Source organism: Ruditapes philippinarum, unplaced genomic scaffold (genome assembly GCF_026571515.1).
Source record: "Ruditapes philippinarum isolate M1 unplaced genomic scaffold, ASM2657151v2 ctg251_1_1_1_1, whole genome shotgun sequence".
In the NCBI taxonomy this organism is placed as follows: domain Eukaryota; kingdom Metazoa; phylum Mollusca; class Bivalvia; order Venerida; family Veneridae; genus Ruditapes; species Ruditapes philippinarum.
Genome location: NW_026855913.1, coordinates 165,698 through 226,820, shown reverse-complemented (window position 1 = coordinate 226,820; position 61,123 = coordinate 165,698). Strand labels below are relative to the sequence as shown.

General features: G+C 34.0%; 1 protein-coding gene across 1 annotated transcript; it reads left to right on the top strand.

Annotated features, from left to right (window-relative positions):
• The first annotated feature begins 962 nt into the window (after positions 1-962).
• Positions 963-35,532, top strand: LOC132744790 (uncharacterized). The gene is made up of 7 exons (XM_060733571.1): positions 963-1,147; positions 14,078-14,536; positions 14,826-14,897; positions 15,495-15,765; positions 17,582-17,665; positions 31,792-34,458; positions 35,438-35,532. Exons 2-6 carry the CDS (start codon positions 14,123-14,125, stop codon positions 34,209-34,211), a joined length of 3,261 nt encoding a protein of 1,086 aa, XP_060589554.1. The 5' UTR covers positions 963-1,147; positions 14,078-14,122; the 3' UTR covers positions 34,212-34,458; positions 35,438-35,532.
• The last annotated feature ends 25,591 nt before the right edge of the window (positions 35,533-61,123 follow it).

Here is a 61,123-nt window from a genome sequence, read left to right as displayed (position 1 = left end):
ATGGTGACCATTTCTGTGGAATAATTTTAAAATCCAACATTAAATAACTATGTTATGGGCCGGTCACGATTTTGATGTAAGGTCATGCTGTGACCTTGACCTTTAATGTAGCAGCCCAAATGTTGCGCGCGACACGTCGTCTTAATATGGTGATCATTTCTGTGAAATAATTTTAAAATCCAACTTTAAATAACAAAGTTATGGGCCGGACACGATTTTGCTGCAAGGTCATGCTGTGACCTTGAACGTCAAGGTAGCGATCCAAACGTTGCTTGCTACACGTCGTCTTAATATAGTGATCATTTCTGTGAAATAGTTTTAAAATCCGACTTCAAATAACAAAGTTATGGGCCGGACAAAGACAAAGGGCAGGTAATCCAGACTAGAACTTAGGGGGAAAATTTGAATTCAATATGGCGGATGATGACCTACTTTAAAATGAAATTGAATATGTTTTGAAAAATGCTACTTGTTAATAATTGGACTTGATGGAAGAAAATACATTATTTTAACAGGTTAGTGTACAAGTTTGATTATATATCTGTTATTTATTTATTTATTTCTCGTTATGCGCTTATGGTCACGAACTTCCGGTGGGCTAGGATAATATGTCAATTCTACCAAAAAGAGCAAATTAATGTGTCAGAAACACAATGTGTGACATTTATAACATTAAAATCACTTTTCTTTACATTTCGATCGAACCCTTGTACATGTTGGAAATGAAAACGTTACTAAAAATAATATTATTAAAACGAAATGAGATTATGTTTACATTTTTTACGTTTTAGATATTATTCCATGTTTAGCAAACAAATAAAGTGCATGTAAAACATTAGGATAATGGGCGGTGAAAGATTGGTCTACAATGCAACGGTTTGTGTGTAACTGATTGTTTGTAGATAAATCCGGCACTTAACTAACCAATCCTCATGGACTGTAATATAAGTGTTACAAGAAAGCTCACCCACTCATTGTTTAGTGGATTGCACACCAGTCAGGACGTTTCCTAATTTACACACTTCTTAGTAATACATTTGCATAGTTTATACAATCGTGTGATTTAATTGAACTAGTGATAATAATAATGGATTGTAGTGGTATTCATCCTAGCAACAGAAAATAAAATTGACAAATGAAGATTAAGGTAAGGTTTAATGAATATTTTCATTTTTTTGTTGTTCATTTAATTATAAAATTTATATAGTTCCCTGGTCATTTAATTATTGATATTGTTAAATTAAAAAAAAAAGATTTATTCTTCAAACTTTCAAAGTGTTTTCCTCTACCGGAATGCATTTTTGTAATAATTCTGATAAGTTTCGAAAAGTTAAATTCGTTTGGAATCTGCCGCATACACTAAAAAAAACACTGCTAATAGTACACCTGGACAGATATCTTTTACCAGAAACCATTGATTCAATCCTGGTTCACAGAACGAAGTCGCAGGGAAAATAAGGCGGATGGTTTACAACTTTAACATTTTCAGATGCCAAGAAAGAATTTCTCTTGTGAGAGGAGGCATTGCCGTGTATACGATGCATTCTTGACCATCCTTTGCTTGGACGCGTCTTATTGTAAAACGCCTTCAGTTTTTCAGAACATAATTCTTGTAGAACTGTCACGTAACTTTGAGACCAGATAGACAAAGCACTTAAACGACTTGTTCGTTGGAATTTAAAATAAATCGCATACGACATCTGCTTTGTTCTGACGGTCCTTTTGGCATTACATGTCAGATAGGTTTTGTTTTATCTTTCAGCAACCACCGTTTGTAATCTGCCCTTCTTTGGGGCTATAACATATGCACTCAAGTTCCATCACTACTCAACAATGTAGAAAAAACCCGAGTATTACAGTCTTTTTGTTTTTCAGATGTTTTTTTGGCTATAAGTAATGGGCTGTTTCTTAAGTGGGCAAACGGATTCCAAACAGATAGCTATATCATTTATTGACAATCTTTTACCCTGCTTTATTATATCCTTTAAAGCAGCAAGGTTGCCTTGGCAATCGATGTTGTAGTCCTGCCTGAACTGCAGTCATGTGGGACAATTTCCTTGCTTTTAAAGATTTGACCTACCTAAAGATAGTGCGATTTGAAATAACCTGTGGCCAGTATATGTCACGCATTGCAGCAAAATCAATCCAAATGTAAAAAGGCTTTGAATATCAATTTGTTGTCTTTTGTACAATATGGAATGAAAATGACTACATATATTTTGAATTGAAATATCTCAGTCATTTTACACGTTAATTTCATGAATGAAACCGTTATAATTATTGAGTGCCTTATTCAAGTGAAATGAAACGTTTTATAATATCAAATGCTATAAGGATAAAACTACGGAAACCTATCATTGACATAACTTATTGAAGATTGTTATATATAATCGATGTATTTCAATTTAATTTTAATTCCATGTTAACTTTATGCATAACTATATGACTGCCTCGACAGACGTAGCGATACTCAACAGCCATTAACAATTGCTAAAGGATCCCCAAGCTCGACAAAAAACTAGCTTCAAGGTTATGAAACTTACAAATTTAATTTCAATAATCAAATTTCAGGATTTCAATTGGTCGGTGTACATCTGAGCTGGGTTCCGACCTATCAAATGATTGAGTTTTGAGCTTTGTAAATTTCTTTACGCATGTAACCTTGGACCCAGAATCTGAAGAAATCACTTATTGATTGCTATCTCTTACAACTGACGACCATGCCACATTCCGCGCCGAAATAAACCACCCATCATTCTCTAGACAGTGGACTTGTACCTTTTTGCTAGGGGGCATGTACAATAGTTTGCACTTTTCAGTACCGTCCATTTACAAGTACAATTAACTTTACAGTAGGGATTTTTATTTTTCTGTTTTTGACAGAAAAGAAGCCTTTATAACTCCCATTAATCAAAAAGGTCCTAAGCATCAAACTAAAAAGCTAAGCACCTTATTTCAACAATGGGATAAATACTAAAAACATTATCTTAAGTTCAACTATTAAACATCTTAATTTGAATGTTTCCCGCCAAAACGACATTACAAGATAAGCTTGTTTTTACCATTCAGGTCATTGCAAAAAAACTAAAATCTGGCAAAGATCAGGTGAATGTCATACTTTTAAATTTTGAAAAAACGTTCGGCAAAGTCGCATTCCAACGCCTTTTTATATATCTGAACTTCTGTTAACCTTTATATTTTTAAATAGATAACTACAGTCTTGAGAAACAAAAACCAGTAAGATGTTATAGAGGGATGTTTTCGCGTTCACTAATTGAAAAGCACTTATTGAGGTTCTTTCATGTTCTGGTTATTTTGCTTGATCAACAAGATTGTCCAAGATTTACAATTCATCAGGTTTTGTCTAGGTTTCCAAAAATTTTTAATCCTTATTTGGGACGGCAAAACGATGTTAAAAGCCTCATGGAAATGACCATTTAAAAAAAATTGAAAACCCCCGAATAAACCCAAAGGGGAAATTTTTGCATGTTTCGAGGGGGAATATTTTTTCAAGTAAACAACCCCTTTCTTTTATACTTAAATTTTTCCCTTTTTTAATTTCATTTTTCTTCAATTTTTTAAAAAAAATTTTTCAAAAAAGGGGTTAAAAATTCAGGAAAAAAGTAAAAAAAAATATTTCCCCACCGGGGGACGATTAAAGTTGCCTTCCCTTTTACTTTTTTTTTGGCCTGTCAGTTTTTCGTAGAGTTTCCTGGTTGTTCTCAGTCGTGACATCAGCCAAAGGGTAACTACCTGATTGTTGTGATGCCAATCTGACGCCTTGTTATGTTTATTTGTTTCTTGCTTATGTTTTGCCTCGGGCATGTGTAATGGGCTGCTATGATGTTTTTATTGTCCAAAAAAAATCCCTTCTGTCGTGTAAGGGTCCAGACCAGGTTGCCCGGCATATTCCCAAAGTGGTGCGAACGAACACTAGGGGGAAATTGGGGTTTATCCTTGTACGGTTCGTATGTCGGAGGAAAACAATAGTTATTGAAACAAATTTATGCTCATGGTGACCAGAGAACGGAGGGCTACCAGAGATCTCCTTTATAAACAAAAATCAAAACAAACAATCCTTTTTCCACCAAAAACAATACAGTATTGGAGTTGTTTACCATCAAGTTTCGTGACATCTATTCTACATGCTTCAAATCAGCCCTCTCTGTCCACTGCGTTATGTCCATTGAAAGTGACTGTCTTGGACAAAGATCAGCTTTCATTTCTGTCAAGTATTAGGACGAAGAAGAAGATATACTAACCGACCCAAAGGAAGAAGGTCATATTTGATATATTTGCAAATTTTGACCCGATGGACATTAAATAAGACAGACTACAAGATAATAACACATGCAAAGTTTCATTGCTCTTGGCAAGCTGAATATGCTTGATACCTACACTTTTGGCATTGTATTATTTCAGATTATTTAAATGTTTTCCTAAATAAGGCAATATGTCTTGACAAACGATGAGGCCCAACTTTGACCCAAGGGGAATTATTTTTATGACTTTTTAGTGTACAATTAGTTGATGCGACATGCCAAATTTATATGCTCTTGACATTTATTTATCCGATGAGACGTTTTAAAGTTATGCTTGGTATGTATCTTTAATGTCAGCCTCATAAGAAATATGACTAAAAATTGACCGCTGTCTTGGGGTGGGGTGGGATCAATTAGATTGTACCATAATATATAGAAAAGTAATATTTCAGCCTATAATATATAGAAAAATAATAATTCAGTATAACAATGCAAAGAGCTATGATAAATGATATGTATTATTGTCAAGGGGTAGGACGTAAATCACGTAGCTCGGTGCGTTAAGCGAGAAAAATAAGTTGTCTTTTTCTACTAGTGGCAGTAGTTTACTCGAAAATAGATTTTTATTTGAATATTATGAGGTTTGTTCATTTCCTTGGACTATTTGCAGAAGATATATGAAGATTATCTAGCCATACGTGTTTAATAACTGTACGTAAAAGACGCAAAAATACGTTACAAAAAAGTAATTGAATGGATTCCAATGAAGGTGTCCCGTTTAAAACAATCATTCCAGCTTGATTCCTATTATTTTTATACCCCACCAAACATTGTTGGGGTGGGGATGGGGGAGTCAGTGGGACAATATTGGAATCACTTTGTCTTGTAACGTTCCATCCTGTCGCGTCCCGTATTGCCCCGTCCCATTTTAGAAACCGCTAGAGATATTAACTTAAAACTTGCCACATCAAAGCAATATCACAATATAGTTTTTTTGTCAAGTTTCGTAAATCTGATATTTCGTTTGACAAAATTATGCTCCTTTTTATTATATGATTATCAGAAGGTTCTTAATCAATCAAGTCAACTACTCTGCGACCAAATTGTTCATCAGTCAAAGCAGGTTTTTAATGGATGTAAGTATCTTAAATTGCATATATGTTTCGACATCCTTATCTGAAGTTTGATGGAAAGGGCCTTGTAGATGCAATTGTTAAATACATCAACATAGATTGCAGACGCTACCACGTACAAAACATATAATGATTCTTTAAATGTTATTCATACTTAGAATGTTCGTAACAATTCAATTTACCCTCGTGTATGTCGTCTTTTAGATTATGAATGTCGGAACGAATGAAGCAATATGTATTATTCTGAAAGTCATTCTTGATTTAAAGGTAATTATTGAAGAGATTGAAGTTTAATCAAATCGAAAGTTTAATAGGAAGTTAAATATGAGAACTTTTTGTCGATACTAAATACTAGGATTTGCTAAACCGACGGAAATATCGAAACACAATTAACATCCGGAAAAGAATGTAAGTACCCGAACCGTGTAATTCAAAAGTACTTATTTGTAAAGTATAAACTCAATTGAACAGTATCGGATACATTCTTCCTATAAGTGTGTGTGTGCGCGCGTGTGTGTGCACGCGTACGTGTGTGTGCGTGTGTGTGTATCGATATTTTCATGCACAAGAGTTGACGGGATCGTCAATGTTATTGATGGTCTCGTTTTTCAGAAAAATATAATGAATTTTTTAAAAGTATTAAACAATCTTGGTGGAAAAAAAAAAATCGTTAAAAGAATAAATAGCTGACGCGAACCATTTAAGAAAAAACAACCTTTGGTGGCCGAGCACTATTAAGTTGAGAATTGAGTACGCCCAAAGGCCGGGGTAGGGGGGGGATGATGTTGCACTTATTCCCTCAGGGTTCCCAGACCAAAAAAAACCGATTTCTGAAATTTTCTTATGAAAATTTTTTTTTGATAATGTTTCCCGGGGGGATCACTTTTTTCCGGGTTTTTTATATACTTTCCTTATTTTATAAGGGCCCAATGAGTTTCCCAAGGGTTTTTCCCTTTTCAAATTTAAAAGGGACAAATAAAAATTCACTGAATTTAGTTCTTCCATGTTTTTTTTTAAAAAGGGAAAATTTGGTTTTTTTTTTCGAGGGGTTTGGGTTAAAAAATACAGAATTTCCATTTTAAACCTATACCCAAAAAATCAAAAGGGCAATAAAGGGAACAAAACCAACGGGAAACCCCTTTATATAGCATCCCTGTAAATTTCCGGGGTTTTACGTTTTTAATCACCCCAAAATCCCGTTTTTTTTAAAGGTTTTGCTCTAGGCATTTTCTTCTCCCCCTCTTCTTGTGGTCCTCAACAAAAGTTAAATAAATCATGTCTCTGGGGTCAAGCCGGAGGGTCATTTAGGCTATTCAGACTTTTGAAGTAAAAAAAATTTTAAGTTTTCTGGTGAGAAAAACTAAAATATTTAAGACGCACCATTTCCTAGCGAACATCTACAAATATTTTGAATAAATCATGCAACTTGGATAAAAAATGGCACGCTAAATATGACCTAATTACTTTACTTTGCATTGGATAATTGAAACCTTTTTTTCTAGTAATATATCTATGGCTACCTTGTTTAATTATTTACATATCTTTTACAATTCGCAAGAACATGTAAATTATGTTTATTTCGATTAAAAAAGTTTTTGAAAATATCAGAAATAATCAAATTATATGTTCACCGCAAGAAAGTAAAGTTTTTTTTAGTTTTTGTCTAAAATCTATTTAAAAATGTAAGCACAAAATCCAATTTTTTCATATTTATTTACAATATTAAACAAGTTACTTTATTTCTTATCTTGTAGAAGACATTCAATAAACACTATGTATTTAGTTAAATGTAAGAAAAAGGCCTCAACAGACGTATAGGATTTAGTTGTACAACACTAATTAGAGATATGATGTACAATTTTCACAGGAATACAACCCTTGCATTCAGACCGTAATTCTGCATTGAGGATCAAGGTTTTCCCTAAAAAAACATTCCCTCCCATTGACCCCTGACATACCTTTCTCACTAAAAAAATTTTTTTGTCCTTGATAATGATTTGGAAAACACGCCAAAATTTTTTAAAACAAGAATATATTATGGTCCCCGGGCGAGGATAAAAAATTGTCAGTGCCCACGGAGTTCGAACATGGGGACCCTAAAAAATTCCGTTACTTGCGGCACTATACTTAGCTGACCCGGCCATCTTAAAAACTCCTCCCCCATTAGAGGGAAAAGTTTTTAATACCGTTTACTAACATTTTTGAAAGATCTGGGGTTCGGAAAAAAAACCCCAATATACCATTTTTAACCCCCCAAATTTAAATTTTCTTGGGTTTTCCTTTTTTCCCAATTGTTCTGGGAAATTTTTTTTATTAAAACATTATTTTAGGGATAATTTTGGGAAAAATGCCAAACCCGTTTTATCGTTTGGATTTTCGGACAAAAAAGTATTAAAGGGATAAAAATGTCCTTTCTTGAAATCTTTGGAATTCAAAAAAATAGTACTTCAAAATTTTAAAATTTTTGCAAACAACTTTTTAAGATGTGTACTGCAAAAACCTTTCCCCTCTTTGAGGCCTTAAAAATGAAATTGATTTTTATTTTTTCAAAGTGGGGTGGGGATTTATTTCGATATTGTTAAAAAAAAAACAACCAAAAAATTTCACAGGGTTTTCTTTATTCTATTTTCTTCGCTTGTCATTTACCTTTTTTATTAATTGCAATTGCTCGCTGAAAACGGTATTCTTAAACGGTAACAAATAAATAAAAGTGCTTTAAATAGGAAACCTGTACATGAATGTAAGGTATAAAGGTAGTACAATAACGCATATTATTAACTCCTACAAATTATCAAATTGAAAATATAAGAATGGTTTTAAAGCTAACACAAAGTGATAAAGGCAGAAAAAACAAGGCTACTGCAACATCATCTCTAACAGATATACCAATTATATCGCATGACCTATATACAGTTTTTGATAAGCTTTTAACTAACTGTATTTCATAAATGTTTTATATCTCATTGTTTTCTTTCAAAAAGAGGAAAATGATGACCCTAGATCACTCAACTAGGATCCATTGTTGGCAAAAGGTCACAATTGTTTAATAACATCATATTGGGCGTGTCAATTTTGGCATTTGTGAAATATTTGTATTGGGTTGCTTTAAAAGAAACATGTCCAATATCTAGTTTCTCAGAATTGTATCACACAAGAGGACATAATTAACTGTATTGATTTCCCATATCAGTCCATATAAACTTAGGTACCCTTATTGCATGGTAAATTTTGACCATCTTGTCTATGAGTTATCAAATGTTTGTAGAAATTTGCAAAGCGATTTAAGACTATAGGAACATCATGCAAATTTATACATTTCATATCATGCTACATCCACAATATTTAGTTCTAGTCATTAAAATTAACACTAAAAATGTTAGTGAATTTTCCTGTAGAAGTTTATAAGTCTGACAGCTCTATGGGCACGATTCGTTCAATATGATAAAGACACGAGGTGATGCTACATGCTTACCTATACTTTGTAAATCTATGTATAATTTGCGACCCAAAGAGCGTTTTATTTAACTTTTAAGGCAATGTAATATGTTGAATATCCTTTCCTAGGAAGTCACTTAGATTACAAAGACTTTTGTAATAATACTGTCTTAAATATATTCTCCAAAACTTCATTGTCCAAAGCAGAAAAAATATCATGTATCATCACCTTGTGATACTCTATAAAAGATTATGAATTATTGGCATATGGTCCAAACTACTTAGTTTATATGTACTTACGAGTTATATGAATCTTTTTGTGTGAAATAGTTCCGAGAGCCTAGATATAAGGTATATTTCTTACGAAGCAGACCATGACAAATAGTTCATAAATCAGGACTGTATGTAGTGAAAAATATTGATACTCCTATATGATCTTATCTTACTTCTGTGTTAAGGATTATGGCCCTTTTCCAGCAGTGGATCTTAAGTGAGTGATCAAGGGTAATTTCCCTCTTTTGTAGGGGGAAAATGAAATGAGAATAATCTTGAAATACAGTTAGTATATATTTTAAAACATCATTAATCATATACGGGTCAAGCGATATTATTGATACATATATTACTATGCATGGATGATATTATGTATCAGATGCCTTAATTTCACTTTGTATCTTTTGAAAATTCCATTACTAGATATACTATTTTCTGAACAGTGCCAATTCAATTATACAATGATATGAAACTTAATATAGCTTTGAATAATGTGGTTTCAAGCCTTCAGCAAGACTATGATATCTAATGCAAAGTTCATTTCTCCTTTGTGGAAAACAATATTGTGGCGAAACTTACATTCAGAGCAAATAATGATGGTTAAGAAAAGATGTAAACTTTGGCACGATATTTCCTTTCTAAATGCTGCGGGCGACAGTATACAGTTTTCAATACTTCTAGAAAAACAACAGCCCGGGCCACACACAAAAAACCCACATATATGTATGTTATTACTTAATTGAAATAAGTGCATTTAAATTTTAATATAAACATGTATATGACAATATGCCCACCTTCTAAATTTCAATTAAACGCTGCATAGTTTATATTTGCTTTCATAGCTAAAACATATTACTTATTTCTATTTCTATCATTTAGATCTAATTGAAACATTTTGGCCGGTAAATGTATTATGTTATGTATTTCTTTCATAAATATTATGATATAAGAAATTTTCATAGAAAGCTTAAATTGAATTAAATTGGACGGCTTATTTCAGACTAAGCTATATAAATCATATATTCAATTTGAATCTGAAAGGAACTTTCTTGAAATGTATGTATGTATGCTACTAAATCATTCTTATACATAAACTTAAGCATAATGCTAGCAACTGAAACTTTAAACATTGCAAAAAAGATATTTAGAAGCTCAATTCACTTTCAAATCTGACTCCTTTCTATAAATTGGCAAATTCGAAAACGTATTCTGCCTCCTGTATATTTGGTCAACTAGAACCAATTTGTCCTTAAACAAGTAAGTGATGGAAATGGCTGTGATCATTCAAGCTTATCAATAAAAAATAGTATTAACGAAAATATTGTTAATCATTGCAAACTGTAGTATAAAATCAAACTTAAGTATAGTTTGGTTTTCTTCTGATTTAAAAAAAAACGTTTTTGAAAGCCTGTGGTACAGGGGTAGCATGTTCGCGTAGGATGTGAAAGGATTGGGTTCGAATCCAGGTCCAGGCAAACTGTTTATTTTAGTGTTTTAGTTTATTTTGAGCTCACATGTCAAAAAATGACAAGATGAGCTTTTGTGATTGCATTTCGTCCGTCCGTTGTCCGTCTGTAAATGTTTACTTTAAACGATTTCTTCTCCTAAACCACTAAGTCAATTAAATCCAAACTTCACAGGAAGGTTCCTTGGTTGGTCGCCTTTGAAAATTGTTCAAAAAATTGAAATGCGTGCAGAACTCTGGTTGCATGGCATCCGAAAGAATAATCTTTAAAAAATCTTTAAAAACCCTCCCAGATAAGCTAGAGCTTAGATATTTTGCATGAATCATTTTCTTGTGGGTGTCTACAAAGATTGGTCAAATAAAATAAAAGACCTGGGGTTAAAATTGGCCCGCCCAATTTGATCATGAATTTCCTTTTATGTATTAAAATCTTCTTCTATAATATTTGAAAGAGGTAGAGCTAAGACATTTAGCAAGAAACCGTTCCTAATGGGTCTACCAAAAAGTGTCTCTGGGTCAAAATTGGCCTCGCTCCAGGGGGTCATTGATTTTCCTTATATGTATATTGTAAAATACAAACACATCTTGTAAAAACCGAAAGAGCTAAATCTTAGAGATGTAGCATGAAACATCTTATAGTTGGTGTCTACCAAGTTTGTTCAACTAAAAGCTCTAGGGTCAAAATTGTTCCCATCCCAGGGTGTCATTGATTTTCTTATATGTATAAAGTTAAAAAAAATCTTCTTGTAATAAACAGAAAGAGCTAGAGCTAAGATATTTTGTCCTAAATATCTTTTTGTAGGAGTCTACCAAATATATTCAAACAAAAGCCCTGCGGTTAAAATTGACCCTGCCTCGGGGGCATTGACTTTCCTTATTTGTATATAATAAAAACAAACAAAAATCTTACAATAAAAGACCGAAGAGCTAGAGCTTAGATATTTTGTATGAAACATCTTCTAGTGGGTGTCTACCAAGGATGTTGAATAAAAGCACTGGGTCAAAATTGTCGCTGTCTCAGGGGTGTCATTTATTTTCCTTGTATGCACTAGGATTGATAATAACACTCTTGGCCAAATGTACTTTCAGTAGTCAGAGAACCCAAGTAATGGTCTTACTTTTAAATATAATCGCCCTCTACATCAATGCACTTTGCCCACCTGTGCTCCGACTTGTTTTATCCTTCAAATTAGAACTCTCTATTTTGGTCCTCAAATAACTCATTGACCGCCTCCATGACACCTTCCTGGCTTCCAAACGTCTTCAGGTTCGTTAACAGAGGAGGCCAAGTCCGGAGAATATGAGTGATGGAGGAAGAATTTCAAAGCAGCAATCAGTTGCAGCAGCCATCGCAACTTAGGATGTCTGAGCTGGCGCATTGTCGTGCAGGAGCAGAACGTCTTGAGTCGATTTGCCCCTCCTTTTACGCACGATTCTTTGACGCAGACGTCTCAATTCGTCTGTACATAGTACGTACCGTTTATGGTACGACCTTGATCAAGATAGTCAATCATGAGCGAGGGTGCTTCCATTGCATGCTCTGTTTTGTTATTCTAGATCGAAGTGATGGATAAATGTTTCCTCCTGAGTTACGATCCGCTAGATAAAATCAGGTTCATCCTCGTAGCGAGACAAAAGATATCTTGAAATGTCAAGCCTGGTCCGTTTCTGGTCGTCAGTCAACTGTCTGGAGACCCATCTAGCGGAAACCTTTGACATGCCATAGATATCAGTCAGTCCTGAATCAACAGTTTCATCGTTGGTGGCCTCTTTTGACTGCCCAGGACGCTCCTTATCTCAAATGCTCTCCCTGCCCCTCTTAAATTCAGCAGCTCATTTTTTCACAGGGCTATAGGAAGGGATTCCCATCCCAAGTCTCTCCTTATCAAGTGTATCGATGAAGTCTTCATGGATTATCTTGGGTGACATCCCTTTCCTACTTAATGACGGCTCTGATTTCAACTTTCTCCTATGGTCTAAATGACACACCCCTCTACTGATCAAAGTGTTTTATTTAATTTATCAGTGTAAAACCGCGTGTAACTCGGTCAGAAATCTTCAATAAGATTCGGTTTTGAAGTATCGTGTGTAAATGTCAAAGTAGTGGCTAGATGTATATCGGGCCGCGAATTTTTTGATCATACCTCGTCTATAGTAAAAATAAAACAAAAAACTTATTGTAAAAAACAGAAAAAGCTAGAGCTACAATATTTAGTATGAATCATTTTATAGCAAGTGTCTACCATATTTGTTTAAATAAAAGCCCTTGAGTCGAAATTGGCCTCGCTCCAGGGAGTCATTGATTTTCCTTATATGTATATAGTAAAAAACAATCTTGTAAAGATTACAGCTTACATATGTTGCACAAAACATCTTCTAGTGGGTGTCTACTAATTTTGTTTAAAAGAACAGTGGTCAAAATTGGCCCCGCCAAGGGGGTCATTGGATTGCTTAATATGTTTATAGTAAAAACAAACAAAAAAGGTTATGGTAAAAAGAATTGTTTGAAGTTTTATTAGATATCCTACAATATATTTTTCATTCATTAGCCTGTGGAAAAGGGAGAATATTTTAAGCGCACATATTTATTTAAGAGGAAAAAAGGTCAACGCAACCATCGCTCGCTACTTAAAGTCACTTTGTTAATTGAATAGGTCCAAAACAAAAACATAAATAATTTCTACAAAAAACTTATTTCATATGTGTAGGGGTATTATAAAAAAGACATTATGATCAATTACACATTGTCAAATGAAAAGGCATTTTAAAAGACTGACTGTTATAATGGTGATTGACCAACAGTTAATGATGCAAAATGTTAAGGATAAAATATAAATCTGCCTAAAGTATAAAAAGATTGACCAACTATTTTTCAGTTGAATGTTACAGGTACATTCCGATGAATAATCACAGAAATTTCATTTATGTTATGTATCGCTTATGCGAAATAGATTATAAGCATGAAAGGAATTATGCCAAAGTGTAATCTTATTTCGACTTTCACCTTGTGTGTGTCGGGGGGCTGCATCCTGTGAACGTTGCCCTCCATTCTTGTTTTATATCACTATATACCACTGGATGGAAATAATATCACTTTAATAAAAATAGTAATTAGTTTATCAATAAAAATATTTCAAGTTTTATAATTCTATCTATATCGAAGAGGTACGATACCACAAACAATGTTTCTCTTCTTTCTCAAATTTTAAATACCGCCAGAAATGTATGGTAATTGTTCAAATTAGTCTAAAAGTTAGTCTAATATAAGTCAGAAATACAAATAGAATACTTGTATTATCTTGTGTATGATCGTTGTTTTAAGTAATGCTTAATTAATAAAACATTGAATTAAACTATTTTTTATTGTTTCTATATCCATTTATATTTATATTATATTGATTCCATGTTAAATCTACATTGGTATTACAATGATTCAACATTACATTTTGCATTAATATTCAACATTAATTCTACATTTATTTTACATCAATTCCTCATTGTATTTACAGGTGTAACATCATTAAAACAAGGACAATTCATTGTAATGTCTTGTCATGGCTTCTGCTCGACCCGGTACATCATCTTCGGCTCAAGCAGTTGATAATCGGGTATTTTTGTTCCGCCTTCAGATATTAATTATAGATGGTGGACTTACAGTTTTAAGAAATTATGTAGAACAGGAACTTTCAGCTCAATCTAACAGTCTCAGCGGTTGTCTTGCTAATGAAAGGACAACTATTAATGTTTTGAAGGGACGTGGGATAATAACACAGGTGCAGTATGATTTATTGTTTCCATCAAGTGGCATTGTTTCAACGTCAGATTTGGACATCACACTTATCATTTGTCTCATGAGAAACCTGAAATGCTTCAAGTTAAATAAAAAGTTTAATTGGAAAATTCCACCAGGACAAAGTGATACTTCCATCGAGGCAGACATTTGTAGACTGAAGAATTACAGGAACGAAGTAAGTTTTTAAAAAGGTTTATGTTTATTTTCAATAATAAAGTGAATCCTTGTATGAAATATTCTTTGTTTGCCTTATTATATATTTGTGTAGATAAAAATGTCCCTCCTAAGGAAAACCGGGTCAATACTCAACGAGTTCCCGAGGAAATCAAGACAATTTGTTTCATTATTTAAGCATTTCAAAGATGATGTTTAAAAATGAATAAGTATTTATATATAGAGTTGAATAATCATTATATTTTTCAAAGATTAACACGCATTTTGCAAGAACGATTTTATATCTTCAGATTTGTCATATATCGACCACTACAGGAATACAACATAGTGATTTTATTACAAAGTGGGATGAAATCGAACAGGTATATATTTCATTTTAATACTTTTAAACTTAGTTTGTCTACAATGCGTGTGTAATAATTTCTTTTAACATATCTGTTACCGAGACAACATTTTTGCCACAAGCATAGAACCAGACCAGTCTACACTATTGTGCAATCTACTCATTTATAAAGGTGCTACTTCCAAATATTTGTTAGTTACCCCGAAAATTAATAATTATATGTTTCAAAATGGAAATTTAAAAGGTCTATCCGCACACATCTGCAAGTAGTGTTATGTCATGTTGAAAAGCAGGAAACACTCTTTACTAAATTCAATACTTATCAGTCAAGCAGTGTAACTTAACGTATTATTTTTTATATTTTTTTTTCATTAAATCAAGTTTTGTCATCTTATGTATTTTTCAGTTTTTGTTTTTTCACTCTTGAGATAGTAAAGGTAGAAAATTTATTCAGATGATAACTAACTATAATTATATCACCAGGCCAGGACTGCAAATAACAAATGCGTAAATATTGTACTTTTACTCGAGATAAATGTATTGAAATATATTTAATTTCTTTGCAAACACTAGCCAAATGTCGTTAAGTTAATTATCATGCCTGTATGCTTTTCAGATTCTCCTTAGATTCGATAAGGTGTATCCAATCAAAGACTTTCACCAGACAATAACTGACTTTGAATTCAGCCCTCTTGATCCAAAAACAGAACAGAGGGTAACGGATGAAATTGAAAAATGGGAAAGTCATGATAAAGCAGTAGAAGCGGACATAGAACTTCTGAAAGCAGGTCATAAAGATACTATTGAAGACTTGAAGACGGTTAAAACTGAAATAGAAGAAATAAAAGAACGACTACCAACAAAACAAACGACTTCAAATATGCAAGGTAAGCATGCTTATTCATTGTTGATATAAAAGTTGTTATAATCTTGTTATAAACTGGGATATCAATTTCTTACTAATTCAGGTATTTGCAAAACAATTTAATTGAAGTTGCTGATTTGATTATAAAAATGACGTGGACATAGTCATATTTGACATATGATCAGATTAAAAAAAACAACAAAAAAACAAAAAACACAAACTTTCGTTTGTCAATGACATTCTAAAGATGACAATAACATTATAACATTACTTCGTTGAAGCAGATTTAGAGTTAAAGGCAACAGTTGAATTGAACTTTGCTGGATAAAATAGAGGAGTGTACAACAATAGACTTGCTAAATAGCTTAATTCATAGAAAAGATATATTTCTTTTTGCAGCATGTTCGCTCATATAAAGTATGTTATTCAAATTTAATTAACAACAGTTCATAAATAAGCTGACTGTGCATAGAAACATTAGATGTAAAGAGATGTTGGCACTAAATTGGCACTTAATAGAAAACAAATTTGTAGATTTTAATTAAGCGTTTAACTGATCTGTCGTATATATAATTGTTGTGTTTAGTATTTATTTCTTATAACAGTGCAAGTAAGATATAAATAGTAAATAAACTATATAAAATTAACTTTAAGAAGAACTTGCAGAATTTACATTTCATTTAATGTTTCATTTGATGAAATATTGTGTGAGCTTATGGCATACGTGAAGATGTATGCTTAAGATATGAACATTACAAAACGCATTCTAATTCTGTCTAAATGTATGGCACAGTCCACACGAGTATTTGCAGCGCAAATTAATAACATAACACTTTAACGTTTCTTTTTGATAATTCGTATTTAAATTAATTCAATTTTGATATGTAATTATATATATATTAGTACAAATAAAATCTACCGATGTGTGTTTGAATATGGCGTAATAACAAACCTACCATTGACAAAGTAGAGTTTATAAAATTATTATTTGCATTTATTATCCTTCTTGTAGGCTTTAATTTTATACTTAATTTACACTCACTCACTCACTCACTCACTCACCGATCCCCGGGAGATGCTTTGGTAGTTTAGCACGGAGGAAGGTAGTCTAGTACTGGTGTAACTCTCCAGGAACGATGGTTAGGAAACTACCCGCCTATATGACTGAAATACTGTTGGGAAAAGGCGTAAAATGAAACAAACAAACAAACAATCACTCACTCACATATGCTCTAATATCTATATATTTTGTGCATGCTTTTGTTAATATTTACTTAGACTTTAACATGCAAGGACATTGATTTTGGCCTTGTATATCAATACTTTAAGTATGCTGCCAGCACTAAGTAATACTACAATCCCTCTTTGCATGTAGAAAAGAATCGTGTTTCGGACAAAACATAACGCCAATACCCCTCCCCCCGCACATCAGGAGGAAATCAACAATATGACCCGGTTTTATTTGAACAGTTAAATAAATGAAAGCAAACAAATTTCCCTTTAACATAAACGTCAATTTAAAAAGCTTTTAAATACTTACAAATGAATAGCGGATTTTAATAACAGAATTTGGATGAATGTCTGCAAACTTTTCTTACATGATAAATTGCTGTTATAACCACTGACAGCGCACTTAAATATTATATTTCTTATTACAAGATAGCGATGGTCTTTAAATTAAAGTTTAATCAATTATGTATATTTAAATATCAAATGACGATCATCGACTTCAAAAGTTTCATTATCATAGATTGAAATATATGGAAGACTTATAACAATAAGATGTGCAAAAGCACTTTACAATGTTAAATAAAATTTTGTTTAACCGTTTTTTTCAGATGACAGAATGCAGGAAAACAGAAGGAAGGGAAATCTTTTTCAAAGGGGTTTTGAATGGATACGTTATCGCCCGATGAAAAAAAGTAAGATTGCATTTAAATATATATCAGACAAGTCCAAATGATGGTTCTCCGAGCAGTCGGATAAACCTGGATTCTATTCATAATATCCTCGAACTTGATACCATGTGATCTCTAAGAAGGGTGTAATCTTTGTCAGGCGCGATCAAACCAAGTCTGCAATTTCTTTTTAGTCTAGCTGTGTTAAATGCTTATAAGGGATCAAAATCAGATTTTGATAATGTTTAACGAGTTAAACAACTTTTATTAATATCAAACCATAAGATCAACAATCCCCTTGGCAAAATGTACTGTACAATTACAAATATGGCAGCATACATTCTAGCATATAGGATTTATTCAGATAATATTAAGTAAATTTTCAATATAAATGCACGTGTCGAACTTTCGTGAGTTATCGTCGGCAATTTTGCTTTTTCTTTAAAATTCCCGCTTTCCACGGACATCAAATTTCAAAATACTCGTTGTTTGTCTAAATCACTACTATGCCCAATTGTTTGTGTCCCCACAAATATAACAAGGGATGTTCGGAATGTCTGTACAAAAACTTTTATCAAACGTTTGCAAAGGTATTATGGAAGTACTGTGCATACTTATGCAAGACAGTAAATACCTAAATACCTACGCTTGCATAGCATTTTATTCACATATGCAATCTTTTTCTTTCTTTTTTAGCTCACCTGTCACAAAATGATATGGTGAGCTTTTGTGATCGCTATTCGTCCGGCGTCCGTCCGTCCGTAAAATTTTAATTTGAACGGCATGTCCTCATAAACAGCTTAGCCAATTTCATTCAAACTTCACAGGAATGTTCCTTTGGTAGTCAACTTTAAAAATTGTTCAAAGAATTTAATTCTAAGCAGAAAACATGATAAACAAGATCAACCAGGAAAGGCGGCGTTCAATGAACGCAACCCCCCTACGACCCAGTATCAAGAGCCAGCGGCAAGGAGCCCAGGAGGACCCCAAACAAAAACAGGACAGGGCACAAGCAGAGCACGAGCAGGCCAACCACTAAAGTCATACATAAGAATAAATAATTCTAACAGTTGTCATGGTTACAAAAGGTGAAATAAGAAAAACCTCGAAATGCTCATGTAAAAACATACAAAAGAAACCAAATGACCATAACAAAAATACTCAATGTCTTAAAGGAAGACAAAGCAACAAGAAGATCACCTACAAGGGCCCGACGAAGCAAGACAGAAGACGCACATTAAGGCAATTCAGTCCCAAAGGGCTTTAAGAACTGTCCATCATCGAGTTTCCCACTTGGTCCGTCAGATGTAATCAAAAGAGGAAAGCGTAGCGTCCAACTGTAAATGTGTTGAACACTAAGCATGCGGTATGTCTTAAAATAGTAGGGTCATAACCCTTTTAAATAAAACGTTTAATAATTTTAGTAAAGACAACAAAAAAATTACAATGACCCGAGATCTTACGAAGTTTGTAAACAACATCCCCGTAAAAATCAGGCTGGCTAATCCCTTGTCGCAGAAGTGTAGAACTCTGGTTGCCATGCCAACCGAAAAAAACAACTTTAAATATCTTCTTTTAGAACACCGTAACAGCTAGAAGTTAAATATTTGGCATGAAATATCATCTAGTCAGTGTCTACCAAGTTTTTTAAATGGGGTTAAAATTGGCCCCACCCCGGGGTCATTGATTTTCCTTCTTTGTAGATAGTAAAAACTTACAAAATCTGCTTTCAAGAAAACCAAAATAGCTACAACTTTGATATTAAGCATGAAACATCTTCTTGTGGGTGTCTACCAAGTTTGTTCAAATAAAAGCCCTGGGGTAAAAACTGGCTCCGCCTTAGGGGGGTCATTGTTTTTCCCTATATGTACAGAGTAATTTGAGAAAACCGGACGCTGAGAAAATCGGAACTCTCTAAATACCGGACGAATAATTCAGTCCCAAATTTTCCCTTCTTTAAACTATTGTATTAAACATTGACAATACCGGAATCTGTAAAAACCGAATACCGGACGGTTGATTGGGGACTACAAAGTCAATTATATAGACAATTACCCTGACAATACCGAACGCCGAATGTGTGAAAAACCTTGTGTACTTATCAATTGGTTGTGTCTAATACGCTAAGTGAGCGGTAACGGAACAATTATTGTCTGATTTGTTTATACTGTCTCTTTTCACAGTTTGATTTATTGTAAGGTATAGATGTTACCGTTTTATATAAATGCCAAATGCACGAGACATTGATCAGTTACAATCAGTATGAATAAAAAATAGAGTATTTTTCTATTGTGTTTCGCAACGGAATCGAAATTTATCGGCGCTAAGTTCTATTCCATGGCCGAAAGTAATTCGACGAGAGATGTCTACATGTGACAAAGTTAGATTAATTAAAAACAGTGAAACTTTGCCGAAACCTACTTTAAAAATCTGACCAATATGTTATTATTATAAACAAATAAAGTAAACTATATTCGTTAAATCATTACCCATTACCCAAATGTAAACATATGCGGATCGTTATGAGGTCACTGCTGTTCATTTATATCCAAACTTTTATGTCTTTATATGCAATAATGGGACAAAAACAATTAAAACATATTTTTTTTTGTATTCTTATCATTTCTTTATTTAGCAATATAGGTACACATGATCTTGAAATGCAAATATACAGCATCTTTAGTAAGTCATTGCTCGGTTATAATATAAGATCCTGAACAGCTGAAGGGGACATTGAGAATACCGGACCGCTGAGAAAACCGGACAAAACCCTCAGTCCGAAAGCCGTCCGGTTTTCTCAACTTTCACTGTATATAGTAAAAACGTTAAAAAAATCTTATAAAAAACCCAAAGAGCTAGAGGTTAGATATTTATAATGAAACATCTTCTAATGAGTGTCTACCATGTTTGTCCAAATAAAGCCCTTGGTTTAAATGTGCTGACCCAGGGGCCTACATACAGGTCAGCGACTTCAGTGCCGTCATGGCCCTCTAATTTTGATTTTGAGGATTTTTGATGTGTCGAAGAATGTGTGACGAGCAGTAGAAAATTCTAAATGAATTCCCTCTGAACTTTTTAATAATTTGTGCCATTTTCTTTTGCACACATCCTGTAAGCTATTCATGAATTTAGCTCTTGAACTGGAATAGATTTATCATGAAATGTTTATAACCTGTAAGTGTTTACCTGACAGACGACCTTCAACAGAATGAGAGAAATGATAGTCTTACCCTAACCCTACTGATATAGTTTTTTGCTTTTAGATAAATCTTCTTCAGTTCTTTTTGTATGCAACACTGTCATGAAATATATATAGCGCTTAGTATTTTAGTTCCATTTTGATTACATATTTAATTAACAATATGTTCCTAACATTGTTAAATAAATTATCATCGATTTTATATGTGTGTAAAATAAACATCATAATTTTGCATTTTAAATAATATCTATTAAAGTTGTAAAGTTCTCATATTTTGAATAACGTGAAAACATGGACATCATCTATAGTATTATTATTTAATTTCCTTTTAAATACTTATTATCCTAATTGAAGACACTTGTAATATTCATTTTATTTTGAAAAAAAAGCAAAACAATAAGCCCCCTTCTAACACCCCTCCAAAAAAGCACACTAATGCGTTTATTTACCAATTACATATACTTTTCATACATTCCGTAATAATCTGCCTTGTTTCTGATTTAAATTCTCATTAATGTCTAAGTAAGTAAATCAGTAATTTTGATGTTTACTTTTGGCTAAATGTGGTCTAGCAGTTTTGTCAAAACAAGTACTAGTAAATAATATGATTAAATAATGTACATATTTCTCTCTAATTTTGACTTGTATGTATAATGGCTGGCTATTCAGCCAGTAAAATGATATCCCAAACAGTCAGAGACTTTTTACCTTTTCACAAACGGTCCGTTGCTATTAAGATTGATGGGATATAGTATTTTCTTGCGCATGAGTAATTGGCGTATGTCAAAAGATCATCGCCTGACATAGAAATGTATAAGAAGATCATAGAAAAGTATGAGTTATTTGAAGGTAAAATGTATAAGATTGTAAAAACAGCAAAAGATGCCTTAAAAGCTTTGTGGCCAAGATTGCTATGAATACAAAAAAACAAAACATGGAAGAGCTCTGGTTATTTTAAGAAGTCCCTCTTGCGACAACGTCGATCTTGAAAATCATTAGGACATTTATATCCGTATGGAATCGAAGTTATTATTCTAAAATGGTCAGAAAATGCGATAATGCATGTTAATGATCATGCCTACTTTTAGTTTAATTGATTATACTGTTTCTGTTTTATAAATGGTCAGAAGAATAATAACGTTTTGCATAGGTTAAATAGTAAAAAACTGGCCCGAAACTACTAAAAGATATTTTATACACAGAGTATTACAAATATGTTTCCTTTTTTCTTCTTGTCGCTCATTTACCTTCTAAAAGTACTGCTTAAGCATTATATATTGTGTCTTTGATAGATACTTTAGTTCTAAGAGGATATTTGTTTGTTTTACATGTAAGATCAAAATATATATTATGTCTATCAGATGCAATATTTTGCAAATATAAGAGCTGGAGTTGACAAGGGAAATACATGTGTAATTTAATCTTACATATACAACAAACATTTCTTTCTTTTTATTTCTTTCTTTTCATTGGCTTTAAGTTATCTTAACTTTTTTAATGATAAAAAAATACTATCATTCATGATGTCATCAAATCATTACATCACTTTGTTCTTGATCAAAATAAGTCTGAAAGATTTATTTATTTATTTTTTAGAAAAAATGATATGTGCGGATATTTGTGTGTTTCAAGCACATGTTACTGAAAACATAGTGATTTCTGATGATATTTTGATCAACTTATTTAACATCCATTCTTTAAGTCCATGAAAGCCGCATTCAGTTTTAGTCCGGCTTCTGAGAAAATTTTCTTTAATAAGTTCACTGTGAAATTATCAAATATAATTTCATTGTTCACTGAAAGCATGTTATAACATCATTTAATCAATGAAATAAGTATTTTGCATATATATAACTAAATTATTGAGGTTTTTGTCATATGTAAAACTATGAATTTTACAAATTAAAATCTGACAAAAGTATATGTACAATATGAAAACAATCCCACGGAAGCAATACTTTTCACTCATTTATATGCATTTTTGTGGCATATTTTTCTGACTAATTTCAGCATCACATTTATTTGTATACAGAATAATTTTGTTTAATGTTATATCATTGCTATTCTTCAGAGTTATTTGAAATTAAATGTTATCATTGAAAAAATGTTGAATGTGATGTCTTGCATATCAAAAAGGATTATCTACTGTTTACATATTTTACACAGATGCTAGAAAAACCAGTATTACACTTCACGTGTAAGATGTAAGAAGGTGTAAGATTTAAAAGAAGTCATTCACGCGCCGCATTTATGAATGAATCGCGTTAATTAGATAACGTCAGTTTTTCGTCATAAATGAAGTTGTCAAATCAAACGCTACTTTAAGGAAAAGGTGCAGATGAAAATATTAGTTTTCGTTAATTTTTTTCCGAAATATGATTATTTGATATGCAAGAAAAAGAATCAAACACTGGCTATCGTCATAGACGGCAATATATATCTCTCTGAAACTCGGCAGAGCCTCGTTACCTCTGTAAATTGTTACCCTCGACCTAAATATACCGGTCTGTATCGGAAGCCGGTGTTAGATACTAATATTTGATGATCATAACTAAATATGTTCTACATGTAACTTTATTTTATTAGCTCATCTGAACACAAAGACATGACAGTATGTACGTTTAAACCACATTACTGAGCTCGATCAACCTTGACAGAAAGGTTGTTAGTGAACCTCCACAAAAGTAATGTTAATGGAATCAGTCTAATGCATAAGCAGGTTTCAAGCGCTCAAACTAGACTTAAGTAAACTGCAATGTCAAAAGCTTAGGTATTTGGCATATAGCGCCATCTTCTTAAAATTTACAATAAAAAATATAAAGCATGCCCAAAGAGGTAACCTCGAAAATATAGATTTTTATAATAAAATACATTAATGACTACTTAAGTAAGAAACATACTTCGATATCAATTAAACCTAATACATGTATTTGAAAAAAGTCATATACATGTTGTTAATGTATAGATGTTGATTCATGTTTTCATATATTGTTATATATTAATATTTCGTGTATGCCAGACTTGCTTGGTCCTTTTCGTCCAATGAGAGGTAAAAATAAATCAGCCAGTATTTTTGCATAAACAGCGTATATTTAGACATTTATATAATTGTCGCGTCTTTCTGGCTAAACACCACACATGTGTTTAAATTCTTTATTTTAGCTCGACTATACGAAGTATATGGAGAGCTGTCCTACTTGCCCTGGCGTCCAGATTTCAGATTAAAGTTTTGGTGCAGTAAAATATTTTTCGCTATAACTTCAAACTTCAAACATATATTCCTTATCATTAACCACATCTTATGTGTCAAGGTTAATACTTTTAGAACCAATATGTTCATATTTATCTCCCCTTGAACTTAGAAATTTCATTAAAAAATATTTCTTTACTATAACTGTTTCATTTCTTAAGGTATCAACTTCAAATATATGTTTCTTATCATCAACTAAATCTTATGTGATAGGTTCATAACTTTAGCACCAATTTCTTTCAGATTCATCACCCCTTGAACTTAAAAATATTGCTTTTTACTGTTACTTCTTTATTTCTTAATAAGGGATCAACTTCATTCTTCAAATTTTTGTCCCTTAGCATTAACCACATCTTTTGTGACAAGATTTATAACTGTAGCACAAATTTGCAAGAATAATTAACCCATTAACTTAGAATTGTTTACTTATTATATAGAGGAAAATACTGTTACCCGAGGCGTAGCCGAGGGTAACAGTAGTTTTACGAGGGATGATATTTTTACTGTTACACACAAACACTTACCCATTTATTCGGTTATGATAGTGAAATCTGATCATTCTGTTTCCAGAATATTCTTCGCATGGTTTTTGACAAAATCACGATGGTATCCTATGTCTGTCCACCATGTCTGTAACGTTTCACTGATTAAAATTGTTAAATACTCCTTTGTTGCATGCTAAAATCGTCTGCATGTTCCAGTTTGACACATAATTATTTACATTGCAATAACTTCAGTTGAAAACGGATGTTTACTTTTTGACTTTTCAACAAAAAGATATTTTATACGCGAAAAAACAATCCAGGGTGCAGACAACTAAATTTTATTGGTGTCATAGTTACTCCAGAGAAGATTGTGGTGTCCTGTCGAGGTAAACGGCGAAAATAAGAATGATTCGAGAAAAAAATGGCGGCCATTTTATTTCATTCAATTTAGAAAAATAAACCACATTACCAGATTTTATACTGTTTAAAAATACTGTTACCTATGTAACGGTACAAAATTCTTACAGTAAGAATAACTCCCAGAGGCCTATGGAAAATTAACATTACGAAAAAAGTGAGGAGTAATAATAAATGCTAAGGTTTTTATAACACACTGTAAGTCATTTAATTAAAAGAACTGTTTTTTTAATACAAATGTTAAATAGATGTTTTTTTTTCAACCGGATATATAAGCAGACAACAACTCGTTTTATCTTCTTTAAATGCATTGTTGTTAATTTTTGCATATATATTAATATTTCACCCTCGGTTTCGATTACTAAATGACATATTATGCTTCAAAAATAGTTCTATTCCTTTTTTAAAAAGGCAAATCAAATCAGTTGTATGAATATAGCCGAAACTTGTATGTGTGTTAAATAATTTCATTATCTCTTATAAAAATACTAAATAAAACAGAATCTACAATAAGTATTTTCAATGTTCCCGAAAGAGGTTCCTTTTTCATAGTTTCAATATTTCCAATTTTGAATATGGTGCACTGGCAACAATCTTGTTTTTCTGAACTTATCTAGGCTCGAATCGTCCTTTTTAACAGATATTTTATCATGAGTTATACAGATGTTCACTCATTGATTTGTTTACTGTCAACTTTCATTACAAACTGAATTATTTTAGTATGTGAGAAGATAGCAGTGAAAAGTGAGCTAAGCAAAAAGGCATTTCAATTTATACAGGGAAGTGAATGATCTGCTGTAATGCTCAGATGTTTTGGGCATCTAGCGGAGCATTCCGAAATATAGTGTAAAAATGCTCTGCTGCAATACACAGCTGCCTTCGCAATCTTGCCGTGCATTCCTAGATAAAGTAAAAAATGCTCTGCTGGAACGCTTAGCTGGCTAGGCAATCTAGCAGGGCGTTACTTAATATAGTGTAAAAATGCTCCTGTGGAATGCTAAGCTGGCTAGGCAATCTAGCAGGGCATTACCAAATATAGTGTAAAAATGCTCTGCTGAAATGCTAAGCTAGCTAAGCAATCTTACAGGGCATTCCTAAATAAAGTGTAAATTTGCTCTGCTGCAATACTCAGCTGTCTTGGCAATCTAGCAGGGCATTACTAAATATAATGTATAAATGCTCTGCTGGAATGCTAAACTGGCAAGGCATTCTGGCAGGGCATTCCTAAATATAGTGTAAAAATGCTCTGCTGGAATGCTCATTTGGATCGGAAATCTAGCAGGGTATTCCTAAATATAGTGTACAAGTGCTCTCTGCTCTGCTGGAATGCTTAGCTGACTAGGCAATCTAGCAGGGCATTTCAAAATAAAGTGTAAAAATGATCTGCTGGTAGAAGTGCATTTCTTAATATAGTGTTAAAATGCTCTTCTGTAATAACCAGCTGTCTTGGCAATCTAGCAGGACATTCCTTAATATAGTGTAAAAATGCTCTGCTGGAATGCTTAGCTGGCTAAGAAATTACGCAGGGCATTCATAAATACAATGTATAGAGTAAAAATGCTCTGCTGCAATGCTCAGCTGGCAAAACAATATAGCGGGACATTCTTAAATATAATATTGAATTTGCGTTATATTCCGAGCTGACTAGGCAACCTAGCAGAACATTCTGAAAAACAGTGTGAAAATGCTGTGGTGGATAAGCAATCTTGCGATTTTATGAATTATAGTATTAATATGCTCTGATGGAATGGTCAGCTGGCAGACTGATTCTAAGTTACAGGATTTATTTTTTTTTTGGGCCCATTTTTCGACTTCTAGGCACTTTTTGGGCCACCTTCCAAAGCCCTTCGAATTTTGGGGCCAAAATTAAATAATGATTTTTTTTGACTTTAAAACCCTTTTAAAAAGACTATTTCTTTTCCCGCGACTTTTTGAGGGACATTCGCAGACTTACACAAAAATTTTTGATCCCAAGGGCTGATAGAAAAATTTTAGATTTCCCTTGGGGACCTTTAAAAAGTACATTTTTGGTCTGGGGACCTGTTTTCTTGTACATCCAGACTTTAAAGGAATGCTTGGTAAAAAAGGGAAAAATAATCAAAATTTTTTGACTTTTGGGGGCCCCTTTTTAAAAAAGTAAAATTTCTTTGGGTCTGCGGCGTTTTGGGTTTGACACCACAAAATTTTCAGAAAAAAGGTTCCAAAAGAGATTTTTGGAAATTTTTTTATTTTCAAGGGAAAAAGCCAGATTTCCATTTTTCTGGTTTGCGACTTTTTTCCAAAGGGTCACTCGCAGTTTTCGGGGGATTTTTGGGGGCCCAAGGGGAGAAAATTTGACTTTTTTGATTTTCTGAAACCCCACCAGAGTTTTTTTTCGGGGTCTCCCGCCCTGTTTTTTGGCCCACTTTGAATTTTTAAGGAAAATTTTTGATGGAAAAGGAAAAAAATTTTCTTTTTGGGGGAAACCCCGCTAGGGGTACTTTTCTTTGGTCTGCGACTGTTTCTTTGAGATTTCGAAAGATTTTAAAGGATGTTTTGGTGCCTTTGCAGATCTTTATTTTTTTTAATTTTTTAAGGACCCCCTTAGTCAGAAGCAAGCTTTTTACTTTTTTAAATGCCCACTGAAAGAAACAAACAATTCCAAAATTTTTAGAGTGCCAATAATTCAGTCGCAGACCAACGAAATAGACTCTGGATAGTTAAAAGATGTCAAAAATGTTTTTATCTCTATTGGCACAAAAAAAACCCCTGTAAGTCTGCTACTGTCCAAGAATAAGTCGCATACCAATAAAATGGTCCCTGGATGGTCCCTAGAAGTAAAAATTATCATGATCTGCCTGGACATAAAACATTCATGAAAGTCTGTGAGCGCCTCAGAATCAGAAACAGACCAAAAATAAGTCAGAAATATCATTATCTGCGTTGACACCAAAATTCCCGAAAGTCTGCGAGTGACTCAGAATCAGTCGTAAACCAACAAAATAGACTCAGGAGGGTACTTTTGAAGTAAAAATGTCGTTAACTCCATTGGCACCGAAAAATTCTGAAAGTCTGCGAGTGTTCTAGAAACAGTCGCAGACCACTGAAATCGGCTCTGGATGGTCCTTAGAATTCACAAAGGTCATTATCTGCATTAACACCAAAAATTCCTGAAAGTCTGCGATTGTCCAAGAATCAGTCGCAGACCAGAGAAATAGACACTTGAGGGTCCCGTAGAAGTCAAAAATGTCGTTATCTGCATTGGCACTACTTATTTTAGAGAGATTTCGCAACAAAAATAAAATTTTCAGAGGCATAAGGATTACAAGTGGATGCATAAGGAGTAAAAGAGGAAACATATTTACTCTGTATTTAAGAATGCCCTGCTAGATTGCTCTGCCAGCCCGGCATTTCAGCAGAAAAAATAAACTTTATTTAAGAATGCCGTGCTAGTTTGCCTAGACAGCTCAACATTCCGGTAGAACAGTTTTACACTTATTTTCAGAATACTCTGCTGGATTGCTTAGCAAGCTGAGCATACCAGCAGATCATTTTACGCTATATTTTGGAACGCCCCGCTAGATTGCTTAGCCAGCTGACCTTAACAGCAGAGCATTTTTACACTATATTTAGGAATGCCCTGCTAGATTGCTTAGCCATCTGAGCATACAAGCAGAGCATTTCTACACTTTATTTTGGAATGCTCTGCTGGATTGCCTAGCCAGCTGAGCATTTTTGACACTATATTTAGGAATGCCCTTCTAGATTGCCTACCTAGCTGAGCAATTCAGCAGAGCATTTCTACACTATAATTTGGAATGTCCCGCTTTATTGCTTAGCCAGCTGAGCATAACAGCAGAGCGTTTTTACACTATATATAGGAGTGCCCTGCTAGATTGCCTAGCCAGCTGAGCATACCAGCAGATCATTTTTACACTTTATTTTGAAATGCCCCGCTTGATTGGTTAGCCAGCTGAGCATAACAGCAGAGCCTTTTTACGCTATATTTTGGAATGCCCTGCTAGATTGCTTAGCCAGCTGAGCATACACGCAAAGCATTTTTACACTATACTTTGGAATGCCCCGCTATATTGCTTAGCCAGCTGAGCTTACCAGCAGAGCATTTTTACACAATATTTCGGAATGATCTGCTAGATTGCTTAGCCAGCTGAGCATACACGCAAAGCATTTAAACACTATATTTAGGAATGCCATGCTAGATTGCTTAGCAAGCTGAGCAATTCAGCGGAGCATTTCTGCACTTTATTTTGGAATGCTCTGCTGGATTGCCTAGCCAGCTGAGCATTTTTGACACTATATTAGGAATGCCCTTCTAGATTGCCTAGCCAGCTGAGCAATTCAGCTGAGCATTTTTACACTATAATTTGGAATGTCCCGCTAGATTGCTTAGCCAGCTGAGCATAACAGCAGAGCGTTTTTTTACACTATATAGAGGAGTGCCGTGCTAGATTGCCTAGCAAGCTGAGCATAGAAGCAGATCATTTTCACACTTTATTCTGGAATGCCCTGCTTGATTGCTTATCCAGCTGAGCATAACAGCAGAGCATTTTTACGCTATATTTTGGAATGCCCCGCTAGATTGCTTAGCCAGCTGAGCAAACAAGCAGAGCATTTTATTACACCATATGTAGGAAATGCCTGCTAGATTGCCTAGCCAGCTAGGCATACCAGCAGATCATTTTTACACTATACTTTGGAATGCCCCGCTATATTGCTTAGCCAGCTGAGCTTACCAGCAGAGCATTTTTACACTATATTTCGGAATGATCTGCTAGACTGCTTAGCCAGCTGGGCATACAAGCAGAGCATTTTTACACTTTATTTAGGAATGCCCTGCTAGATTGCTTAGCCAGCTGAGCATACCAGTGGAGCATTTCTACACTTTATTTTGGAATGCTCTGCTGGATTGCCTAGCCAGCTGAGCTATTTGACACTATATTTAGGAATGCCCTTCTAGATTGCCTAGCCAGCTGAGCAATTCAGCAGAGCATTTTTACACTATAATTTGGAATGTCCCGCTAGATTGCTTTAAGTTAGCCAGCTGAGCATAACAGCACAGCGTTTTTTACACTATATATAGGAGTGCCCTGCTAGATTGCCTAGCCAGCTGAGCATACCAGCAGATCATTTTTACACTTTATTTTGGAATGCCCCGCTTGAATCGTTAGCCAGCTGAGCATAACAGTAGAACATTTTTACGCTATATTTTGGAATGCCCCGCTAGATTGCTTAGCCAGCTGAGCATACAGCAGATCATTTTTACACTATATTTTGTTATTCTCCGCTTTATTGATTAGCCAGCTGAGCATACCAGCAGAGCATTTTTCGCACTATATTTTTGAACTCCCGCTATATTGCTTAGCCAGCTGAGTATACCAGCAATGCATTTTTACGCTATATTTTGGAACGCCCGGCTAGATTGCTTAGCCAGCTGAGCATATCAGCAGAGCATTTTTAAACTCTATTTAGGAATGCCATGCTAGATTGCTTAGCCAGCTGAGCATACCGGCAGATTATTGATTTCCCTATATAAATCGCAATGCCTTTTGCTTAGCTCACTGTTAACTGCTAACTTCTCACATATATTATTTTAAGTCTAGCTTATAACTCCAACTCATCATTTATGCTAGCATTGTGTAAAATACGCATAGATAGATGTCACCGAACCAGTGCTCTGAGTAATACATGCACATAAAATATAAGAGTATTTTATAAAAGCACATAATGACTATTTCAAATGGGAATGCAAAGCTTGACCTTGTAAACTCACAATACACGTGTATATAAAAGCGTTTAAATGACACAGATTAGGATACAATTTACCACGGAGTTGTACATAGGGTCTAAAAATAAAACCACTATATTTTTTCAGGCAACCTAACCAGTGCTCGACCAGTGGTTTTATCTCTGTCAGAACTTAAGATATCTTATTTTTATTTTTACATGATGGTACTTTAAGATGAATGTTTCACAATCGTTTTGAAATATAATTCTTATACATGAAAAATATATCTCTTTTTACAATATAAAAGTTCTGACAGAGATAAAACATTCAAGATCAAAGTTATATTTTACATGTTATGTGCGGTTTAATACTGATTTTGCAGTATTTAGCAACATATTTCTACTGCGTTACTAACGCAGAAAGTGCTGTTTTGCATATGTTGGCCACGCTTTTGTATTTTTTTTTTGGATTGTAAGTGCCGATTGCAAATGTAAAATACTTTATTTGTTCACCTTACAGAATTTAACTTTTAAATTCATTTCCAAAAAAATATGAAAATTAACATGAATCTAGAGGCGTGCTGCTTTAAATGTTATTCATTACTTAAGCCGGTGCTAAGAGGTGTGGACGGTATCTTTTCAGTACCGTCAATGAACAGACTGAATAAAACAGAGCCTGCAACTTTTAAAATTTGGCGTTTGACGTTCTATAGGGATTCGTATTTTCTCAAGAGGGTCTTTGTTTTTTTTTTATTTATGACCATGTTCGTTTAGGAGTGTGAAACAGACTCTTAAGACTTACATTCTTTGTTTTTAACTTTCTGTAGCATCACGTGACATCATAAAGTCATCGATATACCGATATCAGATTTACAGATATGTCTTATTCTATTTTACTTATCTCTCTTATGTATTACATAAAATACCAAATCATTAAAATATTCCAATTCATTTGGAAATTATACTACATTGTTGTTTGTAATCACCATAATTCAATATTCACAGAACGTAGCTTAATATTTATAGAACAATTTGTTATTGAATGTCAATCAAGATCTCTCTTCTCTATTTTCAGATCTTCAAGGTGACCTCATTAAGTTCTACAGAAACAAGTGTAGTTCGATACCTCTCTCACCGCTCCTTGAGGAAGTGGAGACACCTCTAGCTGGCTTCTACGTGATGCCAGATATAGTCGCCATTGGACAGGAGTCTCCTTCAAGTGACGTGGAGGAGAAAACGCCAGTCAATTCTTTAATGGACCTATTTTCAGTCAGAAGCGGTCATCAGCAAGAAATATATTTATCAGCAGACGCAGGCTTTGGAAAAACTGCTTTTTCAAAATACCTTGCAATCACGTGGTGCCAGGCTCATCATAAAGACAAAAACTACAAATGTTTTAAAGATGAGGAGTTAAAAGCTTTATCTGACTTTGAGTTCTTATTTTTGGTCTTATTAAGAGATTGTTCCGATATCTGTAGCATAGAAAAAATGATTGAGCAACAAATTACTGAACAACTTCCTACGTCAGTATCATTAGAAAGAATTTTACGTAAAGAAAAGTGCTTGATTATATTAGACGGTCTTGATGAATGGACCCACCCTGAAAATGGTTGTTCCAGGCGAAATGAAAAAATCCCACATCGGTACGTACATGAAAAGTGTGTTATCTTAACGACTTCGCGTCCATGGAAACTTGGAGTTTCAAATCTTAAAACAAGTCAGGTTAACAAGAAAATAGAGTTGGTTCAACTTAGTATAGATTCTAAATGGCAACTTGAGAAAAATGCTATAAGTAAAATGACCGGTGTTCCTGATGGTGACGAATTGACGAGTAAAACACGGGACTTAAATCAAGTCATAGATGACCGTGGCCTTCAGCACATGCAAACGATTCCACTCCTCCTTATGTTTATCACTTGTCTTTGGTGCAACAGAATTTCCATAGAAAACTCGAAATGTGATGTTTACACCAAAATCATTGAATTTCTGTTATCAAGAACAGCAAAGAAACACCCAGAAATTCAACCATCTTGTGTTTCTTCTACCTGCGATATCCCAGAATATTTCAGAAATCACAACTTCTGTAAAAAGTTTTACTCTCTCATAAAATCATTATCAGAACTAGCTTATCAAACATTACTTAATGAAACAAGAGAAAACACGCTGGTATTTGATGGATCGGTTGCTGAAACATATCTCAAAGCAGACGACATGAGGATAAGCCTTTTCTCAGGAATAGTGTCGGAAAGTAAAACTAAGACATTAATAAAAGAAATTTCTAAAGTGTCCTTTTCCCACAAAACAGTTCAGGAATTTTTTGCCGCCATATTTATAAGTTCTTACAGTGACGTTCAGAAAATTGTTCTAGAAAAATGTAGAAATGTTCAAGACATTCTGGACATGTCAACAATTTGTGAATTTATGAGTAAAATGAATGCTGAACGGATGTGTGAAATATCAAATTATTTGATGTTTGTGATAAATGAAGACGAGAAAACACGCAGCTATAGAACTAGGACAGGTGGCGAGCATATGTACAATACTCCATTGTATAACATACAGGAAATGTTCATGTCGTCTTTACGAGAAATGCCTGAAAGTGAAAATATTCAATTATGTTTACAAGATTTCTTCATTGACACGTACACCGAGCACAGTGAGCATTTACAACGTTTATTAAAACAAAATAAACCCAACATAAAATCACTTTATATAAACACCGTCTTTACTTCCAGCAGTTTACTTGAAATTATAGATTTATTCTCTCTCACAGATCTGAGTCATATACAGAAACTTTACTATCATGGTGAAAGGGAGAAGGAGGCTGAGATAAATCGGATATTTGTTCCCAGTTTGCAGAACGTATCTTTGTTGTCTGGTAATTGGACAAATGATGAAGAAAATCTGAGTGAAAACTTGGCGCGATTACAAAACTTACAATATTTATATATTCACCACTTCACGTTATCTCACAAAATACTGGAAACATTTTACAATTTTATCCCCGGTCAAAAATCAATGAAAGAGTTAACATTGTGGAGGTTATACTGTAAAAAACGTAGTCGCAGATTGAATTTGGGCTTGTCTCAACATTGTAAGAGATTGAACTTGGACCTGTCTCAACATTCAACTCTATCAAAGTTACACTTGAAGGAGTTATCTGGGAGGCTACAATTAAATATATCAACACCGTCATTAGTTAATGTTGAATTGTCGTACATCAAACTAGATGAAAGTTCATTGTTACTGTCACGTGACATGAAAAATATTGAATGTGTGAAGTTGGTGTATATAGAAATGCCTGCAGAATGTTTACAGAACTTTATTGCCGTGCTGGAAAATCTGCCGCAGCCAGTTACAGTAGATATGGTCGCCATTAAACCGGAAACAGAATATGATCGTGTTAGAGAAAATATTCGAAGATCACAAATTTTTCATGTGATACAAGACGACTACTGGTTTGTGTTCAAAACAAGGCAACCAAGTAAAGAATAAACAAGGAAAAACATTGTAAAATAAACTGAAAAAAATGACTTCAAGACTTAAAAAATAAATAAATATGGAAACTTAAAATACGTAACATATGGCGATTAATGAAACTTAACTTAAATGCTTGGTCATTTAGTATCTAAGTAAATCTTTTTGACAGTTGTTTATAAATAAAGTGATTTAAAGGTTAGAAAATATTCACGGAAATATTTTTACGGAACTTAATGGATAAATATATGGAAATATTTCACAGGTAAGAGATTTATAGTAATTGTTTTATAAAAAAATATATATATTATATATTTGAAATACTGAAATATATATTTCTTTAAACTTAATCACATTCAGAAGTGTTAAAATAAAAATAATTATCAATTTTAACATAAATGTTTTTTGATGAAACAAGTTAAGGTAATTATTAAATTAAATTGGTCAAGAACAGCGCTTTGGTTATTTTTAAGTTTATTTAGTAGACTGATAAATAATTAGCCGATGTATTAAAGTAATTGTATTACGAGTCATTTAAAACACTGTTATCCCATTGGACAGCAAACAATTTGAAATTCTGAATATACTTTCTGTTTTAATTAATTGAAATTTGTGGAATACTTGTAAGTTTTATTTTTCGTTTGTCTATTTTTTCCGCTGGTAAAAATACATTACAATGCTAAGAAAATTGATATAATTATGTTAGCTCTTAGGGAGTATTTTAATTCAATTGGACAAACAGTCAACACAACTTTATATTTTATATTCTTCTAAACTTTATAAGGTATGGTCACCCAAATGGGCACTAAAAGGAACTGAAAACTTCACAACATAGGTCACAAATATGCCTTAAGAGACACCTGCATGCAAAATTTAAAAACAAAAATATCGTACATGTTGCATCGTAAACGAGTTATTGTCACTTTTCTGAACTTAAGCCGTAGTATAACATTTGAGCCATTTTTCAGAAATGTGGAACCTTTGAATAAGCTATAATCCCTGTAAGAAATGTTTTCCCTTAAATTATTGTAAAGGGATATTAAAATAATAAAATGAGGAAAACAAAAGAAAGAAAAAAAGTTCTTCAAAATGGAGATAATGCATACGAATGGTCTAACCGTAGAAGTTAAACAATAGTTTTGTTGTTGTTGTTCTTATTGTTGATTGGCTTTATTTTTTCAAAATAGTGAACTGCCCTGCAAAATTTCATTGTTAATCCTATCCGGTTTTATTTCTTGTTTTAGCGGTCTTGAATCAGACGATGGAGAGTGTCATGTGACAACATATATGGAATAAATCAACAGGTGGAATCTCTACAAACGTTCCTTGCTTAACCAAGGTAATGTTGTATAATTTAGACTTTTAAGTGATTTTTATGATTCGCTTCTCAGTAAATATGAAAAAAAGAAAATTAGATATAATAATGAAGATAACTTCTATGAAACATATGCAAAGGGAATTTATACGATTCAATTTATCGCTGGCTTAATGAAGGTCAGTGGATTTACTTTAGTGACTACTGGCTTGAGGAAGGTCGGTGGATCTACTTTTATGACCGTTGGCTTACGGAAAGTCGGTGGATTTACTTTAATGTCCACTGGCTTACGAAGATTGGTGGATCTACTTGAATGTCCGCTGGATTACGAAGGTCGGTGAATCTACTTTTATGGCCGCTGGCATAATGAAGGTCGGTGGATCTACTTTAAAGTCCGCAGGCTTAATGAAGGTCGTTGAATCTACTTTTAAAACCGCTGGATTAATGAAAGTCGGTGGATCTTCTTTTATATCCGCTGGATTAATGAAGGTCGGTGGCTCTACTTTAATGTCCGCAGGCTTAATTTAAGTTTGTGGACCTACTTTAATGTCCACTGGCTTACTGAATGTCGGTGGATCTACTTAAATGACCGCTTTGGCTTAAGGAAGTTCGGTGGATCTACTTTTATGCCCACTGGCTAACTGAAGGTCGGTGGATCTTCTTTTATGACCGTTGGTTCAAGGAAAGTCGGTGGATTTACTTTCATGTCCGCTAGCTTACGAAGGTTGGTGGATCTACTTAAATGTCCGCTGGCTTACTGAATGTCGATGGGTCTGCTTAAATTCCCGCTGGCTTACTTAAGGTCGGTGGATCTACTTTTATTGCCGTTGACATAATGAAGGTCGGTGGATCTACTTTAAAGACCGCTGGCTTAATGAAGGTCGGTGGATCTACTTTGAGGTCCGCTCGATTAATGAAAGTCGGTGGATCTTCTTTAATATCCGCTTGATGAATGAAAGTCGGTGGATCTTATTTAATGTCCGCAGGCTTAATTAAAGTTTGTTGATCTACTTTAATGTCCAATGGCTTACTGAAGGTCGGTGGATCTACTTTAATATCCGCTTTGGCTTAAGGAAGGCCAGTGGATCTTCTTTTATGTCCACTTGCTAACTGAAGGTCGGTGGATCTACTTAAATGTCTGCTGGCTTAAGGAAGGTCGGTGGATCTACTTAAATGTCTGCTGGCTTAAGGAAGGTCTGTGGATCTATTTTAATGTCCGCAGGCTCACGGAAAGTCGGTGGGTGTACCTTGATGTCAGCTGGTTTACGGAAGGTCTGTGGATCTACTTTAATGTCCGCAGGCTTACTGAAGGTCGGTGGATCTACTTCAATTGTCCGGAAGATCGATTGTTCTACATTTTTGTCCGCTTGCTCATAAAAAGTCACTGCATCTTCTTTTATCTCCTGTGTCTAACGAAAGGTCGGTGGGTCTACTTTGATGACTGCCGGCTTTTGGGTGACCAGTGGACTTACTTTGAGGTCCGGTGTCTTATGGAAGGTCGGTGGATCTACTTCAATTTTCCGGAGGGTCGATGGATCTTCTTCAAGTCTTCCGGCTTTCGGAAATTTTGTTAACCTTCTTTAAAGTCTGCTGACTTACAGAAGGTCTTTGGATCTACTGTTATATCCTCTTGGGTACAAAGGTTCGTATATATTATCTTGGAATCCGCTCGAGCCTGTTATCCTACGATCTCCAACATTTTCCTCCATGATAAAAACCGAACACTCATTGTTACCGTATGACAAAATTTGACGGTTTTGCTTTTATAAAAAATATGAAAATCGTTTAATTTGTTTTTATTTTTCAGAAAAGAAACTAGTCTGAATCTTCAATGACAATGGTGTATGTACCTCTTCGGGGGTTCAATATTTTGACATTACTCATTGCTTCGCGGGAAAAAGGCACGGAGGAGATTTCACATTAGACGTTTAATCACCAGGACATTGTGAATGCATATTTTAGCTTAACGAAATGGAAATATATAAAGTAAAAACTTATATTATGATCATCACAAGTGCATTTAACCTGTTTTCTATAAAATACATTATACAAAGAAAGAGAACAAATATGATGACCGCTGTGAAATATTTAATAATCCCTTAAGTCCTTTTATTTATAAATAACTGTTTAGTACTTTAGAAAAAACATTATATTTTTGTGAAAATTACGCCTTTAACAAAGACAAGTATGTATTTAAAGTTTAATCATTAATCTACTACAAAATCATAATCATTTGGAGGGCACAATATTTTGATAGTTTGAGTCCGGATCAATTGAAATTTTATTTCACCTGTTGCAAGATTATTTTTTAATTACACAAGATGAAAAAATTCCTGTATTTATAGATAAACACTTTTTTCAGTTCATTAAAACATTTTCTTATTTGTTCACTTACGATTCGAAAGACTCCACCTTTAGGTTTGTGTATTTACTGAATTAAGAAGAAACCATTCCGGCAAATACAAAACAATAGGTTTCACTCCAGCGAAAAATAATTTTTTACATTTGATTTCAATATTTCTTTCATAAGTATATATCTATTTTTATTTATTTTTCTCCGATGTATTAGTCTATAAAAGGTTGTAAACTGTTTTTGAACATACATAATTGTATCGAACGATACTGTTTAACTGTTGTTGTTTTTTATACTCTAGTCAAATTTAATGATTATTTTCATCTGTCATGTATATCTAGATGTATATAATTAGATACTTGATATGTATGAGTTATCGGTTAAGTTTTGAGTTTTTGTAAGTGTAATTTTAGTTGTCAAATGTATACACTCAGGGATAACAAAACGCATACAGAAGAATGAATGGTGAAACATTGTTTTAACGTCAAATGTGACGTAATGTTTTTGCTCTCCCAAGGTGGGAGAGTTGGGCACATAGCGCCGTCTTTCCGGCTTTCATTCTGTTTCTTAAGGCCCTGTCACACTAGAATGCGATTTCACTGCGTTCGCACGGCGTTGTTAAATTTAACAAAGCGCCGCGAGGTCGCAATAAAAAATGTAATATTGTTGATGTCATGAAGACTGCACGGCGTCTTCACGGCGTGCTCACGGCGATCATGGCGATATTACGGAGCTTCGATGGCGTTTTAGTTGGCGATTGTCTACGTTCGGACTGCGCTTCTATGACGTTCTTTGCGCTTTCACTGCGCATTTACGGCGCTCTCGCGGCGCTCACACTGCGTTGAAATCGTAAAGCTCCGTGAAAGCGCCGTACACACGCAGTTTAAGCGCGGTAAAGACGTGGCACAGTCTCCGAACAAGCGCCGTGGATAACCACGGCGTTCATTCGGCGTTCCTTTTGCGCTTTCGCAGCGCTCCTGTTGCGTTGTAGGAGATGCTACTGAGTTGCTACGGCGTCCTTACTGCGATGCTACTGCGCTCATTTTAGAACGCCGAGCGACGGCGTTTGTTTTGAGCATGTTCAAAATGCGCGCCGTTGGTCGGCGTTCTATGCGATGCCACTACGATGCTACGGCGATGCTGTGGCGATGCTTGCGATCTTACTGCGCTCACCTCGGCGTTCAGAATTTTCTTTGGACGCCGTGAGAACGCCGTCCTAGTGTGACAGGGGTTTAAAGAATACCGTGTAAATTTTACAACATGTATATTTAATTGAACTAGACTACTTCAGATAAATTAGTGACAATGACTAGTGCAAGGAAATGAATTTCTGCTTATGGTAATTTTGTAATCATTTATTTATGTCCGGAGTATAACTCCTAAACTATCAATGATATCTAATTGGACATTCACACAGTAAAGTGCAGTGTTAAAAAACCATAACTCTCCGTGTTCCATTGTTTAAATTACCTCCCTGGATATTTGTTTCTTGATTTAATGCTTATCCAGGATATATGTGTATGTATTAAATAAATTTGATTGAACCTTCGCATTGTTATCAGTAAGAATAAGTGCATTGTGTATGAATAATAATTTTAACTTACTTTGTTTTCAAACGATTACCCTTTTAACACATGCTTATGTCGAGTAATAAGCTATTTAAATCTATATTGCACGAGGTGCTAGCCGAGTCAGATATAAGTTTTGCTGCTGTGTGCAAGTCCAGTAGAATCAGTACTGTTCTCAACCATGTGTACTGACCTCTTAACTTCACACCGTCATTTTTTTGAAATTTGACAGATTTTTATTTATTCAATTACAAAAAGGATTTGATATAGATTTGGGAATTTCAAAAAAAAATCTATAATTTTGGTCAAGGGTAACTAAGATCAGTGTCACATTTTGCTCATTTGTTTCAAGCGATGTGCAATGAAGTTCACTGGCAAATGGAAAGGTTCGGGGAGCATCGATACGTTTTGTTAAAGAGTTGTAATTCTTGAAAAAGAAATGTAAATCAATGCGTATATTTTCATTATCAATGTTTATAATTTAGTTAAAACTCATTTGATAAATGTAGATCTATTTACTATGCTTATTATTTATATTTCTGTGTATGTTGTTTGAATAATTCATATTTATCATTTAATTTATCAGTACATATCTTATATATACATGAATTCAATTTATGATTGTATCACATGCAACAATCTGATTCGATCGAAAAAATACCGTATCATACACGTTTGTGATCCGGATAACGTTGCTAGGATTCCAGTATCATTATATTATTTTTCCAACATAGTCACTTTAAAGGAACAAATAATAATAAATGCAACATATATGTTTAACTTATTTTATTTATGGTTGGCATAAAATTTTCGTCATGACTGGTTATTAAGTAACATAAAGTTAATAGAGTTTGAACCTTTTATATAAAATAGAATATTATAAAATAGGTTTTGCTTTGTTATTGATTGCAAAAACCTGTAATTGTATGTTAGATTTTTTGCTACCATATTATATTTTAGATTCATGGAGGTATATATTAAAAGGATTGTTATAAGAAAATTTTAATTTGTTGAAACTTGTATCTGACTGTCGCGTGATATACTAGCCTAGCAAAATACTTAAGGGTCAAATACATGTTCAAGATGAAGTTGCTCATTTAATGACCATTTTATACTTTGATTTTGTGCACTGTATGTCTTATAAAGCTCTTGTTTTATTTTGTACATAAAATGTATGTATATAATTATAAATTTTACCCTTTCTCTTAAAAATAATTTATACTTGTAAAAAATAATTGCAGATTTCAATGTGTCATGATGTTTACATGATAAAATGTGTTCTAGATAGATTTAAGTGATTCTTGAAAAGTTCAAATGCTTGAACATATGAAAAACAAATTTAGAAAAACTTAAATCTTTAGTCATTTATGTCAAGGGAGGTAACCATATCTAGACATTGTTTTATGATGCTAAGTTGAACAATAAGGATATGTTTACAACATATTGTATTGTTTAAGAGTTGATATTTGAATGTTTATGATATAACATTGTCTATATATTTTATGAATATACAATAAAATTTGTGTTAGACACTATCTTTTGTTCTAGTGGTGATATTTTGTCATTCTTATATACAGATAATACCTGTATCATAAGGTATAAGGTATTCTAAGGTATAGCTGTTCACAAATATAAGATTTGACCTGTACCCAGGCAACACGGGTTTGAGATCTATTGTGGGAATCATCATTATATGGCACGAGTACTGGTTAATCCAGGAAGTACAGTAATTACAAAATTACTCGCAATTAAGCAAAACTAAAAATTTACCTTGTTACATGTTTTTGAGTACCTCCACCTTATTCTGTAAAAATGTTCCCACTTTTAATCATATTTATGAAAAACACATAAAAACAAAGATGGTCGCATGATCGAAGTACCGAGATGAAAAATATAAGAACCGAAACAAAAACGCTTAAATGAAGAGAAGGAGAAAATACTGGTCGCATTATGAAACAAACAAAATCCCACAGCTTTTTATTAGCCTCTATATGATATATTACCTAAATATAAATCATTTTGAGTGTATAAGAACCTAGCAAATAGAACCGAAAGAAACAAACCGGCTGTATTGTGGAGAACTCAGGCATTATAAATTAATGGGCGTTCTGTTAATTACAACAGTTAAAGATGACAACTTATTGAAATTGTTTAATCTAGGGTTTTCTACATTCCGTAAGGATACAATTCATCCTGACATATTACCAAGGTAGCATTCGTGGCCTAGTGGTAAGGGTGGCTGACTTTAAGTCACTCAACCCTCACCGTCGAGGGTTTAGTTCCCGCCAAACTTTCGATTCTTTATTGCGAGAAAGCAATCCGACTAGCAAACACATTGTCGGTGGTATATTTCAGATTCAACCCACTCTTGTCTAAAAGAATGCACGATGCGGCACCTTACGTCTTTACCCACCAGTAAAATTGTTGGAAAACCACTATATGTTCTTTGCAGTGTCAGTGCGATGTAAAAGTCACCAGCGTTTTATACATTACATGGATAATACTTTGTTAAAGTTACAGATGCCAGAATAAAGGATATAAGAATAAAAATGAAAAATGAAATTTTATTCTATCAATATTAATAGGATAACTATAACTCTATAACTAACTCAGCAGGAAAATATTAATCATGACAAAAGGAGATTTTATTCGTTATAATATGATTGATCATGTCTTCGTATAAGGACCTACACATCTACCGCCCTTACCCTTTTAAAAATACTTATTGCATTTTTGTATTCATTACATTTTTCATTTCCAAGAAAAACGTGCAGGCAGATTCTACAGTGTCTATAAGAAGCTACACCAATGTAATTGTTTCTCTATAAGGACATAAAACATTTGTCACGAACAGTGGGCGGGCAATATCTTCTCTGGCGTAAATGATTTCCCATAATGCTCTCACAAGTAGTTCCCCTTTATAACTTTGAATTTATTCGTTCTACTCGAGCGTCTTTCCTTTTGTAAAAAAGTAGCCAACCGAGAATATTTTACGAGATTAATTCATTTACATTCTTCATTAAACTTAAGAAAAAACTTTATAAAGAAAAGATGGCGTGGTAGTCTTTACAATATATACGTTCCAAATTCGGTGTTAGTTTAGTGCTTTGTATTAAACTATTCAACAAGTGAAGTGACAAATGTTGAAAATTTTCGTTTATTACATGATAGGTTAAGGAATGAAAAATAATGTTATTTTTTTCTAGTTTAAACATACATTATTTTTATGAGGGGCTATATAAGATACAGTTATGAAGGGATTGGTAATGGAATACGAAATGTAAACATAAGGAATGGGGAAGAAATATCAGTAATAATCGAAAACGTTTTCGCAAAGCCATATTTTTTTCTATTTTGGGTAAAATTTCTTAGAGAGGCAAATAATAACCTTTTATAAAAATGTACGCCATGACTAATAATCCGTTTTGTAATTCTTCTAGCTGTCTACCATGATATCAGATTTGTTTGATTCTAGTATAGATGAAATGGTGTTAAAGTTGCATGCCTCCAGCATAGCCCAACTATTTCTTTAAAAAAAAAAATAGAATTTAAAAAAACGAATTTAAGACTTTACGAAAAGTGAAAAAAATTCAAGTAATGATTCATAAATATGTTATGTGCGACAGAGATGTATCTTTGTGTTCGTGTGCGATTAATGACGGCATGGTTTTACAGTACATGTAATTATCACTATATTTTAATTGAGTTACTAACGCAGTATGGGCTATTTTTACTTATTTTGTCCTCTTTTTGGTATCTATATTGGTGAATTGGATTATGTAAATTATTTTCTTTGTTCACTTCACAATTATTATAATTAATTTTTAAAAACGTTGAAAAATGTTCACGAAACTTAGAATAAATCTTGAGGCGTGCCGCTTTAAGGTGGAATCGAAGTATTTTAGTTGGCTAAATGTTATTCTATTCTCCGGGTGATCTTTATTTTTTTAACGCTTTACTGTATGTTAATCAACGTATCCTCTAAATAGTAAAATATTTAAAAAATATAACACAAAACACCGATATTGTAACAATTTTATCAAAACGAAATGGATTAATACACGCCTGTATCCGGTATATGATCAGTAAACGGGGCCGTACATGCCCATATCCCGTATATGCTGAATAAAAGTGGGTCCGTTTATTCCCGTATATACATGTGAGTGCATTTTTGCAGTGTATTTCTGGTATGTAATACGAAAATCGGTGGGACATTTCAACTTCATGAATTTCCGATTTCATCTGTATGAATTCCCGATTTCATCTTCATGAATTTCCGATTTCAACTTCATGAATTAACGATTTCAACTTCACGAATTCACGATTTCAACTCTACGAACTCACATTTTCAACTTCATGAATTCACGATTTCAACTTCATGATTTCATGATTTTACTTCACGAATTTACAATACCATTTTCACGAAGTCACAATTAAACCTTTATGAAGTTGAAAACGTGAATTTTTGGAGTTGAAATTGGGAATTTACGATTTCAGCTTCATGAATTTCGTGACAACCATATGTTCAAAACGTGAATACGCGAAGTTAGAATTGTGAATTCATGAAGATGAAATCTGGAATTTATGAAGTTGAAATGGTACTGCCGGTCTTTCGTAATATGTCGCTCTATTGCATTACACTGTGTACTTTAAAGATTTTGTTTTAAAATAGGTTATAGGTTTAAAACTTTAAATTTGCACTGTACATTCTAAATATTTTGTACTACTGTTATCGGTTTATGTTTTTTTAGATTTTGTAGCTATTCATGTAATTGTGAAATGTGACATTGAAGGTTTAGTAAGCAACGTCGCATGAACACAGATTTGTGGCTTTTTTGAATTTGTTCACCCTGTTTAAACCGGTGCTGGAGGCGTGGTAGGTTGCAACTATCACTGTCGTCAATGAACATGAAAAATCAAATAAAGCCTGCCACATCTTTAATTTATCCGTTTTGAAGCTTTCTTTAGTGATTCCGTTTTTGTCTGTTTGTATTTATCACTGTGTACTTAAAAGATTTTTTTTCAAAAGGGTTATTGGTTAATATTTTGATATTTTAATACAACAAAAAGTATGCATTTTATCGCATACCAACTGATCAATGCATAAAGGATGCACAAAACAAAAAAGCAACAATGACAAATCAATATATTTGCGCATAAGCAACTGCAAAGTACAAATAGGAATTAAAGCAAAGCAAAAACACATATGCTTTATATTCAGCCAGTCAGATCAACACTGACGTTAGATTCGTTAGTTGGCTCCGTTTGAAGTGCCTCCCACTGGGTAAGAAACTCACTGATGTCTACCAAACCACTCCCTGTCAAATGAAACGAAGCAAAGCTAAAGTAAACTTCATAAAGGGATGAGCGAAATGAAGCATCAGCAGCAAAAGCATGCGTATGTTTAAGCTAACAGCCGATCAAAGGTTTGCTAAAAGAGTTATACAGAACTTATGCCTGGTAACTGATAGTATCATCATTTTCTAAACTGATACAAGAAGCTGATATGAAGCTGGGGAGAAATAATAAGTCTAATAATAATAATAATAAAAAACAAACAACAACCTCATACAACAACAACAGTTTCAATGTCAAAAAATAGCAACACCTTTTATCGAAATAATTCACACAAAAAAAAAGAAATGTTTATCAAGTATTTTATTCATTTTATTCAATTTCGGGGTGAACAGTAGAATTTATCCTGTTATGTCAACACTGACACTTCCGATGCCTGATGGATGCAGCATGAGATCTCCCCACATTGTTAAAAACTCACTTATGTCTACCTCTCCGTTACCTTAAGAAACGTTAAACATTTTCTTAATACATTGTTAAAAACTCACATATATCTACCTTTCTGTTACCTTAAAAAAGGTAAACATTTACTTCATACATTGTTAAAAACTCACTTATATGTACCTCTCCGTTACCTTAACCCTTTACTTCATATACATGTAGACGTATTATGACGGCTTTTCGACCGCCTCAAACAGTGAAAAATTACCCTATTTAGGCCACAGACACAGTTTTTCGTTTGGGAAATGTTGCTAAAAAAGTGATCACTTTGTCGACGCGGACCCCTATAAAAAGGTACATCAGGGATTGCCCCAAAGAGGGATTTTCCCCCTTCTGTTTGGGGGGTTTGAATGGGGCGTGAGTCCCTTTCATAGCCAAACAAGTTTTGGACTTGTGAGAGGCAAAAAATTGACGCCAGGTGATTCATAAGGTAATGGCTGAAAAGCCATTGACTCTATCTCAATTCATTGAGAAGTTGCAGCACTTTGAAATAAATTTTGATGGAAAACATCAACGCAAAATAGTGAATTTTGGGAATTTCAGATGTCCCTTGTTGTCATGGTAACATGAAATTTTGAACTGAGCATGTCGTTACAAATGCAATGGTCCAGTCAACATTTGTGCCAAGTTTGATTAGTATTGAAGCATTTTTCATAGTTGTTCATAGCAGTTTGAACTTGTAACAGGAGGCTTTTCAATGAAAACGGCCATTTATTCACAATATGGTCATGAGGGAAAGGGTTAAGAAACAGTAAACATTTTCTAAATAATAAATCTATGTAAAAAATTGTAAAGCGAATAACGCTACAAAATGAGTTTTAAATGAGATAAATTATCAAAACACATTACAAATCCATCAAAGATTTTATTCTTTGAAACTTTCCTTTTTTTCATGTTAAGCAATTATACGCGTTCGATTTATTTTGAATTGAAATTCCTCCAGAAAGGAAGTGTTTGTTTTTTTGTTGTTTTTTTTGTTGTTATTTTTTTGTTTTGTTTTGTTACTTGACAAAATAAGTACGGTTAATAAAACCCCCGTCACACTAGAGCTAACGATTACTTGCGGTTACCGACGACTTGTAAAACTGACGATCATCAGCGATTGTCTGCGACCAAAACCCTTTTTGCACAGATAAATTTACTTCTGCGACTTTCGTAAGACCAGTCATCATTGGCAATCGCACTACAGGTCATTAGCAAACGTACAATGGTCTCAAGATTGTGTGGGATTATTTACGACTACCCGTGACCTGTCTTGCGATCACCTACAACTAGTCGTACGACCATCACACGATTACTAAAGACGACTCAAGATTATCAGTGACTAGTGGCAATTTGTAAAGACTGTCGTAAGATTGTCGCACTTCTGAACGACCATCGTGCGACAGCCTAAGACCTTATAAGATCACTAGCGACCTGTTTGATCGCAAGGAGGTTGTTGTGCAAGCTCAAAAACCTCTCTACAACTGAAATTGGTCCTGGGTCCTAAATAAGATAACCTGTGACTGTCAAAGATCACCGATGACCGTCGTAAGACGTTTTAAAGATTGTCCGCGACCAGATGTCACTGGTGATCGTGAACTTGTCTTCACTGGTCCTAAGCTCTAATGTGACTGGGGCTTAAGTATCTTACACCGGCTGACGGTACAGACCGGAATATCTTAGTAGTTGTTTACGGTCGTAACGAGGCTTTGCCGAGTTTCCGCTAAACAGTTGGCCGCTAGATATTCCGGTCTATTAGGATTCAAGAGCTTTTGAAAAAAGACATGCGAACAGACATAGCAATTTCGATGGCATTGCTAGCGTTAAAGACCTTGATAAAAGAAGTACGGGAGTAAGACTTACGAAAGTAATAATTAAGTTCGTATCACTCTCATTCTTTTCATGCTATTTTGTCCATCCATAAGATATATAACTTGTTAAATACAAAGACACGGTCTGTCTGCAAACGTGAACAAACCCACGTGGCTTTGATCTACGTTGAGTATTCGACTGTCTAAATTACACAACGTTGCCGTACCCCGCTTACATGGTACATCTGCGAAAGCAAAGTTCGCATGTACTCAGTGCACCGGCAAGCACTGAAAACGCTTTCTTATGATGACAACCATTTTGGGACAGATGATCTGCTCAAACAGTCTCCCCGCGAACAGAAATTTTACCAATGTTTGAGTATATTTCTAAAATCTTCCCAGACTTTAGCTTATTCTGGTAAAGTCATATAGTGTCTGCAGTTAGCTGAAATAAACCGGGTGAGACTTAAAAAGGTGTTGGAGCACCACATTATTCCGTTATATACCGGACAAGACGCTTGCGTGGTTAAATAATAAAATTTCACCCTTTTACTTCCGAAATACATTTATAAACGTCTTATTCATCTATTCATGTCAATTTTATATACGATAATGAATGAAAAATGTAAGAATCGGTGCAAAAAAGAGATATTTTCAGCTTTGTGATCATGATTTTTGCAAGCGTCTATAGAGGTACTGCATGCTTCAACACCAGTGATTACGATCCGTATAAAATATATTACCATCTTGATCGAAGAAAGCAAAAATGGCAGGAATGTCATTAGAATCGATAAAACCATCGTCATTTGTATCAGCCCTTGTGAAGAGGTTTTGAGCTTCCTGTTGATTACCAAGGTTAAACGTCTGCCAATCGGCAACGAACTCATCTGGTGTCACTTTGCCATCTTCTGCAAAAGTTGGCAAGTAAATAGATAGACTCGTTCGTTTTATTTGATACAGATTGTATTTATATATTTTGTGTAAAATATAATTATGTCTATATTAACATTCTTTCCATAAATAATCCCAAAAATTTTGTAATGCATTTCTTTTATTTCATAACACTTAAAACAACAAGCCTTTATCAATACCTTATAAGACATCTGTTTTCGCCATTGTAAATAAATCAGAACATTTTCCGAAATAATATGAAGCAATTTCGCTTGTAAACCTAAAAGCTAAAGCCGAACCAAGGAAATGGGCCAAAATGTTACTATTGCTTTTGTGCCTGGATGTACATGTACTACAACAACAACTAATTTATCGCTATAGAAAGTATAATTATGTGAACCATTTTTACAACATTTAGTGATCTATTTCAGGGTAGGGGTAGAACTAGTTAAACGTAATCTAGAGACCATTCTGTGTGTTGATACGATAATTTCCTTGTAATAAAGCATACATTGTTATAGAAAACTTGGTTGTAATTCTGCCGAAAAATAATCATTTGTGCTCGTCTTTGTTCTCAAATTTAGGACAAGGGAGATTACTGTCAAGACATTTATGAAGTGAATGGAAAAAACTTACTGTTTGTGTCGAACAGAAGGAATATAGCGTCTAGATCGACCCTTGTTAAACGGTCATCACCGTTTTTGTCCACTTGATGGAATAAATCTACAGCTTTCAGTCCTTGATCTCCCCTTAACGAAATAAAATCACTCATTAAAGTGAAATTTACAATTAAAAAACTTATTAAGTGACTATCTTATCAGAACATAATTATCAAATATAACAGAACAAATACAACAATTGTGACATTATATTGACATACAAATGTGAAATATCTTCACTATTAAAAAATAAAGTTCCAAAACCTTGTCATGTAGACCTTATTTGTTTTAGACGTTAGTACTTGGTTGATACCAATGACCCAAAGATGTCCTTAATGGTGCAAGGCATAAACATACCGGTACTTAATACAGATTTAATTTATACATTTCATCATAATATGTCTACTTAAAATGTTTTCTGATATAACTCCCAAAGTTAAGTATTATGCATATCTTCAATTACATAACACGTAAAATAGGTGATTTTATCTTCAAACAGACATGTATAAGCAAGTTGTACGGAATTTGCCGGATTATTCCGAGTGTCATCGAGTCAATGTTCCGTGGCATTTCATCATAAAATGACAGATATACATGTACAATCATGTACAAAAATAAAGATGAAATTAGAAAACCAATCTTCTAGATCATAATTCGCAATACAATATATTTGAAGGATAAAAGTATTATTTAAACTAATTATTTTATAGAAATAAACGGGAAAAAAAACTGCGAGTAAATCATCTCGAGGCAAGGTAAGAGACGAGTTTCGGGATTTATCATTTCGTGGCTATGTAAGAAATAATCTCATGATGTATCATCTCATAGCTAAAGATAATCTCGCGATGAAACAGTTGTCATAGATAACCTTGTGATGAATGCAGCGCACATAGATGACCTCGCGATGAAAGTAGCATACATAGATTACCTCGCGATGAAAGTAGCGCATATAGATTACCTCGTGATGAAAGCAGCGCACATAGATTACCTCGCGATGATTTCTCGGGACATAAATTACCTCGTGATGAAAACAGCGCACATAGAATACCTCGTGATGAAAGCAGCACACATAGATTACCTCGTAATGAAAGCAGCGCACATAGATTACTTCGTGATGAATGCAGCGCACATAGATTACCTCGTGATGAAAAGTAGCACACATAGATTACCTTGTGATGAATGCAGCGCACATAGATGACCTCGCGATGAAAGTAGCATACATAGATTACCTCGCGATGAAAGTAGCGCATATAGATTACCGTCGTGATGAATGCAGCGCACATAGATTACCTCGTGATGAAAAGTAGCGCACATAGATTACCTTGTGATGAATGCAGCGCACATAGATGACCTCGCGATGAAAGTAGCATACATAGATTACCTCGCGATGAAAGTAGCGCATATAGATTACCTCGTGATGAAAGCAGCGCACATAGATTACCTCGCGATGATTTCTCGGGACATAAATTACCTCGTGGTGAAAACAGCGCATATAGAATACCTCGTGATGAAAGCAGCACACATAGATTACCTCGTAATGAAAGCAGCGCACATAGATTACCTCGTGATGAATGCAGCGCAACATAGATTACCTCGTGATGAAAGTAGCACACATAGATTACCTCGCGATGAAAGTAGCACACCTAGATTACCTCGTGATGAAATCAGTGCAAATAGATTACCTCGTGATGAATGCAGAGCACATAGATTACTTCGTCATGAAAGCAGCGCACATAATATTACCTCGCGTTGAATGTAGCGCACATAGATTACCTCATGATGAAAGCAGCACACATAGATTACCTCGTGATGAAAGCAGCGCACATAGATTACCTCGTGATGAATGCAGCGCACACAGATTACCTCGCGATGTAAGCAGTGCATATAGATTACCTCGTGATGAAAGCAGCGCGCATAGATTACCTCGCGATGATTTCTTGGGACAGAAATTACCTCGTGATGAAAACAGCGCACATAGAATACCTCGTGATGAAAGTAGCACACATAGATTACCTCGCGATGATTTCTTGGGACATAAATTACCTCGTGATGAATGCAGCGCACATAGATTACCTCGTGATGAAAGTAGCACACATAGATTACCTCGCGATGATTTCTCGGGACATAGCAGTTTAACAATATGATGTAATTTGTGGCTTCAATTCGGTATCTTTTCTTGGCATTTTTGAAAATTTACCTGATATTCTATGAGATGATGCTTGTATATGAGAACTGATTTCTATTAAACTGATTTTTTTTATAATTTGAAGCAATCGTCCTTAAACAAACTTTTCATTTCAGAATATACTTACAATGCGGGGACAATTAGAAGGCATCCGAATAGAACAATGGAGATCTGAAATATATAAAGTATTACCTCAGGTCTGAATATTTTTGGCAGTATCGAATTAGCTTGAAAATTTTAAGAAAAGAAAATTTAGGTTTAGAAAATACGTTTCATATATCAATACATATGGCATTATATTTGAAATAATTTCAATAATTCCATTTATACTGAACACATTGATATCTGAATCAAACGTTTTTGTGTGTGTGTTTTTTTTTGTGGACAATGACAAAATTTTGAACGCCGAACTGAGAAAAAAAATCATTACGTCATTTACTATTTTTTTATAAATTGACATAGCTAATTCTCAACAATATCAAAAAATCTTTTGAATTCCGTTTAAGGTTAAAGGTATTTTCGCATTCCGGCGTTCATTGATACATAGCGTGTTATCTTATCTGGATAAATTTAACATTGATTTCTGAAGAACAACCGCACTATCAGGGAGATATAGAGATGGTCTGAATTAATTGTGCACTAGCAGTTTTTAATCTTCAATAAGTGGCATCTAAAAGAAAGAATTATTCTTCTTTAATAAATAACATCTCCCGCAAAGCAATAACATCTGCGAGTCAATCCTCAATTGTCAAAGATTACAATAATTTTGTAAAATAATTAGCTAGCAACAAATTCAACACAGTACGGAATATTACAATTCATTTAAGACATAAACTGGAACTATAAGAATAATGGAAAACATTTAAATTCGGTACAAAAGAAAATAAAATCTCGCCATTTTTCTTGCAGATTTGATGTACTAGTGCCGGCAAGTTAACAAACCTATCTCTTTATCTGTGAGATAAAACATCAGGTCATTTCACTATGTCTGACGTTAGTTTATTTTCCTTATCTGTCGGTGTCAGTGACCTTAATTAATGTCAGGTCCGTCGCCAGCAAAATTTTGAACAATTGAAACACACTTACTGTAAAGTTAAATATTCATAGTCCTTTCCGCATATTTGGTAACATTTCGCTTATTATATAGACTTTTAATTAGATATAAAACAACAGAGCATTGACGTCATTGTAACGCACTTTCTTGCTGAAGTAAAGCATGTTTGCATACCAAAAGTCAGGTCTAAGATATTGTCAAATTTCGGTAGGAAAGTAGCAAGCTACCTTAAATTCCGTACATTGTACAATGCACTTAAGTCACGAGTGTTATACATGATCAGAAAGTTTGAAAATAATATTACACTTACATAGACACTAAATGTTTTAAGGACCAAACGATGAAATGTTCCTTATCATGTACACCGAATCAACCTATGGTTATGATTTTAACACTCTAATGAATTTTCTTAAATTTGATTTATAATCTTTGTGGTCATATGCCGTTGAACATATGAAGTTGAACTTATTTTCTTAGCGGAAGTTTAATTTGTCAATCGAAACATAAGCGGTTTGCACTAAGGAACCGGAGAATTGGTGCAAACTGGTCTCAAAATTTGTTACTACTTGAGCCCTGTAAAATAAATATCTGGAAAAAAGTGATCCCTCGGAAGCATTAAAAACAGCAAAATTACATGAAAATTGCAGAATCTGTTTGATTGAGTCACATTTGGTAATCAAATGTTTACTTTCTGCATTTCTTGCTTGGACGTCCTTTGATGCTTAGCATCAATGTTTTTCTTGTATATCATGATAAACCATTTACCGCGAACATGTTACGGACATTTTGAAAAATAAAGTCGATGAAAAATTGTTTTGGCTTATTTACATATGAATATTTCTTACCATGATTAGTTGATTTGTAAAAAACAAGGGGGCCATTGGCCTCAATGCAATCACCTGAGTACTAAATACAATTGATATACAAAAGTGAAGTTACCAGGTCTTAAATTCAATTTTGACCCTAGGGCTATAATTTGAAAAATCTTGGTAGAATTCCACTATACAATGCCGCATGCCGAATATCTAACCTCTAGCCTTTGTCAATTCAGAGGTAAAGCTTTATTTAAGTTTTTATTATATACATATAACGAAAACCTATGACACCTGGGGCGGGGCCAATTTTGACACCAGGGCTATAATTTGAACAACTTTGGTAGAGGACCTATAGCTAATATTATATACCAAATATCTTAGCTCTAAGCCTTGTACCTTCAAAGAAGATGATTTTTAAGTTTTATCAACATAGATGAAAACAAATGACCCCCTGGGACGGGGCCAATTTTGACCCCAGCGCTATAATTTGAAGAACTTTGGTAGAAGACTTATAGAGTATGAGCTGGAAATGGAAAAGGTTACCCCCTCTGGGGATTTTATGGGAATCATGTAGTTTTAAAGATAAACATATAGGAAGACATTTGCAACTTGTTGTCTGACTGAAACGTTTACCATTAAGACACAAGCCAATGTGAATTATCTGCGCCTGTCACAATTTTTTAATAAACAGCCTAATTGAAATAACCATTAATTTTTTAACCAAATGAATCGTTATGTAGTCGGTTTTTGTTTTAGATCATAGACAAGGTCTCTAAAATGATTTACTTCATAATTAATTGATGTTATTACTTTTCAAAATGGCCGCCAAATTCAAAATGGCCGCCATTTTCCTCTTATTTTATTAACATTTTAATATAAACTTTGTGGTTTTGTTTAAAAAAAAAAGCAAAACATCACTTAATCATAAAAAGTTGTTTGTATAAATATTATAGAAGTTAAATAGACTTTTTGTTGTTCAATTTGGGTTAATGATAATGCTATTAAAGAATATAAATTACCCCCCCCCCCTTCCAATGTTTTGCAATACAGCTTTTTAGTCACATATTAATTATTACTTGAAATCTTCTTCGAAAATTACATCAATATAAATTTCCATCTCAATTTCCTCTAGATCACCTTCTTCATTTTAATCATCTTCTAACACTTCACTAGCATTTTTATTAGCTATGAGTTCAATTAATCCTGTGGTAGTATATTTTCCTCTGTTCAGGTACAATGTATATGTGAGACCTCCAGTTGTACCAGTATTCCGACCATATCTATCAGGACTTGGAATAGTTGGTATTGACAAAAGGCATTTCACCACACAAATATTTGGTAAATTGATCTAAAAATATGCGTCTTTAATGTGGAAAGATATGGTGGTATTGAACGCAAGTCAATAACATAGGTAATTGTAAGTATGTCTGCATTTTGGTCTAAAATTTTGTCTGAAAATGTGCACGCGCAACTTATTTATGTCACTTTATTTGTCTTTCCTTTATAAAATGCAAACAAACTGTTCTAGAATTTTGAAATCTTCTTCTTGAATATCAACACTCTTGCCCATTCTCTTGAAGACTGGTTATAAGTATATATTCAGGATATATATATAAAAAATGTTTACGGCTTTAATTTTCCCCCTTATGAAAAAGGGCTCGTGGACATCCGGTGAAACTATGTAGCCCAATCAATGCTTTGCAAAGATCTTCTCCTTGTCTATCAATGATTTTATTTACTTTCAATAGTCTTCTATTATTATTATAAGCCACACCAGTGTCAAATAGTATTAATCTGATGATAGACTGTGCTTACGTTAGAAGTAATATCATAACATAAGTATCAGGATATCGTACAATTATTGCTTTGTCATCATTTTCAGCCGCATGTAACATATGTAGCATAATTCTGGTATCGGCTTCCTCCTGAGACATATGTAGATCTGGAATCCGTATTACTTCTACTTTTCCATCTTTACTTTGGAGGCATACACATGTCTCTTCACAAGCACAAGATTCTCCTTCCGTCCAATTTCCCTGCATATTTATCTTTAGACAATTCCTCTAATACCAATCTTATGTTTTTGTTACCTGGTCTCTGTTCATTGTATAATCGCCTTCGAGATCATGCATTAGTTTTGCCTTGGCAGTCTTTGTTGGTAAGTTATCTGCTGTAGCTAGAGACCAAGGCACTGGTCCAAGTGGGTACATAAGGGGCTTTTCAAGGATAATGTAATTTTCTTCTGATAACATGATAAGCTGACCGAAGACATTGCCAGCGGCCTTAACTTCAACAAGATTGTTCTGAGTTTATGTCTCTTTCTTAACTTTCTTTGTATCGGCAAAGGTTTTTCAGTTTTGCTTCTTCAGTGGAGCATAAAAACTAACAGTTTTATCAACCAGACGTTCTTGGGCGAGCTTTTTGTGTGCTTCAAGTCCATTTCGGTATAGGCATCAAACAGACTCTTTTCGATCTCCTCTGGTGCAGGAGACCCTAAACTTAAACAAATAAACACATCCCAATTATCTGTTGTTAGTTATTGATTCTTTGAGTTTCGTGACATTTTTTTCAAATGCAGCTATATTTGCTGGTTGTGTATCAAATTATCAATGTGTGTGGAAGAATCCGCCGATATGCCCGCCATGCGGAATGTAGCCTCAACATAGCTGGCTTTCGAGTGTTGTGTTTGACTCCATCTGTAGTAGGTAGCAAAGTTTCTGCTGAATCCTATTATGCCTCAACGAGACTTTGCACATCTGTTTATTATTTGCTCAATACTTATAATAACAGCATTACAGAAACCGTTATTTTGAAGAAGCTTTCTTGATCCAGTGTGTTGAATCAATTTATCACCATAAGAACATATACAAATAGATATTTTGCATAGTTTTGATGATCATATGCAAAGAATAATTGTAGCATATTTTATAATGTTGATATGTATAGGTCAAGATCATTTTCCTTCGTTGCTCTCATAAAACGAAGAAGCAGCCAAATCTTAACAATAAATCCCTTCAAATCTGTGCTGTCTTCCCTAAGTGACCTTTTCCGACGTCTTCCTTGAACTCTTGATACCTCTTGTAAAGTACAATGACAGAATCATTAGCTAACACATCTTCAAGGTGTTCACGTCTTTGATTCTCAGCTAGCACATTTAACGCTTGGTTGATATCTTCCAATGCACTAGAGTTGTGGATTTGGATAACTAGTGCTACAAAATCTTCAAAAAGCAATCTTTCGAGAGCTTCTACTGTAAACATGTTAACACATTCACTCTTCTCTATCAGGATTTCTGAGAAACCACTTCCACAAAGCCGTTTGCCAATCGCCCCTAGGTATGAATCTAGCAAACGAAAAGCCCCTAAATGTATGATAGTATCACTGTACTTAGTCGGATTTTCCATACTGTAGAATATGCCTTTTAGCAGCAGCCAAATCAAAGGTCACAAATGTGTATTGTTGGTTTACAGCTCTTGAAACACTTGAAATTTCTAGAATTTTCTTAACAGTTGCATTTTTTGTACTTTGGGCAATTAAAGTACATTGGTAGACATGTACTCTTCTGTAGAGGATGTTTGATCATGCAACTCAGATGTTAGAGATATCCAGCCAGTCCAACTTGGAACAATCTGCTTGTCATGTACACATGAACCAGAGAAAGTCAGATGAAACAGCAAAACCCGAAACATTTCCTTTGTCGAAACTTATAAGTATTGATAAATGGTTCTTATTTCCCAGTAATTAAGCATTCAGCCAATTCTTCAGGATTGTATTTAACAGTGCATGCCTTAGTCGCCTGTATATTTGATATATTAGTGGATGTTTGTTCTCTTTTAGTGTCATCATTATCATCTTACGACTGTTCTCTTTCTTGAAAAACAATTCTGTGTACAGTATGGGTTGTTATTTAGATGGATTAGATGGAAATGGTCCCAGCACAAATGTGTTATCAAATTGCTTTTACAGATATTGCATCAAGGAGAACAATGTCCCGATCAAGAGTACTGTTACACAGTTTCCAACTCCAAAATCTGAGAGGAGTATGATTGACAATGTCCGAAATGATTCATCAGTGTCTTATGCTGTCATATGCTGTGTTGCATTTCAATAAAGATTAATTCAATAAAATCACTCTAAAACAATTGATTATAAGGGAAAAGCATACTATTACTAAAGCATACTGTTATCTGCTTTTTTCTAATGGCGCAATGAAAATAGGGGAAGTAACTTTATAATGTTTTTTAAAGGGGAGTAACAATGATAATGAAATGTAATACAGTAATCTCAATTATTATTCTAATAATAATAATAAACTACCAACAAAAGGCTAAGTCATTTAAAATAAAATAAGAGTAAGAACAGTTTCCCTTGGTGAAACTCAACGCGCAGCCTCTGTCAAATAGTTATTGTGGTGCGGGTAAGCTCTACAATTCATTATAGTCATATGGATTAACAGAAACAGAACGGAACGGAGAATTCTACCAACTTTTCAAATTGTTTTTCATATAAGTGAGAGTATATTAAGTTTCTAGAGAGGACAAAAAGTCAATATTCGCATGAAATTCAATTAAAAGTATCTTATCGAACTTTAAAGGCAGCTCAAATCGACTCCAAATATTTATGGTTCATATCTCTCTAAAATTGAAATAATATTCAAGAGCACAACATTTAACATTCTACCTAGAATAGAGTTAGTTTCACTAAGCATATCATATATAATTAATAATTACATCAAACTATGTATAAATGGGTTTAAACACATTAAATATTGTTATGAATTGTTTATCTGTTCAATAATTGGCGGCCATTTTAAAATGGCGGACTTCATTAATTATGTTATTTTTATGTTAAAACTTAAAACTTTTTGTATAAAACATAAAACATATATTTACAACTCAAAATAATGTTTAGATCACAAATTAACTCTGTCATAGAGAAGATATTTGAAGAAATCTTATAAAACTTATATAGAAAAAATATGATTCAAGGTGAGATAATCAACTTGTTCTATTGGATTCATGGTAAAAGTTTCAGCTAAACAACAAGTGCCAATCGATAGCACATACCCTAAGCTTCAATACTATATATAGGTGTACAAAAATACCCAGGGGGGGTAAGGGGGGGAGGTTATGCTAGCCCAGCGTCTATTATATGTGAAATAACATACCAAATATCTCAGCTCTAAGCCTTGTACCTTCAGACAAAAATAATATTTAAGCTTTTATTATATACATATAACGAAAACTTATGACACCTGGGGTGGGGCCAATTTTGACACCAGGGCTATAATTTGGACAACTTTGGTAGAGGACCTATAGCTAATATCATATACCAATTATCTAAGCTCTAAGCCTTGTACCTTCAAACAAGAAGAATTTCTAAGTTTGTAATATATACATATAAAGCAAACCTATGACCCCTTGGGCGGGGCCAATTTTAACCCCAGGGCTAGAATTTGAACAACTGTAGTAGAGGACCTTAAGATAATATTATATACCAAATATCTAAGCTCTAAGCCTTGTATCTTCAAACAAAAAGAATTTTAAGCTATTATTATATACATATAAGGAAAACCTATGAACCCCGGGGCGGGGCCAATTTTGACCTTAGCGCCATTATTTAAACAACTTAGGTAGAGGACCTATAGATTATATTATATACCAAATATCTCAGCTTTAAGTCTTGTACCTTCAAACAAGAAGAATTTTTAAGTTTTTCATATATACATATAAGGAAAACCTATGACCCCCTGGGGCGGGGCCAATATTGACCCCAGGACTATTATTTGAACAACTTTGGTAGAGGACCTATAGGTGATATTACATACCAAATATGTAAGCTCTAAGCATTGTACCTTTAGACATTAAGATTTTTTAAGTTTTTATTATATACATATAACGAAAACCTATGACCCCCGGGTCGGGGCCAATTTTGACCCCAGGGCTATAATTTGAACAACTTTGGTAGAGGACCTATAGGTGATATCATATACCAAGTATCAAAGGTCTAGGCCTTGCACTTTCAGATAATAAGTTTTAATTTTGCATTTTTAAACTCCTTTTCTGGCCCTGTGACCTACTTATGCAACAAACCAGAATCATTTGAACAACTTTGGCAGGGGATCACCCAATGATTATTCCTGTAAAGTTTGGTTGCTGTGCATTCATTAGTTTCTGAGGAGATGTTGTTTAAAAAATTGTTTACGACCCACGACGCACGACGACGGACGACAGACGGTGGGGGATCATAATAGCTCACCATGAGCACGTTGTGCTCAGGTGAGCTAATGAGTAGCATTATCGATGAAAAAGAAAATGTGCATGCTTTGATTTTTTTATAATCTAAATCTATAATTTACAAGTCTTGTAAGACTTGTTTGTATTGGAATAACTGTCTTTACCAGGTAAGCATCAGTAAACGCATACATTTTCAAATTTAATATATGGCCCCTCCCTCATGGACAGTACATAGATAAGTATAATTGTGCACATTTAAATGATTTAGAAAACATCCGGAATAATGTACAAAAGTACTTAATATATAGAAAATAACCTGTGCGTAGGAATAATTTGGTAAGGTATCTGTAATGAGCGTATTTTTTTTTTTGCGTGTAGCTTTTTAATTGCTGCATATTGCAGCAACATTTGTACTTGTTTACTTTTTTCTGTATTTTGATATCCCTAAAACTTAGAAAATCCTGTTTCAAATCCAAAGCAGGACAAAACCACTATATAAATTCTGAAGGTCTAAAATTTAAATGTGGTTTATCTGATAGTAGAATTTTGTAAATTTGATTGTGCCGTTATCAAATGATCACCTTGCTCAAATATTCAGTAAAAGTTTTTAGACAATTAAGACACGTTTTCTGGCTTGAAGAACATGTACTTCTTTAGATCCTACCACTAGAAATGAAGTCCTCCAAAAACATATACAACCATTCTTTTTATGAATGAGTGTACTACAAACAATAGCAATAATAAAACAAGAGTACCATGATGTCCGTAAGCAGAAACATCTGTTTTTCAATGTTGGAAAATATCCATTGTCAATATTTTCTAAAAGTAATTGTGAGCATAGAATATCTTTAAATAATAATAATTTGAAGAAATGCCATGACCTGACACATTTTAGCTAAAACGGGGCCAATCCAATTAATATGGGCAAACTTGATAAAATACTACCTAAGATTAGTAAGAATGCTTCAAAGTGTGTTGATCATCTATCAATTATTTCTGTATGAGATGATGTTTAAAGGATTTTCTTTTTTTAGAGTTAGTGACCCCCAAAAAGGGCCAATCAAATTAATATGGCCAAACTTGATAAAAGACTATCTTAGAATGCTACAAACAAAATTGAGTGATCATCCATCCATTAGTTTTGTAGAAATAGACGTTTAAAGGTATTTCTAATATTAGCTTTAGCGGTCCCTTAAAGATGCCAATCAAAGTAATATGAGCAAACTTGATTAAAGACTACCCAAGAATGCTATAGACAAAGTTTGTTGATTATCCATCCATTAGTTCTTTATGATAAGTTGTCTAAAGGGTTTTCTTTTTTTAGGTTTAGAGACCCCTATAAGGGGCCAATCATATTAATATTAGCTAACTTGATAAAAAGCTACCTAAGAATGGTACAGACAAAGTTTGGTGACCATCCATCACTTGGTTCTGTAGACATAGACGTTTAAAAGTATTTCTATTTTTAGCTTTAGCCAATTAAATATATATGAGAAAACTTGATAAATGACTACCCAAGAATGCTACAGACAAATTTTGGTGATCATCCATCTATTAGTTCTGTAGAAGAAGATGTCTAAAGGTTTTTCTATTTTTAGCCGTATAGACCCCTAAAAGGGGCTAATCAAATTAATATGAGCAAACTTGATACAAGACTACCTAAGAATGCTACAGACAAAGTTTGATGATTATGCATCAATTAGTTCTGTAGTAGAAGATGTTTAAAGGTTTTTCTAGTTTAAGCTCTATTGATCCCTTAAAGGGGCCAATTAAAATCACATGAACAAATTTAAGTGTGACTGTCACAAGGATGCTACGGACCAAATTTTAAGTAAATCTGCCGAGCAGTTTCAGAGAAAAAGACGATTGTTGTCGCATGACGACAGACGACGGAGTGACAGACGACGGACGCCGGAGCATGCCCTTTGATACTAATAGCTCACCCTGAACTTTCGGTTCTGGTGAGCTAAAAACACATAAAATCATAACTAGTAACACTACGGTTGACTTGAAATAAAACATCAGATTTGTAAATATCTATTTGATTATAAGAATTAAAGGTATTTGTCCGAAGACTAACGAAATTGGCCACAAAATTGCACGTGCAAGAATAGATGTACAGCCAATGGGGTTAAGTTTAGTCAGCATGTTCAGCTCATTTAGTAAATATTTTCTTATAAAACACGAGCTCGTCGAGTGAAGTTTACCAGTTATGATGGAAACATTAGCGTGAGAAAAGTACGTCTCTATCCAACATTAAAATGA

What these genes read in the sequence shown, in the direction of transcription:
- LOC132744790 (XM_060733571.1), top strand. Translation starts at nt 14,123, where the DNA reads ATGGCTTCTGCTCGACCCGGTACATCATCTTCGGCTCAAGCAGTTGAT. An exon ending in AGTGGGATGAAATCGAACAG is followed by an intron (nt 14,898 to 15,494) that starts GTATATATTTCA and finishes TATGCTTTTCAG; the next exon opens with ATTCTCCTTAGATTCGATAA. An exon ending in TTATCGCCCGATGAAAAAAA is followed by an intron (nt 17,666 to 31,791) that starts GTAAGATTGCAT and finishes CTCTATTTTCAG; the next exon opens with ATCTTCAAGGTGACCTCATT.